A 57,625-nucleotide genomic window follows, 5' to 3' on the forward strand; every position below is an offset into this window, starting at 1 on the left:
TCTACAGACTCTGGTGTGACAGCTGGAGGTACTCATTTCTAATAACTTATTTCCTGAGATATATATTTTTAATAGCCAATAATTTCTAGTATAACCAGAACTTTTCTCTTACAGTCCTGTCTCAAACACAGTTTGAAGCCCATAAGAGGAATCTGTGATTCTTGTCCAGCTCTTCACTGAGAAGGCAAGAATTTGTCCGTGAAACATCTCCAGAGCTGGAGTGACTGATATCACTGAGCATAGCCATTGTATAAATATAGCAGAATTACTCCCTTCACAAATGATTTGGAAATATGATAATGAGCCCTACTGAGATAGAAGGGAAGCTGTAGTATTTCTGAAAAGAATAGCCTGTTCTGATAAAACAAGAAGAAAAGTTTCCAGGTTGGGAAAGCTGATTTCCTGAATAAAGAGCATTGCACTGATCCTTACCTAGTTCTTAATGTGACACTAGGCTGGACAGCAGTGCAGTCCCCAAGTTCCCTGGGAGGTTACAGCAGGGGCCTAACCCAAAGTACCCTTCTGGACAACACCAGTGAGTTTCTTTTCCCTGGAAATCAGGGGAGTTAAGTAGAACAGGCTGCTCTGGGCCCAGATTTCACCAAGACAAAAGGCTGATGTCTGGCTGGAGCACTCAAGTTCAGCAGTTTGGAAAAGCTCCAATTTCTCTAAAGTATTCAAGGGAGCACAGTCTTCCCGACAACTAGAATGCAGGCGCGGACAGAATGAAATACAAATTTGTGTTTTGCTTATCAAGTTGAGCAGCTTTAAACCTTGTTTGTAAAAATTACAAATGCTGGTTGCTCACTCTTGGTCTTCTGCCTCTGGGCAGCTGTAACTAGCAGGTGAGTCACATACAGACCTCTCCCAAATGGCTGATGAACTTGAAATAGAGAACCACATTTAGCATACAGGGCTGCATTCTGACCATGAATCCTATTCATTCCCTAAGGAAAGACAGAAAGATGAAGAACCACTCTTTAGGGTTGGTCAAAGACTGATGGAGGAGGCAGAAGTGCAGATGATATATAAATGCTCCACAGTGGTGGCTGTTGAACATTACTGAACTTAAGAGCTGTCTGAATCCTTTCCCAGGCTGGGACTTCAAGATGTTGTAAGGCCTTTCCTCTCGTCTTAAGATGAGACTGACAGTGCCAGTCTCTCTCCTGGGAAACAGCAGCCTGAACTGTTCTCTTGAAAAATTATGGAGGCTCTGCAGTCTCCCCAGGCAATCTGTCCCCCACATTTCACTGTTACATAACTTAATTCTCCTTTCTTGCAATTTCCTGCAATTAGTTCTTGAAGCTGGAGAACAGCTTGTCCCTTTCATTTTGCAGCTATTTCTATGTGTTTGAAAAAGGTTATTGTGTCTCCCCTCAGCCTCCTCTATTCCAAACTATGCAGTCACAGCCTCCCAGCTCATCACACAGAAGCCAAGCTGCTGCTGGCTGGTGATAGCTTTCAGTAACTGCTGACTGGACTGGATTTGTACCAGCAGCCTGTAGGTGAAAGCCTTCAGCATCTTTAGCTCTCTGAGTCAGGCTATCCTTTCAAAGATGTGAAACTTTTTTCCGTAATCCATTACAGCACATCAGTAAATATATATTACAGTACAGCATATTTCTGTAATTTTGTCCATCACATTAGGATATCTTAACAAGAGAAAAGGAAAAGACACCTTGTTTTACAAAAGTGCATTTTAGGGCCAAACTTAAAACAGGATTCCCAACAGGTCTTAAAGAGTGGAGAGGGAAAACGCAATATATTATGTTAACACCTTCCTCATTTCACCTCCTCTACTGAGCAAATTAAATGAAATGCATGAACCATGTCTTGGTCTGCAAATGAAACTTGGTATTTGTATTTGCTGCCATGTCTCAGAGTGTTGTTTTTCATTTTAGGCTTTGCATGGTAGTAAACACTGCAATGCTTTACATTCATTAAGCTGGGGCCCATTTACTCTGTGCAGGCAAAGCAAGTGCATATATCTCAGACCCATAAAGCATCAGTTCAGAATTACACAGGAAATAAATGAGACTAAGCCAGAAGCCCAATTTCCAGAGTCCAGCTCACTAAAGCTAAACAAGTACCATATATAAATATGGCCTATTCCAAATAAAACGTTAGTGTAATTTGATAACTGTCAATAATTCCCTCATTATGCCTAAATGAGCTTGTCATCCAAGGAGATTGCTGCATGGCTGATCTTAATTTGCTAATAAAAACCACAGAGAAGAATTTCAGCTAAGCTGAAACTATGTGATTCATAAAAGTGCAACAGTGCACTTTTAAAAGCATTCCTTCCCAGTTCTGGCTCCTGACTGGCTGAAGCCCAAAGCCAGTTTGCTCTGCAGCCTGTAAGACGGCAGCTTTGCTATGTAAGAACAGTGAGTGATTGTCTCCCTAAATCACTATTATTCCTTAGCCCATTATAGTTAATTTATTTTTAATCATGTTGTATAATAGAAATAAAATCATTGGATTAAGCATATATCTAGCAGCAGGAGCCCATTATCCTTTGACAATGTTCTGTGTCATTGACATTATATCTTCACTGTAGACAGTTTCCTTGCCATCATTAGTCCTAGAATGACTATTGGATTTCAAGGGTTTCTCCCTAATCCATAATGAGATTTACTTGCTAACAGCACAAAACAAAACAAAGATATGCTTCTATTGTTTTACTGACATGGGATTCTTGTTTTAAGCTATTCAGAAAAGTCAAGTATAAATCCAGATATTATAAGTATTTAAAGTTTTCCTGTATAATTCTGATTCAAGGGAAAGCCTTGATAACTTTGTAAGCTTTGAATATTTGTTGCTTATTGTGGCTTTATTTTACTTAAGCAAGCAACAATACCTTGCCAGTTCTTGAACCAAGTAAGAGCTACTATTTCTCACACGATTTTTTCAGACTGGTTAAAGCAAATGTCGGTAAAGTCCATTTTCTCCAGAAAGGGCTACAAGGGGTTCATCAGATTCCATGGAAAGAAAGAGAAACTTTCCTGCTAAGGTTGCCAGCAATTCCTCTGTGGTAAGTGCTAGCTAACAGTCAGCACTAATGTTGGGAGGTTCAAAACTCCTCCAGCATGCTGATGCCGATCCCCCTGGGATAACTCAACAGCTCTTCATTTGTACCAATGGCAGTCACAGTTGAATCTAAAGCTAGATTTTTCCACATCCTATTAACAGCAGCATTAGAATGCAGCAGGGACTATCCACAGAAAAAAAAAGCCTTTTCTGTTATCTCACAGTTATCTTTGAGGAGGTGGCAGATATCCCTGTGAAAATTATCTTTATAAATTGCCTCATATTTAAGGATATGCTGGTACTATCAAGTGGTGCCTTTTTTATGCTGAAATTGCTAGCAATACTTAAGAGTCTCTGCACGACTCTTTCAGCTGGGAGAGCAGCTTCAATAGATACCTGTTTTCCATATATGTAGACAAGCTGTGACACTTTCACCCTTATTGACATGATCTGCATAAGCCATGTGGTTTCCATTAAGAAGGGTCCACACAATATAGTCAACTCTCCATTATCTTGGCTAATAGGAGACTAGAAAAACCCAGATAAAGGAAAGACATGCATAATTATTACTTCCAGATAAGAGCCGGCTCAAATATTTCTGCACTGTGCTCCCCAGACAGAGCTTGTACTTCTGTCAGAGCTTGCCAGCTTAGAGTTTATTAAGTCAGGCATTACCTGCATCCATCTGATACAAGCAAGGCAGCTTGGGTGTCTCTATGATTTAATCACACCACAAATATTCTAGTAACTGAAAATCATCTCAACTATAATTAAATAACAACTTCCATATTCACCCTTTTATATGTTCTGATACTGGTACGGTGTAGACCCAGTCAAGCATGGCCAAGCCAAGGCTGAACGTGGAATAATAAGGAAAGGCAAATTATGCCTGAAATACAAGAGGAGTAAGTTCAAGACACAAGGGAATGTAGAATACATACAAGGATGTAGAAGGACTCCGGATTCACATGTAACAATGAAATTAAAACAAGTGCTTCCTATTATTTCCAGATTGCATTCTCAGAGGAAGCACTCTCAGGACTGCCACAGGTAACATGTGTGAACTACAACTACCTTTCTACATGAACTGTCAGAGGTTTCCTTTTATTACTGTGGTGCAATTGTTCAGCCATACTGGACATTTGTCAGCTGTGGGTTCCTGTAATGTATAATCTTCACAGACCTTTTAGTACCAATACATATCCTTCCTGATCTCTGATACCTACTGGTATATAAATTGTATTGTTCAGTCACAAGAGACACTAAGTTCCATAACATATATGGCAAAGCAATATCTTTACCACTAGAGAAAGAAATGTTTTCTTACAAAGAAAATTAAAATGTTGCAAACCATTTTTTTTCTGGATTCTTATGGAAGGGAAGAGATAATGAAGAAATAAACTCAGACGTAATGAAATCAGCAGCACCATTTCTTATACATTGAAGTGAATCATTTTATGGAAACCAAACTGTTGCCAGGAAAGTTTTTAATGGTATACTTGTACATGACATTGTGCTGAAGAATTGATGACTATATTCTGCCACATTCCATGTTTCATTTACAAATTAGCATTGCCTTGGTTTTTGTGCATATTACAGTTAGACAGAGCTACACAATGATGCAAGCCGCAGGCCAAGCTGTAAAGGGAAAACTGATGGTTCTGATAAATTCGCCATCTCATGTGATGTAAGTGGCTACATACAGAGCAACTGACAGCAAATCACAGTGCCAAACATATCAAATCCCTAAATATCTGTTCATTTTACTTAGAGCATCACATACAGTGTTTAGATCACTGCGGAGGTCCTGGACAACATTTTCTATACTCCTGGTATCCTTCAGAATCTCAATGCTTTGCGTATATGGATTGAAATACACAGAGAAGGGACGATTGATTGATTTGGCGAAGTCTCTGGAAGGAAAAAAAGAAAATTAACTTACTTTTTTTTTTCCTCAATCACTAAAGAAGAGAAAATTAGATTTTTGAGTCAGGGAAAATAATTTACCTCATCTTTTCTTTGGCCTCTTCAAAACTCTCTGAAACAAAGTAAACTTCCTGGAAAGTAGTGATAAGGCATTCTTGCAAACAGGTTGTCTTTGGATCGAATGTTTTCACATTTGCCTTGTCAGAGAGAGCATGCTGCAAAATACAGCACAGGATCTGTTAAACTGGATTTTGATATTGCATTGCATCTACATTGGCTGTTCATATATACAGCTTTTATATCACTGTCCTGTATGTTTCTCACTAATTGGTAGCCCGTCTTGTTTTACATACAGTGTTTTTTCTGTTTTAACAGCAAACAGAATTTGCTGTTTAAAAAGCTCTTACTGTGGGAGATGGTTTTCCCCATAATAATTAAATAATAAAGAGGATATTAGAAATGCACTTGCCATGAACACATACAGATGTATATGTTCAGATGGAAAAAGGAAAATCATCAAATAACCATTCTTGAAAAGCTATACAATTACAAATATGTATGTCCCCAAAATCTCATTTAACTAACAGAATTCATCTCCGTCTTGTTGGGTAAATTGGGTCTGAGTAAACCATTCACGTAATCTGTACTTTACATTTTCAGGTCAAAATCATATGCTATTTTGCTGACAGTGAAAGTGAAACTACATGTCTGAAAACACATTAAATAATAGCAATGTACTGCAAGACAATGAACTGCATTACTCTTCTGCCGCACAATCTGAGCAACAATGCTTCACATAGTACTGCAAAGAGAAAATAACTAAACAGATATAGATAAGTACAGAAGAGACATTGGGCAGATACAGCAAATGCTGCTACGCAGAGCAGAGATTTCTGATTAGCCTTTCTCTTTATATGACTTGCACAAGTCTCTAGCAGAACTGAAAATCAGGTACTTAAACATTTTCCAGGACAACATTTTCTAGCTCCCCTTTCAACCTGAATACTTGTGTTGGCTTTTGGATCTACCTTATCTTCTAGAGCACACATATTTTCATTGTCAATGCTCTGTTACAGAAGTATAAGGTGAGGAAGCAGAGCATATTTAGGTCACCTTTCAACCTTCTTTAGTCCCCTGATATCTGTATAGATGAAGCTATGAATGAAAAGCATAAAGAAATGACAGGGAGGAAGCAGATCCCTGAGGTCTGAAGGTGCCTCTGATTTCTTTACTTTCTATGTGCATGGACATTCTTTATAGTGGAGTAAAGTATTAACCTTAAGGTATTCACCACAACTTTTATCCTTGGTCTTGCTTATGCTCATTCCTAAATCCCTGTGAAAGGCTCTGAAAATATCATACTAGATCTCAACCTGAAGTCTCCAAATAACAGGACAGAAAACTGGAACAAGAGCCTCTTCCTCCCACCTCCTCTCTCTCCAAAAATAAATACATGAAAAATTAATGCATGGAATCTTAAAATGTCAGGGAATTAACTTTCTTTAGTACATGTATCTTTTCCTTCTCACAAGGTTTGCTGTTTCTAGCCAGCCATCAGCTTAACAGGTTTGAAAACAAATATTAAAAATGGTCTCTCAACCATCATCCTCTTCTAAACAGACTGCAGGAACAGGCTCACCTTATTAGGCCCCTGCCTATATCCCCGTTGTCACTTTCTCTTTGTAGAACCATGTTGTGGTTAAATGCTTATAAATTAAGGCATTTACCTCCTTCTATCAAAATGAATTTAGCTTTTTTCACTTGGAATTATAATATATTCCCTGGGAGGATAAAAATCTGCTCTTAAGATGCCTTTGTACTTCAAAACTTGGAGTGGGCTGAGTGAGGTTGATTCCATGCAGGGAATCGAGATTATGATACAGGCCATGATTTCATAGGAACTGACTAGTTCTGGCTGATGGATTCTTTCCAGTACTGTGAAAGGTTCAATGGAAATGGGGATGCTGTCAACTTTTCTACTTAGTAATGGCCTCTGTTGGGCCAGGCCTAGTCCTTGGGACTGAAGTTATCAGTGGTGAGAAGGGATCCAGCCTGTGGCTCCTGCATTGTGAACAACTGCTCTGCTCACTGAGCCCTAATTTCATAAAAGGAGAGAGTTTAAATCCCTCTATCACAGGGGATGTCCTCTGAGAAAGCCTTTCTAGTTATTCCTCTCAGGTTATCCATATGAAATGAGTCATTCTTTCTGAAATGATCCCAGTTTAGTTATACATGAACAGAGCTGCTGCTTCACAAAGGAACTCTGCAGAGAGTGGAACATGAAGACAGCAGCACACGTGCACCCTGGAAACCAAGGGTAAAGTATTCAGACATGCCTTCAAAATTAGGCAACAACAGATCTGTTATTCTTAGGATTTCAGTTTGGAAACAAAAAGTGTAAATTCTTGTGAATTCCCACCCAAGATATCTCTGTCTCCCCTCCAGGAGAAGTTCTTCTGGCTCTTAGATGTAGTAATTGTCATGGCTACCAAAGCAATGTTTCCATCTTTTCAAATCTGGATGATGTTTTCAAGTTCCACAGCCTGGCATCTGTAACGTGCTACTGAGTTGACATGCTGACACCAGCAATGCCAGAGTTCAGCACCTGAGCCTGCAGACAAAACCTTCAGAAAGACCATAAACTATCTAGTGTGAACTAGAATGGTCAAGACACTGACTCAAAGCTGACCAGAGCATTTATCAGAAACTTTACAGTGCTGTAAAATGCAAGTCCTTGGCACTGTCAACATTATGAAGTACATAATCTCAACAACAACAAAAAAAGAAATATCTGGTGAGTCCAAAAGCTTTCAGATTCTGGCCTTAACATTTAATACATGTTATTCACTTATGGTTTGGTTGGACATTCAGTTCTTTAGTGAAGTCAAATGAGTAAGTACCTAATACATATTTCTCCATGAGGAAACTCAATGTTATCCACCTCCAATGAGATGTTAGAACTAGCACTCACATGGAAAATAGCTTTTGGTAAAACAGGGCATCTCACTGTGTTGTGGATCTGTGATAACTGTCTCTAATGGCCCATTCATACAGACTGTACTGGTAATGCTAATAAAACTATTGGTGAATCCTCAGTTCAAGAAATAAGAATTTGGAGTGAAACTTCAAAATCGATCATCACTGATTCTCAGGAAAAGCAGCAGTATCAGACAGCTTAAGGATTAGACAATCATTTGTACTGAAAATAAGCACAACAATAAAGAAATGCCTCCACTCCCTGCCAGATGAAAGGTTAAAAGAGTGATTGAGGCACCTAACCACAGGTCTCTAAGGTCTAGGCTGTCTGATGCATTGTACAGAGAATGGAAGATACAGCACAGGATTTAAAGAAGACTTTTACACGTTTCTGAAGAGGCAGCTGGTCAGAAATACTAGGGCATGTCAGATGGCACCAGGCATTTACAACTGTGAATCATTTCCTAAGTGACCACTATCACTGACAGATGAAAAAAGAGTTTGGTCTTGTAATTCCTCCTATGAGTATAAAAATGGATTGCAATAATACAACTCAGAGCTTTTCAATTTTGAGAAAGAAAATAAATGAAACAAAACCCAAAAAGTAAAATCTGCAGCTAGCAAGGGGAAAACTTGAGAAGAGTTAAAAATACTGCACTGTCTGAGAAGTACAGGAGGTCAGAATAGGAACACAGGTGAGAAGTTGTGTGTGTGCCAGTACTGATTTTATCACCTTGTTTTCCCAGGGGAAGTACACAGTCTTGAAAAACATGCTCTTAAATGTTTTCCTTCTTGTCTACAAAATAAGTTGCGAATCTGAAAATGTTCTGATATTACCAGAAAATTTTGTTCAACAGTGTAATTTTATATATTGTCTAGAAAATACAGAAAATCTCTCTATTCAAAGATTCTTAAAATGAGCATCTGGGATCCAGGAGTTGTTTTCTTCATCCTCTTCAGGAAACAGAGCCAAAATTTGCATTTGAATCTTCTTGGTTATAAAGTCTAATGCTGGCACTTCTTGAATGATTATTAAAACAAAATAATACAATTGGATACTGTATTTTACTTTAAAAATTTACAGAGAGAGATTTTAAGTCTACCTCTCTGTTCAATATAGAAGCATACAACAGGGATGTATGACTTGATCTACAGCCAGCTGAAGTTATAGGAGACTCCTTTAATGAAAGAGTTCAAGAGAGCATCACACAAATTAAATGGATAAAAGGTTCCAAAGACATTTGAACTGCTTTTTAGAAACACTTTTAATAATTGAAATGTACATTACTTCCGCCTTATCTCTAAGCCCCAAATATATACTGTGTAATAGTGTTAGCTAGAGTTAACCTGACTATATTAGGCAGAACATTTTATAACTACTTGCTGTATTATTCGATTCCTCCCAGGCTTCATTTTTAATCTTCTCTTTCTCCTTATTTTGTTGTGCTTTTAATTTTTTTTTTTACTTTATGCTTTCAGAGCATGCACATAAGGAGATGCATTTTTCATTGTCTGAAATTTTAGATCTAAATACTGAGTGGGGAAAAAGATTTCAAGGGAATCCTATATTGATAGGCTGATGCACACATTTCTCTAGCTTTTACAGTTATTTGTTACTAGAGCTGTTGACTAGATTTGTGAAGTGTAGCAGTGTAATACAGAAACAGGGATGACTGAACAAGCCATTCATTCCTCCAAACAGCCCAAATACTGCTCACCATTTCTACCCTGCAAATAGACTCATGAATTTCTAGAAATTTATACAAATTATACATAAAGTTTGCCACAATTTTATTTCCTGTGCATACTGCTGCATTGAAAAGAGAGCTGATAGGGACAGAAGTTGGAAAAAGGCTTTTCTTCTTGCTCACAAAAGCATATTAATAAAAAATGCCTGTGCAGTCTCAAGGGCACCCTCAGTAAATTTGAATAGAACACCTATTTGGGCAGGAGCATTGTTCTGATGGAGAACAGGAAGGCTCTGCAGAGGGATCTGGACAGGATGGATCGATGGACTGGGGCCAGTTGTTGAGGTTTAACAAGGCCAAGTGCCAGATTCTGCTCTTGGGTGCCATCAACCCCAAGCAGTGCTACAGGCTGGGGGAAGAGTGGCTGGAAAGTGGCACATCAGAAAAGGACCTGAGGATGCTGGTCAACAGCAGCTGACCAGGAGCCAGCAGTGTGCCCTGGTGGCAAAGCAGGCCAATGGCATCCTGGTCTGTATCAGCAATAGTGTGGCCAGCAGCAACAGAGCAGGGATTGTGTCTCAGCACTGGTGAAGAAATACCTCAAGTTCTTGTCCAGTTTTGGGCCTCTCACTAACAGAAAGACATTGAGGTTCTGGAGGGTGTCCAGAGAAGGGCAGTGGAGCTAGGGAAGGGTCTAGAGCACAATTATGAGGAGCAGCTGATGAAACTGAGTTTGTTTAGCCTGGAGAAAAGGGAACTCAGGGAAGACCTTTTAGTTACCTACAAGATTATAGACAGGTGGGGGTTGGTTTCTTCCTCCAAGTGACAAGTGACAGGAGAAGTTGAAATGGCTTCAAGTTGTGTCAGAGGAGGTTTAGATTGGATATTAGGAAAACTTTGTTCACTCAAATGGTTGCCAAACATTGGAGTAACCTGCCCAGGAAAGTAGTTGAGTTACCATCCCTGGAGGTATTTAACTGATGTGTGGTTATGGAACTTGAGGACATGACCTAGTGGCATATCTGGCAGGGCCGAGTTAACAATTGAACTTTATCATCTTAGAGAACTTTTCCAACCTAAACTATTCTATGACTCTAAAGTCAAAGTAGCAAAACTCAGCATTTCAAGATCTGCCTTCCTAGCGGCAGGGATACGTAAGAATTTGAAATTCTGTGGGCCACAGCATCCCCATCTAAAGTATGGCAGAAGTTATTTCTGAAAGGACATCTTCACTCTGACACCAATGAGAAGTACGAGTGTTGCACACATGAGGGGGACGTGTCACGGCCATGCAATCTGAGTCTCCTATTTATTCATCCCCACTCACCACTGAAATAGGCAGCATTGTTCTCATCATTTGCAGAGCAATTGCTGCTATCAATAAGGATTTCAGTTACAATCAGGATCTCAACAACAGTCTATTAGCATGACCTTCCTCAGGTCAAGGAAGAAATTTGCCCTCCCAGTAGGTACTAGGAGGAAGACTGCTTTCCCAAGAAACAGTAGAGTGGCAATGGCTTCATGCAAGGCTGTGCACCAAAGTCATGAGTGCCCACATATTCTCCTTCCTAAGCACCTCGCTGATAATATCCTGCTGACAAGAAGAACATTCATTCCAGGATTGTGGTCTAGAAACAGCTTCTTCTATGGTCATTTTATCGGAAAACTTAGTAGTTTTTTTGCATTTTTTTTCCTTAACTTTTACCTTCTTTTCTACCCTGGAGCACACTTCCACAGACTTGAATATTTTTCACCTTATCAGTCCCTTCATGGAGACTATGTCTGCTTGTGGTATGGTGCTGTTCTGTTCCCACAGCACACAAGTGCTTAGTTTCTCAGTAACTGAAATTTCTAACTTAAGTTCAGTATATACAAGATCTGGTGAAATTTAGTATCTTATGATATGACAAGAGGTCAAATCAGATGATCTAGTAGTCCCTTCTGGCATCATATCTACAAAATATATATGTAGTATAAAAGAAAAGTATATAATATTATTGACTTATGGAAAAATTATTATGATATATATCTGGCCATAACACTGTAGCAGATCAATATAGTCCATTAATGTGCAGATTATTTAGCTTTTAGTGTTGCTTTGCAAAAGAATTATTCTTTGCATTTATACTTTGAGTTTACTGCTGAGCAAAGAACACAGATCTAGGGTCACAAATGTGTGGTACCAAATATGCAGACTTGACAAGAATAATGTATTTGTTTACAATACTGATGGTAGAAGATTTATTATGTTCTTGACTATTCATTTCCTCTTTTTTATGCCCTTAGATTTTGTAAATGATATGGTAGGTATTTTCAGGGTCATCACCTAGAGACCTTAACTGTTAGTTTGAATAAAAGGCCTGATTCTTTACAGAATCCTTCAGAGTTTGGGGCTTAGCACTGAATGTTGCTGAGCCAAAGGAAAACAAGTGGGACATCTTCATCTCTTTTCATTCAACCATCTTTGCACTGTGAATATAAAATATTGCCAGACAGATACAGAATTCTTCTGTGGCTGAAGTATGCACAGAACTGAGAGCAATTCTAATGCAATCAAAGAAAAAACACTGGAGAAGGTGATTTTCTTCAACATTTTTTTTGTTGAAAGTATAGCAGTTCTACTAATGAGCTTCACCACAAATATTCACAGTTACAGGTAAAACAAACAGCAAAAAGGGACTGAAATACTCCTATTAAAATGCCAGGTAGCTCACTGAAAGCCAGCCCAGGAGGGTGGGAAGGTGTTCAAACACAAATAAACAACAGATATATTCCAAAATAGTTTTCAATACTCTTCCGTATCTTACTAAATCCAAGTGTTTACCTGCAAAGCCACCAAGAGCTCATCTGGGTCTCTAAAGATAGTACTCATCCTTCTCTTTACCCTTCCCTCCCATCTTGCTAACAGACAGATGTATTATGTCCCAAAATACTACAGCTGTGACAAAATATCTTCTGCCTTTCCCCACGTTTCCTAGGCATTAAAAGAGGCAATAAATTATCCACTTCAACTACTCACACCATGCAAGGTTAGACACTTTCACCCTTAAAAGAATAGGGCTCTATGTATTATCACACAGGCAAGTTCCATGTGAGTTTATATGCCTTCCTAAATTTTAAATGTGATTAATCTACTAAAACAAGACCTTAATGAATGTTGTTCTTTTCATATCAATTATGAATCCACTCAAGTACACTGGATTACTTAGAACAGAATCATGTCTGATTTCTAACATTTTTTGTGGGTCTTAGAAATATGTGCTCCTCATCCAAACAAAGCTTTTAAAGCCCAAGGCACTCTTACCTGTTAGAACCCTTGAGCCTCCTTTGACAAGAAATGAAAATTCAAACAGAAATCAGTTTTTTAGTTTATAGTTGCTTTGGTACTTTGGGCCTTACAAGTCCATTTCATGCTTCAAGTGCCAGCTGATATTTCAAACAAAGCTTTTAGGTCAATACTATATATTAAATACAAGCTTTTTATCTTGAGAATTTTAACTTTTATTTTAAAGTCAATATATTTATATTCAACTATTATTTCATTAAGATTAAAAATTTACTATGCTTTAAGGGTACATACCTTTAACTCTCCAATAGAAGACAGAAGTCCTGCCCCATAAGCACGCAGTTGTCCTTCTTGCTTGCACAGGCCAAATTCAATTGTAAAGAAATAGCACTGCAAAATACACAGATATTCAGATACAAATAGTATAGTTGCAAACAGGAACTGCAGCAATAACAATCAGTACCATATTCACTCACCTGTCCCACTTCTTTAGAATTACCTACACTGAATATAATCTCATATAAAGTATATTATTGCTGTTAAGTAATTTAAATGTCATGTTCAGCAGAAAGGAAGCTTTGCACAAAAATTTGGGATTTTGTTCTTTGTCTGGGTACCCAAGCAGTTCGCAGGAATAGCCAGTTAGGAACAGAAAAGCAAGATCATTTTTCGGTATCAAAGGTGCTGATAGTAACCTACCAAGATTTTTGAAACCTTCAGAAATAAATTAGATGCCTTAAAATAAAGTCCTGCAATGTAGTTAGTCTGTCTAGGAAAATCTGAAGATCTCTAAGATGTATTTCAGAGTACTCAGTTTTAAACTCAAGATGATATCACTTGAAACTCTGCAACACTCTTAAGAGCTGTCTTGAGTTAGAATGAATTTACTTATATGTATGTGCTTAAGAACCTTCTTGAATCGAGGGCTTAATCTTCACTAGATTTTACTCTGTCAAAAATAAAGAACAAATATGGCATTTGCTTCTTAAATTACAGAAAGAAAATTAAATTCAGTCAAATGTATTCACTTGACCAATTAATTCACTTGAACAGTAACAATGGTTTTTTAGGTCTACATTCAATCAGGTAGCATATCTGACCTGTAAAACTGGTGACAAGCTGTGAAAAGAGATGTGTTAAATCAACATAACAGTATTGTATCTAACTTTGTTGTGCCCACCTAATGAAGTTAAATCGTAGGAAGATCATATGAAGCACTGACAGCCCACTGTCCACTAAATGCAAAAGATCACAGTCACTTCTCTTCTTGTGGTACTGAGCTTTACTTTGGTTTTGTGACAACACATCACATGCTTTTACATATTAGATCAAACAGCTGAGATTAAATAGTAACTATTTCTATATGTGAAGATTTTAGGAAGTTGAGTTCTAAATTATACCAAATTATTGCACATATATATACACATATCCCTATATGTTTGTGTTTATTACATTATCTGATCATTTCAGTTTTTGTGCAAAGGGGCATAACTCCACTGAACCTAGAAGAATTACATGTCTTTGCAGGAGATACGAATTTAGGATAAGAAATTACCTAACATTTTGTACTAAATTTTAATTTTTCTAAGTAACTTCAGAATAAATTCTAGTACAATGTTGTTGTTTTTTCCATTCACTTCCTCCTTAACTCCCAACTCTTCTAGACTGGGTAGCATATTAAATGTAGAAGACCAGACATTAACAGCTCTTTTAAGTTCAACAAATCTTCAGAAATTCAGAAATTATTAATTTCTTAGCCTCATAAAAGTTTCTGTAGAGCTAGTGATTCATAAAGCATAACACTATTCAGAAGGGTATAATAAAAAATAAATAAAAACATGAACCCCATGTCTGATCCAAACCTGCTCAGTCAGCTGAGAAGAAGGAACAGTGGCAGAGACTTCAAGTGTCTCAAGTCTGATTCCATCACAGTAGTCAAATGCACAGATAGCCATAAAGGGAGGTGGAAGCACAACATCATCAAACAAAACAAAACAAAGAAACAAACCCAAAAAAATCTTATTTCCATCTCTGGCTTTGCTATTGACTCAGGTAAATGAAGCTGGCATAAAATTTATCAATACATCTGCAGCTAATATCAACACTTAGGAGGCAGGCAAGACAACTGGTTTCCAAAAATACCCCTGGGACAAACAGCCAGGTACACAAAATGACAAAGGCATCTATCACAAAGAGTACAAACTTCGTTTTCCCTGTCTAAATATTTTGCAAGAAGAACTATCAGTAGGCCACAGTTCTAGTTGTGTACATGCTGACACTGTCAGAAATTACTCATCTTTGCACTTACATCCTAATATCTTTGAATTTGTCCTCCTCCTCCTCAAAGCTCCTTAAAGGAATCTATCAGGAACCTATTGTAGTTCTTATGATGTGAACATTAACATTTTGACAGACATATGGCAGGATTTGTCTCCTGATAAAACACAGTGATCATGGTCATTCTCATTCTTAAAACCAACAGCAGCTAAAAAGGAGTCTGGTGTTTGTATGTTTCAGACCTATAGGAGCAGCACTTTGTCCCCATATGTGAGGCACCTTTACTGTTGACCTCTCTGAGGCTGAAGAAGACCAAACCAATGTAATGCTGCTCCCAGGAGAAAGTCAAATGCCCACTTAGCAATCTATAGGGCCTGAAGAGAAAAGGAGGAGAAGCGTTCTCCACTCTGAGGATGTGCACTCCGGGGGCTGGAAGGCGCAGAAGGCAGAGAGCTAACACAGGCACCGGAGAGAGCAATCCCTGCTGTCCTGGGTGAACAGTATCCTGCCCACCAGACAGGTAGGGCTTGATCCCACTTCCTCCTTGATGGATACACAGTACATAAAGAGGGAGCTTCTTTTACATTAGCTCCAAAATTATTATAATTGTTACTGTTATGAAAGGAAGTCATATTTATGAGCTCACGCTTGCTGGTGAGAGCCAATCTTTAGGATTTATAAGACTTGTACTCTCACAATAACTAGCTAAAAGAAAACATAAATGGCAACATGTCTGCCTACTACTAACTTGTGGTATCAGACTATGGCATGAAGAAAAGCCTTTCAAATTAAAAGCTGATTTATGAATTTGCCACATGCAACAATTACAATTTTGTATTTATAAGAGCCCTGCTCAGTCAAGAAAGTGCAAAGCTCACCCAATGCTGCCATCTTCAGATCGTTAGTCAGCAATGCACGATCCCCCCACCCCACTCACACACGCAAAGGGGGCTCAGTGCTCTAGAGTTTGCAGGCTTCAGTAAGTTGTGTTCTCAAGCCTAAAAACATCGAGGCATACTGATGAGGAGTTTAAATATTAACTATATAGCGACACTTTTTATAGACCAGAAACATAGATACCCCAGTAAATGCATCCCTTTTTATGGTAAACTACAGTTCTGATACTCTATATTACACAGAGGATAAGTGCACTGGAGTGGGAGTGACTGAACAAAGCAGTGGCTCTTGAGATGAAACATCTTTTGAAGCCTCACCTGATGACAAAGTTGATTATTATACTGCTGTTACATGTAAGCTGGTGAATGCAGGCCCAAACAGGGGCATCCACGCTCTCCTGCTCTGATTTGAAACCTTGGACATGTGTCTGGCATGTTCCCTATGGCCCCAGATATTTGGTTCCTCTACAAACTACAGCAATATCTGGTTATCTGCCTTTACTTTCATTTCCACCTTATCTTTGGGGTGAAGTGTGTCTTTCCTATACACAACCTGTAGATAGGCTCTTGAAGTAGGAAAGGTGGCTTTCCATGTTGTATAAATCTCAAAGAGCCTTGCAGTAAAATGCTGCTCTGTTAGTCAAATCAGCAAAACAAGATGAAGAATCAAAATGCCAAATGAGGGATTAGAAATAATTTTTATACCAAGTGACATCAATCAAGACTGTGGCAGGAGCACAAGACTGTCTTCAGTATCACTTTATTCTATTTCTCTTATTTATTCAAAAATATATGAAAGATACTTTACAGTCATGCTCATGAAACATTATCTAATGGGTTCAAAAATTATTCGACAGATGCATGGAAGAAAATCCAATTAAGGGCTATAAAATACTAATATAGCAGATTTCTTCCTTCAGAGCCCTTGGATCAAAAGTAATTGGCAAGTAAAGCAGTACATCAGGAAAATACCACCGCATGGCTTTTGACATACACTGTCCTGCAGATGTCTGCAATTGCCTGTGTCAGAGACCAGATACTGGGGTAGCTTGTCTGGCCAAGTGTATGTGTGATCTCAGGAGTCAGATCAGTTATCCTGCTATTGATAGGAAAGATATAGAGAACATCAAGCCCTGGCAAACCCAAACCTGGTCTCTAGAGTAAATTCAGTGTCTCTTCTTTACATTCAGATACTGTCCTGCAATATAAACTGGACTACCATAAGAAAAAGAAAAAAATCAGTGACAGCTATGACAGCTAACAGAAAAAATCGTTATTTGAGGGTGCTTAGATATTTTCAAAGGCAGGAAAAAAGGTCTGATAGACTCAATTCTCCTCACCTGTCTGGTTTCTAAGCCTTTGAAAATCTCTTCTCACACCACATCATTTTGCATTTGAGAATCTCCCTCCTGGGACCTCCACAAAGAGCTTGTGCATGGTGTTGAGCCCTAGTGTCACAGAGTCAGTGGTAGAAAATCTGACTTGTTCATAAAAAGGCCTTTCAAGCCATTTCACTTTGCTTAATTTTCTTATGGTATAGCTGGAGACCGGTACTTGTGTTCAGTTGGCAATTTTCAGCACAATGTATAGCATGAGATTTTATCTGTCCTCTGAAAGTACCTTATGAAAATGTTGTCAGGATGAGTCCTGAGAACACCAAGCATGTCAAGAGCTGATTCTCGTGTGCTCTCTGCCACAAGATGGGAAGAATGACAGCTTGTGTAATTGCATGACTGCAATCCTGGTACGTGGCCAGAAGACTCACCACTACATGAACTGCCAATGCCATGGGCCTACAGCCCCAAGATGATGTGCAGTAGCACAAACAATCAGTTTATATGTATATAAAATTAGTTGCCATGAAGACGATACAACTATTAATATATGTAAGTACTTGAAAGACCAGTGCCAAATAAATATCCTTAAGAAAATATATTTATCTTGTTTCTACTGGATTTCACATTTCAAAGGATACTTGAATGGACAACTCAATTCAAATGCATGTGATATGTTCACAATATGCAAAGATTAATTCCTCTTTTTTTAGGAGTCCTTTGGTATTTTAGCTCTAAAAATAATCACCTAGAGGTTAAATCTCTCATATAGTTGTAACTATCTCATAAATAAATAATTATGTACCACTGAAAGAATTTTAAAAATCCCATTGTTAGAAATTAATCCTAAGAATTAATGAAATAAAAGTATTTTTATTCCACCTGTAAAAGGTGTTCAAATTGCAAGCAACTCTCAACTCAGAAATGTGTGACTCTAACTTGTGCTTTCTTCATTCAGAGCTGGTGTAAATAAATTTTTGAATAGTTGCTTATTTTTCAATCTCAAAAACATCAATAGTCACAAAAAAACCAAAACCCAGCTGTCATTTCACATTTGACTGAATTATTCAAAATTCACAGTCTGTTGAGTAGTATCAGGAATGCTCTACTACAAGAAACAGATAGATGGAACACAGGTAACCCAGGCAACTAGCCAATACAGCCCAGTGTTGGGATCCAGACCTCCAGCAATACCAGCTATTTGACAGCTATTCATGCGGGAACATTATTGAGTAGAAATGCAGGGAGATTTTTGAACAACAAATAAATCTCATGATGAGCTTGTGAATAGATCAAAAGCAGAGAAGGAGTAAAATTCGATAGCCAAGCCTCATTACAGATGATTCACCTACCTCTAACAAAGACAGGGACCCTATTCACAACCAACAGCATTTCTAAATAAAAAAAAAAAACAACAAAGTTTAATTCTTCAGATTTATCTTCTTGAATAATATTGTTTAGTCTGCCACTTTGAAAAGCATTTAGGCTCAGTGAAATGAGGTTTCCTTCCGGGATTTCAAAGTGAATATATATAGCAGTAGATTCCTTTTCCCCTCATCTCTCTTCTTCACATTCAGACCTTTCACTAAGGGTGAATGCTTGGAACAATCTCTTTATAAACAATAGTTTGAGTAGATGTGGTGCTGCTCATTAGAGCACTCCGGGATAGGCACACACCAGCCTTCACATTTCTGTTGACAGTTATAGCACACAGTACCACTACATGCAAATTCCTTTAATGCATGGCTTGATAAACTCAGAGAAAGCATAGTGTATAGTGAACTCAGGGGGGACTTAACCCCTCATGAATATTTTGAAATTATGCTTGTTTTTTCAGGAGTTTCTGCAGAAAAACGCATAATGGTAACCAAAATAAAATTATCATCATGCATTTGTTAGGGAGCAGAAAATATCCCTCAAGCAGCTCAAGTAAGGAGGTAACACTATCTCCAACACTGGGGAGCCCAGCCAAGACCAGATAAATCTGCATGGCAGCTGCCAGCCTTGCAGGTGCAATATGACTTCAAGAATAAGACCTGGAGAACACTCCAACTAACTTTGTTAGTAGGATATATTCTCTTAGTTTAGTTATTAGGATAATGGGATAATATTCTCTTGAGAGAATATTTCTGTTGTTCATTCTCACATGAAGGAGGCCCTCTTGCTACTCCAAAGAGCAAGCAGAGAGAAGCACTTCTGGGATTTTTTCTGCTGCTGCAAAAGAAGTTGATTCCCACATAACTAAAGTCACATAATATCCCACTCCATGTTTGAATTACTTCAAAGTAATGTGAACTCAGGTTTTCTCTGTGCAAAGATGATTTCTGTCCAGCCCACTCGTTTTATCTTGGTCAAAAACCCTGGACCACTTCGGAGGTGAAGAATCAGGAACCTCAACACTTACCCAGAAAGTCTGGTGTTTCCTGGCAAGGCAGGAGCTCCCTTCCACCCAAGCTAGTGGTCATAGAGATGGTGCAAAAAATCAATGCCCCAAAAAAGCACACTCGCTCAACACTGCCAGAAAAAGAACTCCTAGCTTTTTCAACATAATTAACTAACAGTGCTGAAGCTTAACATGCAGCTAAGAGGATGAGACCACTGAAACTAGAAACTGCTGCTTAGATTATTGTTAAACATAAGTCATTGAAGCCCTAATGCTTTGTCCTTCCTATTTCCCCTTCCCTGTCATTTGACTCTTATCTAGAACAACTTCTAAAACCTGGGGGTTTAAGGTTTATTAATTTCATGTGGAGTTATTAAGAAAAAATGATGTGCAATAATGAACCATTTCCTTTCCACTTTATTTTACAACATATAACACAAATTCATGTTCAGTGCTCCCTATTTCAGCTGATGTGAGTATTCCCTCAATTCCTTTTCAAGCTGTTGATTCAAATTTCAGTCATCCAGAGATTTCACATAGGTAACATAACAGGGACAGTGAGGTTTTTTGACATGTTAGCTGGGACTACAAGAGACGGGATCCTCTGAAAGTCAAATTAAAAAAAAAAAAAAAGCTGAGTGAACATATCACTGCTGTCCAACCACTCTTCAGTCTATGCTGCCTCATATGCCATACTTGGTTCGTTAAGATCCTTCAAAAATTTACAGGCTGCAAGCAGGGAGTGTCTTTATGGCTTTTCCATTCCTATTTTACACCTCTTTTTCCTGCTACTCTTATAGATGAGGACTTAGTGTTAATATAACCTATGTTGTATTAACATAGGCAAGAACGGCCCCTATTTGCTAGACTACAGGGGCAGGGGCTAGCACCCCACAGTGTTGTCCTCAGCCTTGCAGTTTATGCTACAGCTTGGAGAGTATGACTCCTCCAGCAAAGAGCCAGGGACTTGAACAGGAGGGATCACAGAAGCAAGAGAAAATTTGAAACAAATACACATACAGAGATCATTTGTCTGTCCTTTGCCTGACAGCATACTCATTTTATGGGTCATTGACCCTAGGACTGTTACCCCAAATTGTGAACTGCCTTGCTTAGAAGAATATGCAGAGAAGAGACAAGACCCACCTCAGACACTTTTCTTCCCCCAGCATCCAGAGCCAGAATCTCTACAGAAGCCTAGCTCAGTCCTAAGGACACATTTACCAGTTACCTGTAGACCTCAGCACCAGTCCAACATTTTTCATCCTTCTCTAAAAAGGCCATCTTCCACTCCACAGCAAGCTTGCTAAGCAGGCAACTCAGAAGAGAAAGCATAAACTTGTAGCACCCCATGAAATACTCCTCAGGCTGGGGACACAGAGTTCATCCTTTTGAAATTGCTGCAGTGCTCCAAGGAAACCACAAAAGGGAAAACTGGCACAGGATTCTCTTCCACTTATCCTGGAAGAAGCTTTTGACAGAGCAGCTAAGTAAATCCACAGATTATCAAGTCACAAAGGTGAAACAACTAATCACAGTACAGGCAACCCTCGCTTTTACAAGCAGGGAGTTTACTGAACCACTGCCCTGTGCCAGTCCTCTGTCAGAATTAATTACTGTGAGCTGTGAGGCCTCTTTAGAAAGTACCCTTGGCCAGCCCAGAGACAGACCCCTGGTGTCCTCCCTAACAGGCGTGGGGAAGGCATCAGGCTCCTCTGGTGCTTCTAGTGATGCCAGTCCCTGAAGCAGGCTGTGTCCCCAGTAATTGCCAGGTCAATTACTGCCTACGACAGTTGTACTGCAGGGAGCGATGCAGGAGAGCCACTGAGCCTCCCGTGTCATCTTAGCCAAGGAGGGGTATGAACTTCTTGTGTACATGCTCAGCTGCAGAACTCCTAATGTGTCTACTAATGAGGGGAGGCTATATCATCAGAAAGGGGTGCAGCCTCCTGGGGCTGAAAGGATATCAGAACTTTTTCAAGTTCTGTAACTCTGGGGGCAAAAACACATTGAGAAAAGAGATAGAGACAACTGGCCAGTGATGTTTTTAAATTCTAATTTCAAGGAAAAAATGCAGTCATTTCTTCACAGTCATATTAATTTCAAATTTATTTTTGAGGAGCAAAAAAGAGTCAGGATTTCATTCCAAAATAATCAACATCCACACTAATTTTCTAAACATTTTTAAAAGAAAATTAAGTTCTTGTATCTATTTATTGAAAACTGATTTAATAGCTAAGCCTTGTTTTCAAACATCACAGTCTCTAACAGCAACACTGCATTTAAACTCAATGTTATTTTAATCACATAAATGCCAAGGGACTCCCAAAAGCTTTTGTGACTCTTAATGCATTAACTCAACCTGATTTGCAAGAAAAGAAGCAAAAAAGATAGTAGGCATAAGCACAAAAGTGTAAGTTCTATTCATGTCAAGCTGACAGACAGATCAAAGAAGTAGCTCAGGGAATTTTAAATATCTATTAATTTTGCTACTAAAAATATATCCAAATTGAAGACGTTTTTCACAGCCCCAAACAAAATCTTTTTCAAGTATAGTTGAGCACCTTCTTGCAGCACCCTGATATTCAGCAGTGAGGGCATATAAATTGAATCTATCATAACTACAGAGTAGTCAACTGAGTCACCACTAACTTACTTGCCAGCAGTCTGTAAACACAAAGCAAATCACATGAACATGTATTCAGCAAGGTGCAAAAAACATCCTGAGCAAATACCTGTGAGCAGAGAAGTTGTGGCTATTCACTTTACCAAAGTCAAAGGAATTTAGAGTGCCTGTGGTCTGGAAGTGACTTACCAAATGTGAAGATCACTCCAAAATTGTCACTAGTGATCAGATTCCCATGGATATGCAAGAATTCTGTGCTTGTATAGGCCCTAAATTCATTGCAGATATATAGTATAAATCTGCATATAAGCTAATATGCTTATTCAAAGATTAAAAATTAGTCCTATAAAGGTGTTTACATTTGAGAGATGAAAAATGTCTTGTTAAACTATAATTTTAGCTACTTTTATGTAGTCAAACTATATAATTATTACAATTACAGCCTACTGATTCAAGGTAGGGAACAAAAAATCTCTAGGGAACAAAAAGAGTAATATGCTTTACAGGGAAAAAAAAAATCATAATCTATGAGTACCCACTCTTTCCAGCATGTCTTGCAAAAGCTCTGAGCTCAAACTGCTTTATCTAGCACTATTAGTAGATGCCATATTTGTGAATGTCTGTAGAAAGTTCCCTATAAAGTGCAGAATATATAAAACCTACAGCTGACAACTGAAACAAGGTTCTTCAGTCTAAACTAATGCTATGTCTGATGAAAAGGCAAACTAAGAGAATAAGAGAGCGGAAGGGTTGTTCAAAGTGTGCCTGAAAGAGCAACACCATGTTGAAGTTCTGTTTCATCCACAGCTGGAATCAAACCAAAACAACCAAAATTAACAGTCCTTCCCTGTAGCCTTGTCTTTGGCTTCAACAGTTCTTTCAGGTTTAGAGTACTTACTTTAACTTTCCAAAATCATCAACAAATAAAACAAAAACCTTTATGCAATAACTTCAGAAGGCCTGCTAGCTCTAAGAAGTAGCTAACAGAATTTGTTGCATGCTGTACCACATGAGTTTGGACAAAGGAAGAGACACAACTGCAAAATCATGTGTCCTCCAGAATCAATTCAATCCCCACAGAAACCCTTATTCCTAAATAAAATGTTTCAGAAAGGAAATGATAAAAATTAATTTCACAGCAACAAATTCTACTTTAATTTTCATGTGTACAACCCTATGTCTTTTAGGAGATGGTACACATGGAAATGAGGTTAGTATTTAGCCCACAGACCTAGCTTACTGAAAGCAATAGCAAACTGCCCCCTGGCCCTCTGTAGCATCAGCACTGGACTAATAAATATATAATTAAGCTATACTTGCGAAATTATTATGTTAGATCACCAAAAAATATCTCAATTAAAATTTTATGGGACTATATTCTATCCAGCACTTTGATGCCATTTGATAGAAAGGTGATGACAGACATAAGAACCACTTCCAAAGCTGCAGCATTAAGGAATCAAGCCCTCGGCATAGTTATGGGTGCCAGAAATATTTTGTCTTACTTCCATACTTTAATCTGTGCATACAAAGAAACATGCTGGGTAAGATAATTAGACTGAATGCATCAGGTATGTCCAGCCCTGTGGCTGTGAACATTAAGTTGGCATCTGTTCAGCCCTGTACAGGTATGTATTTTAAGACTTTTTCCATATGATACTATTTGGGTTATGCATAATAGCTACATGTATGAATGTCCTTTTGGAAGCAAAATTATTTACTGAACTATCCCAGACACTAAAAAGAATAGTGAACGGTTTGAAGAGATCAGTGAGGCCACATCAGGACCTGTGTCCAGTTTTGAGAGAGATGTATGAGATGAGAGAGTACGAGTATGAGAGAGAGCTGGAGTTCCTGGAGCAAGTTTGGCAAAAGGCTATGAAGCTGACTCAGGAACTTAGGAGCACATCTCTTTTTGAGGAGATACTGAGCAAGCTGGGCCTGTTCAGCCTTGAAAGAAGATGACTGAGCATGTACTTCATCAGTGTGTGTCAGTATCTGAAGGCAGGGTGTCAAGAGGAGGGAGCTGAGCTCTTCTCAGTGGTGCCCAATAATAGGACAAGAGAAAACGGGCAGAAACTGATGCACAGGAAGTTCCACCTGAACTTGAGGAAGAACTTCACTGTGGGAGTAACTGTGCACTTGAACATATTGCCCAGAGAGGTCATGGAGTCTCCCTCACTGGAGGCATTCAGAAACCATCTGGAACACAGTTCTGTGCAATGTGGCCCTTCTTGAGCAGCGAGGTTGGACCTGATGATCCACTGTGGTCCCTCCCAATCTTAACCCATTCTGTGATACTTCGACTCTGTGATTACGCATAACTGTTTTGGTTTCTGCCTGAGTGCAGAATCTCCTGGCTTCCTTCTCCTGCTGGGGTCACTGACCCCTGAAATGAGGGCTGGGCGTGCAGCATAGCAGCCATGGTTGCACAGCACAGTGCAGCAGGATGCACAGATCCCTGAGCAAAGGGAACCTGGAGCTGGCCCATCCCAGCACCACTGTGGCTTCCTGCCAGGTAACCAGACAACTGCATTCAGGGAGCTGCTCCAAAGAGAACCCTCCCTGCAGTCACCAAAGCTACTTCATGCACAGCACTCCTCAGCTGCTCTGGCTCCACGGGAAGCATGAGTAAAGCCAACTCCTCCGCCTGTGTACCCACAGCACAGACCTCTGGCCTAAGCAAGACCTAGACACGGCTGAAATGAGCTGCCACATGCTAAACTACTTTGCTTCCCCATATACCTGTGTGCTGCTGCCAGAGGATGTCCATGTCTTGTGCAAATGACTTAAATAATGTGTTAAAGTGTGAGCAATACCTACACAGAGCCCAGGATTCTCACTTTCCTTCTATGTACTGTGAAAGCACAGGGGCAGTCAGGAACAGCAGCAGCAATATATTCCAAACCTTTCCTTTATTGTTCTTTTTCCTCCTGATATTTAAACCTTTATTCCTGTAAATTATGAGTGATTTGTTAGTAGATGTTACCCAAAATGTTTGTCTTATTGTTGCTCACTGGAAGCTTATACTGAATACTTTATTTTTTCCTGGTAATATATGTTCTATAAAAGACACTTAATGTCTTTTTGCTAATACATTATCATCTCTAGGTCAAAAGAGAAAACAAATATGCAAAAACTCCTATCAAAATTCATAGACTCCTTTCACCCATTCCTCAACCTTTCTCAACTGGATCCAACACAGAATTGGAAGATGCTTGCCACTTGCATGCACAAAATTCCACCATTTTTTTCTAAGCTATTTTTCAGGCTCACTTTCATTACTACTGTAGCAGAGCAAATGTTCAGAGTGTGAGCTATTGAACTACTGGCAAAGATTACTATTGCAGAATCTGCAATTTCTTAATGAAAATGAAGTTGCTTCTGAAAATAAACAAACGTAATTAGCAAGCCAGTGCTGTGTGAAATTTGCACCATTCTCTTGTTAACCTCTATGTCAAAATGTATTACTTGTGTGCGTGGAAATTTGCATTTGCAGTTCAGTAACCTCACAGATTATGATCTAACCACTTTTGGAAACAAAATGCTACAAGAAATAAAGGCCAGTCTCTGGCTGCAATTTGTTATTTTAATAGAGACTTCTTCTTTAGCGTTTCTAAGTGCTTAGGGCTTGATCTTCATAAATCACATCCTGTCTAAAATGAACTATATTATTTCTACAGTAAAGTTTCTAATTTCTTCCCTGCTCCCAATTAAGTCAAATTAGCTCTCTTTTGCATCTAGCTTGCTCATTACAGGGCTGGGCCCAAGGATACACATTTATAAGTATGTTATATAACAATACTGTTTCTAGTTACTTGTGAGCACAAAATTTTGTCTGTTAGGGCAATATGAGATCCTTTCAAGAAGCAGGTTACTGACTTGACCAACTGGGCACCCTCACAGCAACAGGTGAGCCCTCTTGCACCCTCTCTAGCTTTGAGGCACCCAGTATAAAGCACAAGATGTTTCTTTTCCAGATTAACACATCCAGTGTTGACCTACCCCTTTCTGATCACAAACTGGAGACTCACATCCTTGTATGGCATTGCAAGATGGATCCACTGGATCTACTGGAACTACTTTCCTTCTGCATCCAGCCTATTTCTTTAATCCCTAAGTAACAACGTGTTGTCTGCTCTACTACACCAGGTCCAGTCTTCCTATCATACAAGAGGTCCCCACTTCTATAGCAAGCACATCCAAAGCTGACTTGACTCCACAGTGCTACTCTTAATCAAAACTCAGGTTAGCACTCAAGCTGCTCATTTGCTGTGTTCCACAACCTGGTGACTGATATATCCTCTCTCTTTTCCAGTTCTACCTGGGAAGGTGGAAAGGATTCAGGGGAGGAATAACATCCTCAATAGCATGAGGAGTGACTAAACAAATGATTGGTTTCCTACCCAGAAAAGAGAGAACTAAGCAAGAAAATGTGATCTCTAGTCACAATGGCATATAGAAAGCCTCCAGGGACAATTTGATCTTTCTCTCTTCATAAACAAAAAACCAAGCAGGAATCAGGTTAAAAGCAACAAAATGAGACAGCTCACCAGACAGTAAATAGTTGAGCCATAGAGGTCATTAACAAAGTTACTGAAGGTACTAAAAATTTAGGTGTTTTTGAACATAAACAGCTATCTCTGGACAAAAATCTTTTCAGGATAATTAGATACATAGAAGCTACATTTGTGGGAACAGAGAGTTCCCCAAGTTCCTGATTGGTGAGAAGTTTGGAAAACATTTGAAAATAATCAGATATGCTCATCCTGTTCTTCCATCTCCCCTAAGCAGCTATTTATGATGGACACAAGCCACCAGCCACAGCCCTCACCAGCACTGCAATTCATACAGATCCAAACCTGGAAACAGACTCTCCATACCCAGAAAAAAAGGCCTCAGCAGACTGCCACAATTCTTGCAGAAAATATCAAGCATTAGCTCCCAATTCCAGTAATGGAATCCTTCAGTCTGAAGGGCTAGTTTAAAGCTGGTTAAGTATCTCTGCTGGTACTTTTCTCCTTGTGCCACAAATATCTGACAGAATGACCATAACAATGCACTCCAGGAGACCACTGCAATATTCTAGAATACTAAATATTGATTCCTTGAATCTACAGTTGTTTTTTTTCCACCTTATGTCACTGTTTTGTGACATAAGTACTATCTTTTCTGCCCCCCTTTTTGATTATGCATAAGGTATAAAGGATGTCACATCAGTGCTTCAGCTACTTTATCAAAAAGTACTCCTGAAATCAACCCTTAAAAATGGAGACCATTACTGTTTATTAATTCCTTTAGAACATTTTTCAGAGCAAGCCCACAAATTACAGAATGGTTTTAGAGCAGTAGTCAGTAAGCCCAACACTTCACCAAACAAAGTAATCCATTAATAAGTTATCCTTTTCTCCTGATTCAAACACACCTCTGTAATGGTCAAGAAAGCCACCAAATTTCATCTGCTTCCACTTCTGCTCCTTGTTAAAGTTTCAGTTTTCACACTTGGCCGATTTCCAAATACATCTTCATATGGGTGGTTTTGCCTGGCCAAAGTCAGGACCAGAAACATTGCCCAGGCCATCTATTGATAAACAATACAGATCATGGTATACCAGGACAGTGTCTGTCTATAGTGATCCATCATACCTGATTTCAGCTTTATCTTCCTAGCTTTTATCCTGGGAATTGATTCATCTCCCTTAAATGACATACAGCCCAAATCAGAATAATTTCATATGTCTCCTGTAAGCCCAGCAAAATTTACTCAAGCAATTTTAATTAGCATATTCACTCCCAGCTTTTCTTGCTGCTGCTCCTTTATACACTAACTACAGCTGTACCTGGAAGTAACACTTATGCAAGAAATTCCATTATGTCACCGCTGGATTTAAGGTGCTCACTGTGCTCACCCTTGACATCCGTCACACATACATAGCATGCAACTGGGACACAGAAAAAAGACTAAGCAGAGATTTGAATGTCAAATTTCAATATGCTCTGTGACTGCCATAGCTCTTGGGCTGTAATAGGAGGTTTCAGTTGGCCAATACATAATTATTTTTATATGTCAGAATAGCTTCAGCAGGGGAACTGGTCACGGACTTACAATGATGGTTAGTTCCCTATCAGTCATTTCACAACTATAAATGAGAAACACACAGGTGGTCTTGATTTTAGATGTAGCAAGAATGTTCAAAATCTCAAATTTTCTTCTCAGCTCATCCATGCTGTCATGGAAGCAGACAGTAAGCCAGTTCACAAACTGTACTTACAGCCTGGCAGTACTAAATAGTCCCTATGGGAAATCTAATCTGTTGTTTGTGAAGATGAGAGGCTATTCTATCTAGTGAGACCACAAACGCTGAGTCTTCCCTAAGTTACCAAATGCTACTCAGTCTTTATCCAAAATGCTTCTGTCTCTTCCATTCTGGTTATGTCCTCAGCAAACATAATGGAGAACTGTCCTGAATTATGTGCCAGATCTCCAGTGTGGGAAAAGGACTAGAATGATGTCAACAAGACAGGAAAATAGAGATTCTGAGGTAAGGCAGGCAAGTAAAGTCACAAGAATTATTATTAAAGTCACAAGCCAGAGAGAGGCAGTTTTTTTAACTCAGTATATAATTCTAAAATACTTTGTTCGTGATACATACAAAGATAAATTGAAGTTAGCTTTAGAAATGAGCTATTGTCCTCAGTCATCCAGGCAAGGTAAAACTTTTAGATTCATAACAAGTTTTTTACAAGATCTCATCACACACAATTCCTTCAGATTTAGAAGCAATTGTTGTGGTTTTCCACTTAAAGGACAGCCAGAACTAAAGAAATTTCTTGATTTTTACTGTCCCATGCTGTTAAAATTCAAGAACAAATATTATCAAGATGAAAAGGTGAAAGTTTTACAGCTCTAAAGAACTGAATGTTTAAATATAACTTACTGTGAGTAATGACTGGGAAAAAACTTAGTGAAACTAATTAGGCCCTAATGACCAAATTCTTGGGCAGAAAGACTTGGCGATGAACTGCATGAAAAAGACACTCTGCTATCGCCTTTTCTGAACTGCCACCCACTGAATTTCACCTACACAAACACATCCTATACATACTGCATCTTGAAGGGACAACCTGAGCTGTGCTGAAACAACTTAGCAGAAGTCAGGAGTCATTTCTGCCATTAGCAAGACAAGCAGGTTCCTGCTTAGAAACTTGCAGCTTTACAAAGACAGCTCCCAAGTCCACAAATTACAAGTTAGCACTGAAATGTAAATCGAGATGTATTTTTTGGTACAATTTTTCTGACAAAACCTTACGTTACATGCTGTTAAATGTTGTAAATGATATACTACATAAATTAGTTGAAACACCTCATGTCAAGTCCTCTCCATAGCTTATGGTTTGATAGGTAAGCAGAAAAGACAGCCTTTTTTATTTCTGTGCTATGTGAAAATAGGAAGATCAGACATGCTGAAAAATTAGCTCAAAAGCAGTTTTAGAAAATCAATCAGAACAGGACAAGACATGAGTAAAGATGATGATAATAATAAGAAACCAGATATGCATGGTTGATATTGTATTGCCTAAACCAGTAACTGCATTATACCACATTCCACAAAAAGAAGTGGATGGTGCAAATACCTCACTCCGTTTCAGTAACATTACCTCTGCCAACTTTTTTGTGTCTTTCCTCTTTCTTACTCTCCTAAAAGATTGTAAATGAAAATGAAATCTCTCAACAAACCACTAAAAGACAGTCTTTTGGCTCTTTCAGTATTCCACTCTCATGACAAAGCAGAAGCAGTTCCTTTCTTCTTTCCCCTATCTGCGTACAAGACCCCATGAGGATGAAGGGAACTTGCATACTGTCTTTTCAACTCTCTTCCCCTGCAGCCATTCTTCTCCCTCCAGCTGGCCAGCACCAGAGCCCCTGCAATGCTCTCCCATTTAATTCCTGCCCTCAATGGGGCTGCACAGACATGACTAATAGCAATTTACAAAACGCTTCTAGTCTGCCCAGGCACCAGGCTCCAGTTTGCTCTACACCCAGTGTGTCAGCCCTGCAGGGACAAAAGCATCAGACCCTTCCTTTGCAGCTCAGGGCAGGGCACAAAAAGCAGATCTATCAAAGCTGATACACAGTGTCTTTTTGAGAGCAGAATGGAGCAAAAGATTATGAAATCACCTGCAATAATTCCTCTTTCTGGTCTGAATTCCTAAGAGGTGTTTTCCTCTCTTCCTAATGTCATTGTCATCCCTGTAATGGCTCAGCACTTAATGTCACTATCTTTTGAAGAAGGTCAGGCTAATGGCAAGCTTGCTTTGGGCATATTGTTTCAAGCTCATTAATATGCATACTCTCTCTCCATTAGTTTCTCTATTTACTTTGAAGTCACCTCACTGGAACCTGCAATGCTTTTCTGTGTTAAGGCTCTTGGCTGGCATTTCTCAGCTTGCTGCGTCTGTTTTTTATCTGGGATGGAAATGGGACTGAACGCAGCAAATGTTAGTCAATGGCACCTCAGGTGACATTTGGTGCCTAGCTGAATGAATTTCTTGGCCTCCTCACCCTCACCACTGAGAGGTGTTCTTTCTACTTGCTCTCAAGTTGGCTGTTTACATTGCACATTTTAGGGCAAGTAACATCTCTGTATTTGTCAAGCATCTACCCCAGGGGAGTGCAGCCCCTCATTGTGCTCCTGTAGAAAAATAACTTCGCCAGACTCTTCCTGAATGTCTCTTCCACCTGAAAGAGCTATTTCCAGCATGGGAGGAGAAATCAACTTTGACTCAGATATCAGATTCTCAGTGTGATAAGGGAAAGTGATTCAGCTGCCTTCTTTTATTTTTTGCTTTATGATTCAGGAGCAGCTCATTGTTCAGATGACACATTCAGTCATAACTTGGAACTTTTGTGAGGGGGAGGAGTACAACCATTTATATAATATTCAGAGGTCACTTTATATTAAGATCTCTACCCAAACAGCCCAGTACCAACTTCATCCTCTGCAACAGGCCCCTGTCATCCAAGGTTATTTTGGGGTGACATATTTGGGCATGCCATTTTCCTCACAGTACTTACAGAGACAGCCAGTTAGGTAGCTTCTCCTGAGACTGCAAGGTAGGTCTGTTTCCTACTAAGTCCCTTTGAAGCAAATGGTGGAAATACCCACTCAACATTAATGATTCCTCCAAACAAGCAGTTTCTTCTCCCCAGACATCCATTGGAAAAACAAGGAACACACCCATAATCATGAGAGAGGAGCTGGCCATGAGCAAGGTGTCAAGCCTGTCTAACTAGGAGTGAAGAGAGTTTGATTTAGTTTAGTGACTTCTTCTGGGAGAAGCCAGGAGATTCGAATCAAACAAGATTCAAGTCAAAGGGGTACAAACACCTTTTTTGGCAAATAGGACTCTAAGCCTCTGCTAAGCCAGTGCATCAAAACTTCTGCGTTTTAATTGAACCTAATTTGACTCCACATCCAACACTTATTTCCAAGCCTTTAAATCCCCACTGCACTTCTTGTGTAGAAGAGCAGCAGTATGCTGCAAAAGTTTTAAAGTAACCAATTCCCCTGCCAGATCTCAGAATTTTTCAGAAGATAGAATGTTTAAATATGGAGCTTTATAAATACGGAGTTTTTTAATCCAATACAGCTCCTTAAATTATTTGCCGCATTAGTTTTAACAGGATCCACCAAAGGAAATATACAGTAAGTAAAACAAATGAACAAAGCAAGAGGTAAAGACCACTAATTTATGTCATGATGCAAAGGATTGCATCCCAGTTATTGGAATGTGGCAATAGAACAGGGCTGTCAGGAGCTCAGGAGTGGAGACTCATGACAGCTTAACAGGGTCCCTCACACAAAGGCCATGAAAGCTCAGTCTCAGCAGCATCTAACAGCTTTAACACACAGACAGCTCACACTGTCTGCTGACTCGTGCCTCACTTGATTCAACATAGAATCCATCTCCCAGCTGCTGGCCAAGGCACTTGATCTTGATCTACTGCTACACAGCCTTGGCTTAATATTCTCCAAGGGGAGCACCAGGTAAGGATGCAATGTCATCTTAAAATCCATCACACACTGGAATAAAATTAAGAGATGCAAACCTGAACAGTGAGTACAGAAATATCAGTGCTAGGAGCTAAAGTGACCACCTGTGGAGGAGCTAAGAGTCTAAAGATCAGAGCACACATCAAAATGTATTTTTTTTCCCAAGTTTACCTTTCTTATTCATTTCCAGCACCTTAAAGCAAACAAAAGCAAAAAAATTCATTGCAGCTAGCCCTGAAAATTGGTGATTATTAAAAATAAAAATTGAAACTGATTACTCAGTGTGATCAGCTTTGGTCTTCTCAAAAAACAATGGGGAAAAAACCAAAAGCTCTGTGATTATCACATCATAGTCACCTGGAACCTGAAAATGTAGTCACCTCTAATAAGACAATGCACATCAGTTCATCAGCTAAAAAGGAGGAGAGATGAGAGAGCATGTCACAAAAAGATTTTGACTCACAGTGGCTAATTTCTGAACATCTTCATCAGATGCTCCCAGTGAAGCAAGTCCTATTTCTTGTGAAAACTGTGCAAATTTGGGATCAGCAAGTAGAGGCACATGTCCCAGGAGTTCATGGCATGTATCCCTAAGGGAATGAAAATTAAAAGAGAGTCATTACAGAAATTAATACCATAATAATTCTGTAATTAATTTAACATAAGCCATTTTACATGGGTCTGACACCTATCTTAGAAGTCTTTCAATGAAGCATGGTTTTTACAGTGTAGTTCTTCCCTGTATATATGGTTTCTACGTGTAGGTAGAAATACATTTGTTTCTGTTAAATAGGTTATATATCATTTAACCCCAGCTGTTCTGTGATTTGCTCATCATTTCCAGACTGAGTGGAAGAGCCTGATCACTACAATCTTTCCAGCTTGGTGACATGAAGGCTGAACTGCCCAGAGGAAAGCCAGATGTCCCATAAGAACAGTTTTCAGCTTTTCTCTCCACATAAATGAAAATCCAACACATTTCCTCTTCCTCCTGTCCATTCCTCTTTCTGTACCTGGGTAGCACCCCACAGCAAACATTTTTCCACTTGCCCCCAGAAATATGGGGCAATACTTACTGAGGTTCCTGTGCACCTGATTTCTCATTTAGTCAGAAGATTCTACTGCAATTACTGGGTACTTTTGTTATGCAGTCTACTTTTCAGCAAGCCAATTTCAGAAAAAGCAGAGAATCCAAATCATTTCAAAAAGAACAGCTGTTCACATCTGTAAGTGCATTGTTAGTCATGACAAAGTGCAGACATAAGTGTACAAAAAACTGCTAACGGAAGTGCACATGCATCATCTACAAAAGCTTTCAAACAATTCTGAAAGTTTTGCTGCACTTGTTCACAGGAAATAATGGACTTGGTAGTAAAGTTCACTTTAAAAATCCAATCTGACATTTCCTTTGCTTTTGTCTCTTCAAAGACATTTCTCTCTCTCTCTCTCTCTCTCTCTCTCTTTTTTTTTTTTTTTCCTTATCCTAAGCTGTAAACAAATGTTTTAAAGGCAGGAAGAAAACATCAAGTTTTCTGCCTTCTACCGAAAATCATCCAATTTGTCTTTTACAAACTATTTTTGTTTGAAAAGTCACAGAACATGACACTTCAGATAAATCATGAACAGAAAAACAACCCCCTATATAATTTAAAGTCTTCTTACTCGTTATCCTCACCAAAAAGTCTGAACCAATAATGTGTAGGTAGATAGTAGTAAATAGAAGTTTCTGAATATACAAGTGAAAATTAAAGTTTTTGGTATTCCTAGTTTGCCTCACCAGAAATGTATCAAATACAGTTCCAAAACTGGAGGGACACATAGAAGTCTTCCCTCTCAGTCCAAATGGTCTCACTGACAGATGCAGAGCAACTTCTGCTCATGTTGCAGTCACACTTCTTGGTGAGACAAGCACCACAAGAAGTGGTGTGTGACAGGTTTGACCCAACTTCACATGTGAGCAATTCATTCAACAAGACCCATAGTCTAGATGGTAGTCCCTTTCTCATTGGAACTGAGACTGGAAAAATTGGTTAGCTCTGCATGCCTCCATTTCTTTGTTCAGGAGGCAGTTTGCATCGCTTAACTGGATTATCACCAAAGCTAAAGGCCCTGCTTAAATTAATTCTGTTCCAATCACAATTTCTTCTATCATCTCTTGCAAGATTTAGTTCACTAACATTGCAAAGGACAGCTGAGAAATTTGGTTTGCAGTCAGACAGACACACCACTTCCCAGTACCAAGCAATTCACTGGCAGAGCCTGATTTCTCCAACCATCAACTTCCAACATAAAAATGGGCCACAATGCCATTCTCTGGAAGCCCAGCACAACAATTCTTACCTCCACTGGGCAAACCAACACTAATTGCTGAGCATCTGTGCTACACTCCATCAGTCCAGATATATTTAGCTTTGTATCAGCAGTTCAAGCAGAAGCAAACAATGAAACTGGCTCCAAGTTCCTGGCTCCAGGTAAGCACACTCACCTGCAGGCAGGCTTTTACAGCAGCATCACTACTACTGACACCTGAGCCTACATCTCTGTTTTCCTGTGCTGAAGCCACAACCCCCAGAAACAAATAAGCAAAGCTGATTTATTCCCAGTTCTGCACTGGGACACATGGTCTTTCTTCTGTCCACTCTTGCAGACAAAATGAGAACAGACAAAGCCTAATCCCATTAACTTGTCTCTCTTGGCAAGGGGAAAAGAATGAGGAGGCAGAAGATATTTCTCTCATGCCTTTAGCTTGTAGATTCTTCCATTAAAGCTATGCAAAGTAGTATTTTGAATGTGCAGTTACAAAGAGGGGAGCTTAAAGCAAAAAGCATAAGAACAATAAAAAAAAACCAAACCCATAAAATCTTTCAGGCAGAAACATGAACCAGCATTTGGGATTGTCATTGAAGTCTTTTAGACTTCCCTGCTAGTCTGGCCCTTTATAGATAGTCTAAATAATATAATTCTTTGCTTAACTACCAAGGCTTGATTCTTTTGTTTTGTCTTATTCTGAAAATAATTAAGTTCCTTTAATTTATTCACACACATTGCTCAGAGAAAATAAGATTTTTTAATGCACTTTTCACAGCAAAAGATTTTTCTTGGAGTAAATTAGTTAGTAGAGCAGAAGAAATCTACATAGCTCTGTGAATGTAGTAGAAACATAATTAAAATCAGGAAGAAATATGTTTTAAAATGCATATGGTTGTGATACAGATCAAACCAAATGAACTCTCTAATTTGTATCTAGCTCTGTAGCCTGGGTGTTAAATCTGATGGAAAGCCCACTGAAGTCAAAGGGAGCCTTTTAACCAGGTTTATATCATTGAAATGCAACATTCACCAGCCAGGGACCTGCAGCAAACCTCATTATGGCCCCATATATCAACCAGGAGATCTCAGGGCATTGCAGCTACTGCAGAAGATTAAGAGCTGTCCCCACTCAAGTCAATTTAGTTTTTCCACTGATTTAGAAAAGCACCAGGCTTTCACCCTACACTTCTGGTAACACTTATGTGTTCTATGTTATGGAAAAAATCATAAATACATTTTTAAAGGGATTTTCAAAATTTTCCTATGGAGTTCCTGAAAGTCAGTACACATTACTTAACTAAGGTGAACCAGTAGGTCTGCAAGAAGAGGGTATAACATCATTAGAAAATGACAACTTCAATCCTCTGTTAGTCATATTTAGAGGTGTTAAGACCATAACCTGTATTTTTAAGTTCAGCTCAAATAAGGAATAAAAACCTTCATCCTAACTCAACTGTTATTATTACTCAGCAACTTTCCAGACAGCAAGTAACCAGAAAGGTTACCAAACAAGCAGCTGCCATTACTACTAAGGATCAGCTAAGATCCACTGCATAATTTTGAATGTAAAAGCAGCATCCTGAGAACTGCAGGGCTCTCAAATACACAAATCAATGAACCAGAGAACATCAGGAAAAGCACAGACACATTTAATTGCTTCCTGGAAGATGTTATTGCCTTTATCCTGTTGGAGTTATGTACCTAAATATCTTATCAGTAGATGAAAATGTTCTTCTAGTTTGTACTAAGTTAATAAACATCATCATTCTTTTGCTGAACACTGGTACCTGCTGCAGCCTGAAACACTGGCTTCCCACAGGAGAGGAAATCATTGATGCAAAGTCTGGTACGTCCCCTGTATCATTTATTTATATGAAATATCAACAGATATTTTTAAATAGACCAGAAGAGGTTCAGCCCTTCTTTCCACCCAAGCCTTTCTTTCAAGATTTTCCATTCTATCAATTTGCCTACAAATCTAAGAGATTTAAGTTCTAATTACAGAGGTTATAGAAGCGACTGAATTCCTTCAGGGATCACCACCTCCTTTCCAAAAGAAACAAGCACACAAAGCTAGCCTCAGAGCATTTCAGCAAGTACTTCACCCAGCTCAGGGGCTGAGGAAAAAGGCAGCTGAGTGTCTAACAGCACCACCTGGTGACTCTGCCTGAATAAAGCTTCCACATTTTTACATACAGCTTAGTATGCAGTGCCATTAAACCTTCTATATTCAAAAACATTACTCCATGGTTTTGGCAGTCAGTTCATGGAATCAAACTGAGGCATGAATCCAAATGTTTGCAGAACTGGAGCTGAATATAGGTGTATGAATCCTCTGTGTAAATTTGGGAAAAAATCAAACACACTCAAGTAGTCCAAGCTGATTAAACCACAGCTACAATTTCATGCTAACTGCCTGATGACTGATTCACTGCAAAAATGTCATTCCTGTGGTTACAAGATCAGCAGATACCTTTGGTAAAACTACCTCCATATTATCTAAATGACATGTACTGTTCTGCTATTACTGCACAGAATACAGCATATATAACACAAGACAAGAACTACAATCTCTTTGATCTTCTTTTTCCTCACTTTTCATCAAAAGACCATATGCCAAAATATTTCACATTAACTTGCAATATTCTGTTTTGGAAAAGCTGCAATGCTGTCCTATAAAAGTTGTAATTAAAGTGTCTCTTATTTCTGTCATAATTTCCCTGTAACAAGGCTTCATATCTAATATTCACTCTTGGTAAGAGAATAGTGCCCCATGTCTTGCTTGTGCTGTGTTATAGGAGAGAAATGAAGTTCAGCTGTGGAACCTGGTCCAAAAAAAAAATAAAAATAAAAATGGGGACACAGGAGACCAAATTAGAATTCTGAAAGCAGGGTTTTTTCAGGATATTTGGGGGGACTTTTTCCACAACTTCTTTCTAGTTGTCCAGCAGAAACTAAAATTATAGACACTTTTTTAAAATTTTTAGGTGAAAACTCCATTTTCCACTGAAATATAATCTAATAGTATTTCAGGCTCACTATATAAATTACCCAGTTATTTAAGACCCTTGTAAAAGTCAACAAAAAAGTCTTTGAATTAAATTCTGGCTCATGATTGTGAAGGATTTTGTACTCAACAGTGTAAGAAGAATTTCACATTTTGTAGAAAGGTTCCTCTTTTCAATCTTGGCAAATTAACTTGTTTCACTCAAGAAACTGGTGGGCATATTTTTTCAGTACTGAGGAGAAGGCAGCAACTTACGGTTCTGGTGTGTAGAGGGGATCTGAGCCGTGCCGTATGTACTGAGTGCAGTGAAAGACTCTGTATGCTAGGCCAGCTAAAAAGTCACGGGGAGACAGGTATCCAGCAACTGGTCTCACTGTGAAGCCAGACCTCTCTGAAGTGAAGGAGATAATGAAAGACCACATTACACAGATCACTGTATCACTTTCTGGTGGCAGATCTGTTGTGAATTGTTCTACCAGAAGCATGACACAAAGAATCTTGACCATCACCACACATCATTTTCAATTATTACATACAAGAAGTACTTTGCATTGCTAGTGTACGTATAATGAAAACAGCCTGAGCTATTTCAAAGTTGGCCTGGATATCTTTGTCTAGAAAAAAGTGCTAAGGTACTGTAAGTGATGTTCTTAAAATTTTTATGTCTGGTACCAAATGGGAGAGAAGATCCATATTGGAAAATATGCAAAATACGTTAAAAAAACTAACAGAACAGAATAGGATTAAAACAAAACTGTCCTTATTTTTACAGATAAAATATTGTTCGTGTCAATAAAATAATTATTTTTATAGTTGAGGTCCTCACTGAAATATTTTACAGTGTTCCTTTTTCAGATTAATCCCAGAGTGAAACAATTTCAGACTCAGTGACTTCAGAAAGCATGTTTCTCTCAAAAATTAGCTCCTTATTTCTTTCAAAATTTGTACATGACAATGTTTCAAGTTTTTCTGCAACAGGTATCACTGCCTGCTTTGCGTAGTCTGAAAACGTACTAATGAAAGAAGTGTGAGATTTTGAATGGCAATGAGAGAGCAGCCCTAACTCAGCTTTTCCTTCTCACCATATGGAGGGATTTTCTCCCTGTACAAGATAACATCCTGCTCTACATGTTCAGCTGATTCATTTCTCTCCATTTCATACTTGCAAATACTACATAATACTGTCTTGACTCAAAAAACTCTCTGCCACAGAGAACACCAAAACCAGAAGGATACTTCAGGTAAAACCAAAGGCCACTGACAATGCTGTGAGTGTTTTCTTTCAATGTGCTTTGTACTCCATACTAACAAAAAAAAGAGTGTTTTATGAAACAATATCCATTGATAAACCAAATATGAATCTTACCTTTAAGAAAAATAGAAACATCTTCCAACTGAGGCACATTATCTTCTCTGTATCCGCAGTACTTGCTCAGCAGAGGAAAGTTTTTTAAATATTCACGACAAGCATGAGTGGGATAGAGTTTACTGAGTTCCCTAAATACCACCCCCCAAGTTTTAACTTCTTCAGCTGTGTACTCCACTCTGGGAATGGGTTGACCACTATTGGAAAAAAAAAAAAAAACACAAATACAAATACAAAATACATCTAAATACAACCAGACTGCAGACAGATTGTAGATAGCAATATTTTCACAAAAAGTATTATTGAAATAAAGGCAAATGAGACTATTAAAACTATTTGAACTATTTTTAATTGACAGCTTGATGCTTCTTCTTTAGAATTATTTCTTGATGCTATGATGTACATATTCTATAATTTCCTTAAGAATTGTGTTTCTTACTAAGCAATCTCATTACTTTAATTAATCTTTGTACTTATCATAGTAGAAAGATGGATTTCTTATATATCATGTTCCTATACCAGATTAATATTTCTCTGTTTACTGCCACTGGTAACTTTGCAAGTGGATGGCTGAAGATCCTGATTCAGTCTAACAAGTAGATTGATTAAGACCTCCAGCAGACTGCATTCTCTATCCATTCTTTAAAATACATAATATTCATACAGCATCAAATGCTGGGTGAAGATTAGGCAATTACATAAATGCTTAGAAATGTATGGATCCAATTTTAAAAAAGTGTCTTGATTGCTTAGACAGTTGCTTACACATGCAGATATGTTTGGAACTCCGAGTTCATGCAGGACTACATTATGAGGAAGCTCATCTCAGAGCCAGGAGCCCAGCCTAGAGGAAACTAAGCCTTTAAACACATCACTCCTTTTGTTTAAATTCTGCCCTGTTCCTGTGCCCCCTCCTGCTTGCACAGATGTACAGATATTGGAAAGCAGGAGCCTTCCCAGATACCTGTAAATCTGTTTCTGACATCCAAGATTTACCTTGAGTAGTTTCAGTTAATTCAAAATTGACTGATAGTGTGAACATTGTGAAGAGCTCCTTCCAACTTGCACTGCCTTGTATTTAGCTGTAAGGAATTTCCCATGACATGGTCATGGGCCATCATCTCATGTCATTAATTCCCCCTAGAAATACTGTGATGTTCCTCTGGATTTAATATTCACAATCTAGAATATGTAATCTCTGCAATCTGCCTTCTCCTCAGGCATCTTCTGCCACACTGTAACGATGTACAGATCGGGATTCACAGCATCCTCCTCCGCTCCATCAGTCCTTATCTCTCACTCCCCTGCCACAGGGCTGGCAACGTGGGCACTCCCAGCCCAGTGCTGCAGCTTCCCCAGCAGCACAGGCAGCAGCTGAACAGGCATATCAGGCACGGGCAGCTCCACTGCAGCACGAGAACCGCAGTGATGGGCTTTGCTGGCGGCTGCTGCTCAATTCATAATCCTGTCTCCACTGTACGAGGTAACAAGGAATAAGCCCTCATGTCACATTTGATTGCTGCTATGCAGTCCCTACATGCACAAGAGAGGATCATCTGCCCTACATTCATTGTGGTTGTCCCCTCATCTTTATTGAAAACTTACCATTTAATCCCCTTGCCTTTCATGATATCAAAGGATTTTGATCCATGGCAGTTATCTGTCAGTCAAAGGCAACTTTGTATGAGGTGCTCGTACTTGGTAGGGACTGCAGAATATCCAATACATGCACTAGCTCCCTGTCAGCTACTTTTGCAGACATGACAAGAATTGCAACACACTTAGTGAAGTATTTCTCATCTGCAGAAGCTGCACTTTCCCATCCTGCAGTGGCAGACAGTCCTTCAGGCCTAGTATCCATCTTCCCCCTTAACACTACACCAGCCTTAAGCTGCCTGCCAGCTCATGGAAAGCACGGCACAGCTATTCTGAATTGTGCTGTGCACAACAAACAGGTTGCTACTCCATGCACTTGTGCTTGCCAGAATACCCAGCCTCATCCCCCCTCCTTAGGCCTGACCTCTACTGTGGATACAACCAGTATGGATCAGCACTGGCACACCAAGGAGGAAAATGTGTTTTACCAGTGGAAAAGCTCACATTTCTATTTAGCCTGTCCCTAGAAAGGCATAAACACAATCAAGGATCTGAAGCTTGTTCACCACTTACTAAAAGGTTTATAACTTAGTTATTGTTTCAATTAATTCATTAGTACTGAAGTAAGGTTCACTGAACATTAATTCCTTAATAGGTTTTATGCCTAGGAGAGCTGATCTTATTTCCAGCTGATCATGATACTGATTTCTTTATAGAGAGAATCAAGGCAGCCAGAATTGTGGGAGGATCTATGCCTTTTTCCCTCAGCTCTGCAACCCTCTTATTTCTTACCTTCTTATTTCAACAGGCAAGACCCACATTGCACTCAAACATTTCAATAAATCATGGAAATGGCCAATCTGCATAGCCAGTTTCCTTGTGTTTAAGATGAGTCTACAAGCTAAACAAATCTGAATTTTTATTTCTCCTTATTAAAAAAGGGTCTTTCCATTTTGCTAAGGTCATGAGCTATCAACTCAGATTATTAATTCCCTCTTAAACATTGTATGTTTCCTACAGATTTAATTTTCTCAACACTTTTCCAAACCCTAATCAGTCTCAAAGGACCAATTAGCAAGATTAACATATTTTCACTATCTTTAGGATAGAAGCTGAGTGAAGGAGGGAGGAATATGGGTTTTTTTATGGCTTTTTTGGTCCATTTATTTCATACAGCTGATCTTCGCTGCTGTGCTCTATTAACGTGTCTTTTCCTTTAACAGCCAGCTCCACCAAATACCTGCTCCTCCAAGTTCACTTTGTAATGTTTTTCTCTCTCTCTTCATTAAAAACATCACTTTATGTTCAAGCAAAACAAAGCATCTACCACTATAGCAATTCATGAAGGAAATGCTGATCTGGGATCTTCAAATCAACTTTTTATGAAGTCAATTCCTTGCAGCCAAATCTCTGGGTTTTTTTAAGGAAACTAATGTGGGTTGTTGTTTTTTTACAAACTAAAATGGAAAGTAGAAACACATCAAGCCTCAGTAAGTGATTAGGAGGGTTACTTGACTGGAAGACACTGAGAGATGTTTACCCCAAGGAGTGCAGCTCTTGTAAACGAGCTGATCTTTTTGTAGGAATAAGTAAACAGTCATTAAACAACAGAAGGGAGTGTGGTGAGACTGTGCTGTAGTGTCAAGACACCTGTAGTAACTCAGCTCCACAGCTTGGGCAGCAGAAACAGCCCAGCTGTAGCAGCACAGTCTTCCCTGTGGGTTTGATTTGCCTTTCCTCAGCATGGTTTGGGCTGTGCTGCAGCAGGATACTGAGGCTGTCTCCCAGAGCTGTCTCTGCCCAGATACCCAGAGACACTGACTGTCCAGACAAGTAGATAGAGCATGTCCCTGGGGGAAGGATAACCAGTGCAGGAGACCTGAAGTATGAATGAGATTTCTGACACATTAGGTAACTGCCCAAAGCACTGATCTCCCACTTTTCCTGGTCCCTGGCTAAGACAGTTTGGAGCCACTTCTTTTCTTTCTTCTTGTAATAGTAGGACAAGTTTGAAATCTTTTGAAGGTTTGAAAAGATGAGTGGAATGAAGGAGTACATCTGAGCAGTTTTGCTGAAGTTTAAGATCTGGTCCTCAAACAAGCTCTGGTTTGGATTTTTAGTTTTCGAAATGTGACTGCAAAAATGTTCCTAAGCCTTCAAAATCTAAAGAAGGAAAAGGTTTCTGTATCCTTTATTTGTTTTATTTTCTGGAAATATGCAGTATTACTTTATGTTATTTTGCAAAAAAGCTGTTTCTCTTCTGTTTTCAGGGTGGAAAAAAATACCACACTTAGAAGCAAAAGACTGACTACTGCTTAGTAAGCCAGCTGTGTCGCCTTTCCAGCACTTAGGCAGCTGAGAGGGAGAAGGAAAGAAGATCTTATCAGCAAGTTAGCAGCTGTGAAATGCAGGGCACTACTGCTACCATCATGGATAAATGGAGAACTATCCCACTTACTGAAGGAGCTGAAAGCACACACAGCCTGCCCTCATCCACAGGTATCCACTTGACATTTCACACTGCAGTAAATGCTAGGCAAGAAGCACTAACTTCACTTCAAGCATTAGACTAAAAGGAAGATAATAAATCAATCAGCTTTAAACAAACATTCTAACAAAAAAAAAAGTATCTCAATCTACATTTGAAAGCTGGCTAAACTCAGAGATTACCTGGGCAGCCTAGAGAGCTTCTCTACTAATAAACACCTGCCTCAGCAGGCAGCAGCCCAGTGTGCTGGATGGATGTCATCAGCATCCAGCTAAACAAACACCACTGTGGGCAGAAAGGGGAGAGAACACTAGCACCTACATGAGTAGGACTAGTAATAGCTTAATGACTGGCATGGGACATAAGTAAAGGAAAAACAGAATCAAAATTATGTGGTCAAAAAGCAGAGTTAATTCTCCTGTCCCCCCAGCCTTCTGCAGGCTGTATAATAGCCTTATACTGAAAAACCTTCAAAAATTCAGTTTTGACTTGATTCCTGACAGGAATCCTATAAGTGGAAGGAAATTTTGCACATTTCATATTCTTAAACCACGTAGGTAGAAATCTCAAAGGAGAAAAAATGAAAAACCTGAAGAAGTGTAGAGAAGAAAATGGAAAAGAACATGAAATTAATATGTTCTTTCCCTTGAGAAAGAGGGCTTAAACCTGTTGCAAATAAAACCTAGAGTAGGATTAGAACTAGTTGAGTGCTTCTGTGACAAGAAAATTGCAACACAGTAGGTGTTTGTAGGTAGAACAGCAAGTTTCCTAACTTCCAGGCACTGTAGCAAATTGAAAATACTGACTTGAAAGAGGGAAAAAAATCAGCGTGAGAAAACACTTGCAGTGTACTTGTGCTCAGCCACCATATTCTCTAACTACATAGAAATGCACTGACTAAATTCTAAGAATTTTGGAACTGTATTGGCAAAACCAATAAATGGCATTTTGCAGTACCCAGTACAATCATAGAATCATACAATTGTTAAGGCTGGAAAAAACCTCTAAGATTACCAAGTCCAACTGTTAACCCAGCACTGCTATGTTCACCACTGAACCTTGTCCCAAAGTGCCACATCCAAACACCTTTTGAACACTTGCAGGGGTGGTGATGCCACCATTTTCCTGAGCAGCCTACTCCAACACCCAACCATCCTTTCAATAGAAAAGTTTCCTAGTATCCAATCTAAACCCTTATGCAGCTTGATGCCATTTCCTCTCATCCTGTCACTTGTTATCTGGGAGAAGAGGCCAACCCCCACCTCACACAATCTCCTTGTAGGCAGTTGTAGAGAGTGATAAGGTCTTCCCTGAGCCTCCTTTTCTCCAGGCTAAACAACCCCAGCTCCCTCAGCCCCTCCCCATCAGGCTTGAGTTCCAGCCCCTTCACCATCTCCATTGCCATTCTCTGGACACGCTCCAGCACCTCACTGTCCTTTTTACAGTGAGGGGCCCAAAACTGAACACAGGACTTGAGATGTGGCCTCACCAGTGCTGAGTACAAGGGGAGAATCACTGCTCTGATCCTGCTGGCCACACCATTTCTGGTACAGGCCAGGATGCCACTGGCCTTCTTGGCCACCTGGGCACACGCTGACTCAGGTCAGATGCTGCTGACGAACACCTCAAGATCATTTTCCACTGAGCAGCTTTCCAGCCAATTTTCTCCCGGCCTGCAGCACTGCAGGTTGTTGAGACCCAAATGCAGGACCTGGCACCTGGTTTGTTGAACCTCATGGTATTGGCCTCAGCCAAGTATAGTATGTGCATCAAAAGAAAAAAGTAATTTTGAGGTTTAGTGAGCTCTTCCAACTATGTAGGGATGCTAGATACGTGTGATTCAGCAGTGCATCAGTTTGTCAGTAAGACATGTAAATACCCATAAAATATTTTCCAAGGTTTAAGCAGCTGTGAATAAAACACAAAAAGAGAGACTGCTTGCCTTTCGAATGCTTTACTTTCCTGTAGCTATATCAAAAACGTAACAGGATTCTAAGCATCAGGTTCGCAATTTATAGCCTACACTAAACTAGTCAAAGTTTAAAGGATGACTTTGTCTACTGTTAAACTTCATCCTACAGAATTAAGTAGAGCATGAATTCTAACTAGTCAGCAGCACAAGGAAGAGTTATGCCAGTACTTACTATTTATAGCTCATGGCAACATCCACAAAGTACTTTCTTCTCTGTCGATAGACATTGTCTTTAAATCCCTTAAGCAAGGAAGAAGAAAGTAATTTACAATAAGGACATAAAATTAGCTGTAAGAATTATAAAATAAATCATTAAAGTGTTTATTTAGTACTTAGTTGCTTTGTATTTTGATTAACAGTCTCTACTGGACTGCAAGAGAAAATAAGGATGTTTTTTTCTTCACTGGAGTTCCACAGGAGGTCTTTCAGGACAAAGGTACAATCATTCATCCAAGATGTTGAAAAGGGAAACTTTTTTCCCTGTCATTTTATCTCACTCATGTTTTCCTTGATCTGAACTGAGATCTACACACAGGTACATGGCACAATAATCTACCTGTTCTTAATACTTCTTTCTTCTCTAGAAAAAAGCATCTAAAGATCATCTATGCAACTCATGTTGAAGATTCTTATTTAAGCAGTTGCCATCTTAACAAACACATTAGGAACTGAACCATCAGCCTCCAGCACCAGTCTGAGTTACAAAGGAAGGGCTCTACCTTATGGGCTACAGTAGACTCACACCTTTTCCATATTAAGAGCAAAAGAGTTGTATAACATATCCATGCTGGTCAGTTACAGCTCTTTGAGCTATTCAAAATTAGAACAAGATCTTTTCTATATCTTGAAAATATAAAGGCACTTCAGGTTTGGACTACAAGAAGAGTAAATTATTTTCAAAGTAGAACTGCCAAAGTCCTGAATATACAAAAGGGTAAAGTGTTGTCTAAGTTGCCCAGAAAGTGCATTTAAGTTTTCCCCAGCCAAAGCTGAAAATAAAAATGTCTTTTTTTCCTTACTGCTTACATAGACAAATGCAAAATACTGAAACAAATGAAAAGATAACATTGCTTGATTTGAAATACTTGTATGAGCTTCCATAAAACTCAGAAGACATTTTACTGCCCCATAACAAAAGCTGTGCTGCTGGGGCAGAGCATGGGAGGATTTCACAGGACTACAGAAAGCCTTCAAACCTCCACTCCTGCACAGAAAAACTTCTTTGACTGGTAAAAAGTTACTGTGATCTGGGGGAGCCTCCTTATCTCCTTATTAAGGAGACCTTTTGAGATAAATTTTGAGTTACTCAGCTGAAGACCATTTAAGAGACCTGGAAAATGATGGAAGACAACAAGGGACTTAAATGCCCGTCAAGTATAATGAAACTGAGACTGAAATCATTAGCCATTGTGGAGTGGGTTAAGGCTAAGCTGCTGAAGTGGTGCTATCCATACAGGCTCTGTAATAGGGTAATTCTCTTTGGTCCTCTGGCACATACACAGCACTGCTAAGGAACAGGGCAGGCACCTGGAGTGGCCTTTCAAAGGTCAGTCACAGACTGAAGGGTTCTTACCCCATTTCCAACATCTAGCATGCTGCATAGGCTACCAAATGGTGTGTAAATTGTGTTTGTAAGAGTCCTCCCAAGTGTAAAATATATGTTCATATCATGCAAATGTCTTTTTTTGTTTTCTGTAAAACTGAAGGCAAATTTTCAGCAGAGTGCTCAAGTATTTAATGAAGGTACCAGCTCAGAACATAAAGCAGCATGTAATGGCCTGTCACAGCCATAAACTCAATATGGAATGAGCTGTCTCTACAACCTCTGTTTGAAGCAAATTTTGGTAAATGGTTGAAGATAATCAATAGGCTTTTCCTTTCAGAGAAAATGTGAATTAAATCCCAGTTTGTCTTCCAAAAGTACATGGCAGAAACCTGGATTCAGGAACGTGCTCTCTGACTATGGACCCTCAGTATGGGAAGGGTTCCCACATGATACAGGAGGCTGAGAACCAAGCAAGGTGATGATGATGATGATGATGATGATGATGATGATGATGATGATGATGATGATTGTGGCTGGTATGTGGGCAGGTGATACCAGGGACAGTGGGGCTGCCATGGAGCTTTGTGATGGTGCCCATTTGGCTTCTGTGTGCAGAGGTGAGAATCTGTGCCTGAGCACCCACCACTGCACAAAATGTGTGCAACAAAAAACAGAGGAAACCATCAACAGTTAGAGTTTAATCTGATTCTATTACAAGACAGTCTTATGGTCCGGTATCTTAGTTCACTGCCTACTTCCTTTCAGATGGAAATTTCTGACAATAACAGTTTAATCCAGCCTGGTTTAGGAATTAATATAACTACCTACCACAAGTATCTTTCAGTCAAGTCATTTGATTAATAGAAAGAGAAAATACTTTAACACAAATGCTTGCAATCATCTGCCATGTAAAAACTCAGAGATTAAGCATTTATAGCCATTAGCCAAAAGAAATAAAATAACAAACCCCTTTTTTCTGTCTTTTGCACTGAGCATTTGACACTACTACAGATACAACTTGTGCATGAAGGCTTGTCTCCTGCCACCAAAGTCAGGAAACAATGAGAGACATCTTCCCATCTGCTGCATTCATCAAAAACAGGAACATGTTTCTCTGTTTTATCTTGTAATTATCTCCTGAGTGCCAAATACTTCCTTCATAATTCTTTCTTCTCTGTCACCTACTAACAATAGTAACTCTTACCCAAGATCTACTTCTGGCAGAACTGAAGGTCACATTGATCTAAATTCTAAAGTTTGAAACCTTTCTATCAACCAATTTATTTTTTTTTAAATGCAAGCAGTACAAAAGGGGATATACTCACTAAACAGTGAATAAGTTTTGTGGAGGACCTGTATCTTGTGTATCTCTCTACAGAAAAGGAAAAATAATTCACTGAAACTACCAAAGAGAAACCAGTCCTCATCTTCTGAAAACAATCAGCAGCCAACAGGCTTTTTACTTGACTGGTAAATAACCCAACAAATCATCTACTGGAGAATTTTGTGTTACACTTACGGGGTGATCAGCATCCAGCTCAGATCCATACATCAAAACTCTCTGAGAACATTTGTCCAACTCAGAGATCTTCCTGGGGAACCAAGGGACACAGTCGAGATCTGTAGGAGACAGAATGCAGATTGAATGTACTGGAGTGTAAGATCATGGAGATACCTGTGCAAAACATCTGTCAGTGTCTAAACTGAGTGATAAAAACAGCCTTGCCTTCTTCATCAGTCCAGATGTTTTCTGGTGGATTGAGAGATACTATATTAGTTTGAAACTTGAGCAACTGGATTAGTTCATTAAATTCTTTCTTACTGCAGTCACAGTCCACAAAAATTTCCACCTCTGAATTCCTTCTCTTTGATTTTCGTGATTCAATATGAACCATACTCACGTGTTTTTCCTGTGGAAAGATGAAATAACAGATGAAATACAGACATACCTAGAAGAGCAATGTCAGAAGAGAAATATTGGTGGCACATTCCTCAGGAAAGTTTTCCAGATATTAAAAGGTCTTTTTATTGAAAGTACTCCCTTTTTCTATTTACAGGATTAGTTAGTGGCACATGCTAAATATCAATGACAAAAAATAACTTTACATGGAAAGTAAAAAAAAAAATTTTTTTAATTAAGAAAGCCAAGTAATTATTTCATTTTATCTACCAAAACAATCTCTTACAGAGAACAGTATAACACAATTTTTTCATTTAATGCAATTTTATACTTATCGTTGCTATAAATATTAAATTCCAATGCAATTTTAGTCAGTAATTTGCATAATAATAATGCTAATTTAAATATAATTCAGTATGCTTCTTTAAACAGATGTTATTAAAAATATTACTAGACATACCTTACTACCTGAGGAAGAAAATATTTTTATGAGAATTAATTTGCATCAGTCCTCACCTATGTACTGTGCAGTTATCAATATCATAAGCATTAACAGCAGTATAAATAAAATCTACCTCAATTTATTCTGTACTGCAATGTCCCCATCAAACACAAATCATGCAACAAACATCACAGTGTAAATACTTTTACCATGAAAACTTTCCTGAGGGGTCTCTCTCCTACCACAACTACTGGTCTGCCAAGGGTATCATAAAAAGACAGATAACCATAATGTGCTATGGCTGTCCTGATCTAGCGTGACAGCCCTGCTTCAAAACAGGAGTTTGGATTAGATGGTTGTTCTCAACATGACTGACCTCCTATGGACTCCGATTTTTCCTTTCTCTTGCTAGACAGAAACAATCTGTTACTTTTCACAACTATTCTTGCACTTACTCAGTGAAGCCAATAAAATACTCGTTGACTCCCAAAAGGGAAGAAATTTGTGTCTGTATTTCCACTTGCCCGCTGTATTTTACAAAAACATCCATTTCAGGTGGCCGTCTCCTCTGGTAGAGCCAACCAGCAATGTCTGTTTTTGCACCTCTGGATACACAGACGGAGTTCTTTCACTGGCATGCACCATAGCTGTGTATACAGTGTAGCAAACCAATCACAGAAATTCAATTTTGTCTTCTCTAGGTTGAGAACAAAACCCTGCACTCCCCCTGCAGTACTCAAATTGTAATGTGACTGCGTGGATGGGGGTGGATATTCCTACCACATCTTCCAGACACAATTTAAGAGACCAGAGTTCTATGCCTATTCACAAGAAGGGGCAGCAGATGTTTAAATCCAGAACTTCAGGTGTGAACCCATACCAGCATTTCAGCCAGAGCTGCAGTTAGACACTTAACCCTTGGAGAACAGCTGCTTTGAGAACACAGCTCCTACTGCAACTTCTGTTCACTCACTCCGGCTTCCCCTCTTTGCCAAACACCCTGCTTCTTGGCAAACTCTCTCCTGTGGGTCTAACTCACATCTTTTTCTTGGCTGGAGAATTTACATGTCTAACCCACATCAGCCCTGGGAATCTGTTCCCAGAGCCAGCTACTATGAGTGAGGACTGGTAACACCCAGTGATCCCACACTTACATCCCTCTGATGGTTTGGCCTGAGAGGCATGGTCCAAGCCACCTCCTAACATTCTCTTCACTGCACAGACTGAACAACCTAAGACTTTTATTGTGCTGCTTTAATTATCCTCAGACACGCCTCCAAGCATTCTGACCAGAATTCTGACTGAAAAGCACTGATTGCATGGGGATCTGCCTGGGAACCAATATCTAACAATTTACATTCCAGTTAGACACATAAAACCCTGACCCTGCAAACACTTAAAGGTGTCTCTAATTTCAAGACCAAGCAAGGCTGCCACCAGCATCACCTGTCTGTATTTAACTTAGATCCCAAACTGCTCTCTTAAAGTTCCTCCTTTCATTGTGACCTGCACAGACAACTTCAAACCTAGCTTACAGTGTTGAGAATCATGTCAGAAACCTAAAGTGAATCATGTGAACATCAGTATCGCTGTCAAACTTTATTCCAGAAAACCCTTCACAAGCACAAAATGCTTTGTTCAATGGTCCATAAAATTTAAAGTTACTTTTATTCAATTCTGCTGGGTGAATGTAGCTGCACTCTGTTCCTCCTGCCACGGTCCATTAGATTGATATCAACAGAGCCTAGCCTCAGTAGCCATCCTCTGTCCAGCCAGCATAAATTATTTGTAAGTGTTACCTGGAAGAGTCTGAGAGCTTTCACCAATCCACCCACTTCATTCTTCAAAGAAAACACCACAGCTGTCTTTCCACCTTCAGAAGCAGATTCACTTTTCCCATTTCCCTTATTCCCTTTCTTCTCTTCATTTTTCCCAGAACTTGATCTGTTTAGCTACAAACAGATAAAAAACATGATCATCTCAGATGAAAATGGGAATTTCCTGCAAGAGAAATTTTTGTTTGAAAATAGCTGAAGAGAACTCATGCTGGCTTAATTTGAAGGAAAAGGTCTTGTATTTACTTGAAGTCAGGATCACAGGTTAAAGGCAGCTGCTAGAGATGATTGTGTAAGAGGACAGTCCATACAGAAATTTAAATAAATAAATGAATAAATAAATAAATAAATAATCCTAAGGAAAAGCATAAATGGGATACAAATATGATGGCATTATTTGGGCAACGCTATCATTAGAAGTAAATGTGAAGCAAATGGAGACAGTCTAAATTACTGGTAAAGCCTGCAGATCAGTTATTGTAAACTGAATATTGCTGAAAAATCCCAGGGATGCTATTCTAACTTTCACCAGTCAATTTATGAAGATGTGCACTGGTCTGTATTTTTGTATTAAGCATTATTACCTTTCAAGCCAAAACTTTTTGTTCTCTGTTGTAGCACAAATAATGTTATCAGGTAATGGAATTCCTCCTGAGAAAACAAAACCTCTGTTGATTATAGAAACAAGAACAGAAATACTTAGACTGCAACACAGAATATCAAGTTGGAAGGAACCTCAAGGACCATCTGGTCCAATTTTTCTTGGCAAAAGTATGGTCTAGACAAGATAATCCATAAGCCAAATGTTTAAATTGCTCATTGCTGGGGAATCCACTGCTTCTCTCAGGAGATTTTTCCACTGGCTGATTGTTCTCATTGTAAAAAACTTTATATCCCACAGAAGATGAGGAACTCAAAAAATACAGAAAATTACACCATCCTTACACCTACACTCTTACATTCTTCTCACAATTTGTGAGTCCAAGACTGCTTTAAATGAAATTTCAGTCAGCATTTTCCAAAAAAGGTCATTTTATCAGCTTAAATCTTGTTGAGATGCCAACAGTACACCCTTTATTGACAATTTTTATAACATCAAACATGATTTTCAAAAAGCAGCCTGCATTTTCCTATACCTAGGCTGTTGCTCCTGGAGAAATTAAATCTCCAGTGAAATGCTAACCGCTTTGTTATAATCCATAAAAAAATATGAAAATAAACATCAAAAAATATAGACTATTTCAATGTTTTAAATGTATTAAATAGTCCTTCAGTAATTTCTAAAGCAGCTTACAGGAAATAACCTGAAAAATCAGCTTTTTACACAGATCTTTTAACATTCTTTAAATGGCACAGGTGAAACCAGCCAGGTTTAAACTAGGTACAGGACATGCTAAGAAGTCTTTGTGGTCTTTTCTTATCATTTATTAGACTACAACGAAACAACCTGGAAAACGTATTTGTTTGCAGAATGATATATGAATGGTTTCACACGTGTTTATTTTTTAGCAATTGAGCTTGTATGGTTCTGCTCCTACCTGATATGGTAGGAGGTTTGCCCAGGGATAGTTATGGGGAAGCTCACTTTTGTTTTAACTTCAGTAATATCTGGGATTTGGCTAAGTCTTTTTCACGTACATCAAGCACACAACCTCCCCCTCAAGTGACAAAGGTGCTGCTTTTACAGCATCTGTGTTTTTTTCCATGTATGCTGCCTTCTAGAAGCTTTGTACACATGATCAACCAAGTCAACCAAGCGTCGGAGAACCTCAATACTGCCAGTTCCTCTGGAAAACAAGGGCACTCGGCACTTTCCAAGCCTGTCACATTAACTTCCCCAATACTCTCAAGAGAGCGTTACCCAAAGTGATGTCTGAAAGGCCCTCTCAAGCATTTGAACACTAGAATGAATACCTATTTGTTATGAGCACAGTAGAGAAGGATGAACTTGAATTTTGTTAGCCACGTTCATTAGTACACCTCATAATTAAACGACTGACAGACCAACTTTCCTAATGGAAATTAATTATCTGGAGCAAGTGCAAATACCCGGGAAAATAAGTCATTTACAGCAGATCTCAGTGAAGAAAGTAACTCAACTATAAAGACAGTAAAACAAAGTTATTCCATATAATTCAATGCTTTCAATAGAAGAATTAGATAGTAGAAACAGGGATATTCCACATTTTACTATAAGGATATTAGGCCAATTCAAAACTGGTACAAGTTCATATATTCTGCTGGCTTTACCCAAGTGATAAAAACCTTCATCTGTTAAAAAACTTTATAGGAGTCACAGTCTTCATTATCCTAAGTATTTCATGTATTCAGAGCAGGTTGCCTTATTTTATCACACATACATTTACCCGTTAGAAGTTTATCCCACGCTTGAAACCACCCAAGCACCTGTTGCACCCATCTCATCACTTCCAGAGAACCATTTCTGTCTCCTGGCAGTGTTTTCCAGCAGCCCCCCGGCACGGTGTTCCCACACGTGTCCTTGCAGCCCTGCCCGTCGGCAGAAGCCGGGAGCACAGCAGCAAATCCACCGGCACCACCAGAGCGGGTGCACGGCACTTGTGTCTTGCCAAAAATGCTTTGTAGATGGTGCTGCGAGGCTTACGAGCGCACTGAAAAGACAATCTCTGCTGGTGTATAAAGCCCGCTGGACTAACCAGGGACTTCCAAAATCCGAGCATTTAAAACCATCTGAGCTGGATGCTTCTCTATTGCTCCGGTAGCAATACGGCTCATTTCTGCAGTAAGGCTTGTATCGCTAATGAAACTTTTTTCTGTTATTTATGACACTTTTAAGGCAGCGTTTTGAGCGGGGACCGACTCGACAGCAAAGTTAGTTTCACCGGCCCCCGCAGCTGCTGAGAAACTGCTGATTTGACCACGGGGCGAGGAGCGAGGGGCTCGCACGGCCTCTGGCACCGGGCCCCGGCGGAACCCGCCCCCCCGGCGGCTCGCCCCGGCCCCGGCACTTACGGTGAGGCTGCCGGCGGCGGGGCGCTCCTCCGGCAGGGCCGAGTCCAGCGAGAAGCCCCGGCGCGCCCAGTACTTGCTGGAGAACATCATCATGGCGGGCTGCATGGGGCCGGCGGCGGCGGCGGCGGGGGCAGCGCCGCGCTCTGCCCGCCTCGCCCGCGCCGCTGCCTTTATACGCCCCCGCCGCGGCTGATGGAGGCACGATTAGGGGACACCGTGTGCGGGTGACGAGAGCCGCCGGCAGGCGGGCGCTCACGGTCCCCGCTCACCTCAGCAGCCGGGGCTGGACGGGACAGCGCAGCTCGGGGAGCGATCCGGCCGCCTGACGCCGGCAGTGGCCCCGGGCAGCGGTGGTGGCAGTGATCCCGGGCAGAGGTGGTGACAGTGACCCCGGGCAGAGGTGGTGACAGTGGCCCCGGACAGAGGTGGTGGCCGTGATCCCGGGCAGCGGTGGTGGCAGTGATCCCGGGCAGCGGTGGTGGCAGTGATCCCGGGCAGAGGTGGTGACAGTGGCCCCGGGCAGAGGTGGTGGCCGTGATCCCGGGCAGCGGTGGTGGCAGTGGCCCCGGACAGCGATGGTGGCAGTGGCCCCGGACAGAGGTGGTGGCCGTGATCCCGGGCAGCGGTGGTGGCAGTGACCCCGGACAGCGATGGTGGCAGTGGCCCCGGACAGAGCTGGCAGCAGCGCACAGGTCCCGCTGAGGAGCGGCTGCCCCCGCCCGGGCCGGGGCTGCTCCGGGCGGCTCCTCCGCGCTCCCCTGGCAGCCGCTCCGCTCCGCAGCCGCCCCAGCACGGCCTCTGGCTCCACCGCCGCACCACGGCACGGCAGGGCTCAGAGCCCGGCAGCAACAGGCTCGAGAGAGTGGGGACAGCACGGCAGAGACCTGCAGGAGCTGAGCTTCAGGACACGGCAGTTGTGCAGAGATAACGAGAAATGCTCTGGTGTAGAAATTCATCTCTCTCCGCTTAAGTGAGCAGGAGGCAACTGCTGAAACAGTAACTTGATTGCAGGGTTAAAGGAACTCTGTCTCCCAAATTTACTTGAGAAATTTAGGATTTCTAACTTCTCTTTCGTTGGAACATTTTGTGAAGTGCCACCACCACTTGCCATCTCACCTTCTCCTCACTTCTTTTCACTTCCAAATCTTCCCCACGACATCCTTTGAATAGGTTACCTTACAGCATGTAGCACTGAACAACACATCTGAATTGGGAGCACTGGGTCAGTTTCCTTCAAATACAGACTCAGTTTTCTCTGTTCCAACACACCAGCAAGGGGAAACTTACTACTTCCCCTTGAAAAGCACCTAGCTGAATGCAACAGCTGGCTGCACGTGGCCTTAGCTTGGTATACACACAGATCATACAGACTGAGAAAGAAGTTGAAATCAGATCGACTGAAGGTGGGACACTGAGCAAGGAGCTGCACAAGGAAAGTAGCAGAAAGTATCCCTGAAAATACTAAGTTCATGTCACATCTAACTCAGTTGCAGACTGGCCCCCTTCACAGCCTCAAGGCCTTCACCCCTGAAAGACTCCTCACCTTGTAACTATCATTTACATATCAGCATCACTAGGGAAATCATCTTGCTCTTCTACAAGAACAACACAGAAGCACAACAGAAGATCTGAGGCTTTTTCTCACACAGAATATCACGGAATTGTATTTTATCACATTGAAGGAAAAATAGCAAAAGCTTCCAGTCTAAACTGGCTGCTGTCAGTCAGATGCTTCCCTTCTTAAAATGAATGCCATGCTTGATATTCAGAATTAGGAGAGGTTCACAGCTGCCTCAGAACTCATAAGAGGCCAGAAGTAAACTCTCTTAGATTCATTTGTCCAGAGGAGTAACATGTAATAAATCCTTTGTTTTTGTTGGCAGTACATTCGTAATATTTGGTTCCTCTACCTGCTCCTTTAATGTAAATCAGTCATTTTTGTTCTGCTAGCCCAAAAAGTTTTACTTCATTTTCCCAGTCAGAGAAAAGCATGTCCACACATATTATTAGCTCAGTCTCATATCCTAAGTTATCAAGAGATGTTCCCTGTCCTGTTTTCTCATTACTTTTGAAGATAGGAAAGCAAGCTGGCATCTTTGGACCTGGATATTCCTATCTGCTGTGTACGAGATACATAGACACGGTTCCTGCAGTTGAACAATTTATGAGGTTGATTAGCACTTTCTGAATGTTCCAGTGACAAAACCGAGCACAACTGAGCTGCCTTTCCACCTACAGGTGGGACTGAGCATGATTTTATTTACTGTTAGATCCTGGCTCTGCAGGCGGGACATCACACAAATCAATGACCCTACTGCTCCACAGCCTTGTTGTTGCACCTCTGTGCAGCAACCAGAGCACAGCAAAGGTTTTGTCTCTGACTCCTGAATGCAAAACAAACGAAGGTGCATTGTGTCAGCAGGTGTTAATAACAGGTAGGAGGACTCAAGTTCTTCAGCTGTTTTGACCACACTGTTGTCTGCCCATGTGTCTCACAGAGAGATTGCTTCTCTCTAGAAAGGAAGTTCCTGTTTTGCAACTTGTATTTTGTAGGTGGACTTTGCCATATCAGCACCAGACCAAAAGACATTTATGGACTGAAAATGTTTATTTCTTCTTTGTTCTAGCTGCTGTACAACAGAGCTGGTATATGGCTCAGGGAATATCATTAGCTACAAATTTTGTTGAGAGCTCAACTTATTTTTCTACAGTTCACAGTGCTGTATACTTAGGCCAAGTAACTTCTTAAAATCACTGACCAAAAAAATTACATGTTCATCAAAGCAACTGTTCAGAAGTACGTGATCTAGAGCATGTCAGAGTGTCAGCAATGATATTTCATCTTGGGAAACAGAGTTAACACTGACAGTAAGAAATGGATAAGCTTACTCTTTTTAGTAAAAGGTCCTCATTGCCTATAATCAGAATACAGAAATTGCAAGGTCCTCTTTACCTTCCACGCTTTTTTTCTCTCATGGGACAGCAGAGTCACTGTTGCTTGAAATCCTCATCTATACACTTTTTAAGCTTAAAAATTTGCAGAATTCTCAAGTGAAAATTGAAATCTAAAGCAAATCTGCAAGATGTTTTCAATGTTTGAGTCATTTTACCCCCACTAGAGACAGAAGCATATTTTTCTTAAAAATATTTGTAACCTTTATCATAGCTTGATTTAACTGGAGGATGAAATTCACAGGGCAGAGCAGCTAGTATTGACCAAGAAACTATCTGAATTTAACCCTGGCTCTCCCAGATCACCAAGTCTTGAGGCACACTACGGCAGGAAGAAGAATCCTCAAGTCGTCATGTGGCAGAAAGAGAAAGAAATGAAGCTATGAGAAGGTATCAAAAAAGCATGGGGGAAGATGACCTTCGCAAGGATCTAAAATGTAAACAGCACCATTATTCAATGTCAGGTAAAAAAGGCAGGGCAGAGAACAGATGTGCTAATTATTCATGTAAGAGATGTTGACACAAGCAGAAAACAAACTTCCCAATACCTTTTCAAATCACAGTTTTGTTGGTAAAACAATGATGTTGTGAAACAATTGATAAGTGGACTAACCAAGGAAGCTTTTTCATCAAAGAAAGAAAGATGCAAAATCCATTTCTGTTTATCAGAGATACACACACAAACTCCTAAGTCCAATTCTCTGAGCAATGTAGGTCTGCTGAAAAATCTCTGATGACAACGT

General features: G+C 39.8%; 1 protein-coding gene across 1 annotated transcript; it reads right to left on the reverse strand.

Moving 5' to 3' along the window:
• Nucleotides 1–4,512: 4,512 nt before the first annotated feature.
• On the reverse strand, nt 4,513–54,043 carry LOC131591864 (tryptophan 5-hydroxylase 2). The gene is made up of 11 exons (XM_058862965.1): nt 53,931–54,043; nt 50,904–51,056; nt 48,489–48,672; nt 48,282–48,382; nt 45,389–45,456; nt 39,161–39,357; nt 38,050–38,185; nt 32,941–33,067; nt 13,201–13,296; nt 5,038–5,171; nt 4,513–4,943 (listed from the first exon to the last, which is right to left on the reverse strand). The coding sequence occupies exons 1-11, from the start codon at nt 54,033–54,035 to the stop codon at nt 4,769–4,771; spliced, it is 1,476 nt and encodes a 491-aa protein (XP_058718948.1). The 5' UTR covers nt 54,036–54,043; the 3' UTR covers nt 4,513–4,768.
• Nucleotides 54,044–57,625: the final 3,582 nt, after the last annotated feature.

The sequence above is a fragment of the Poecile atricapillus genome, chromosome W (assembly GCF_030490865.1).
Source record: "Poecile atricapillus isolate bPoeAtr1 chromosome W, bPoeAtr1.hap1, whole genome shotgun sequence".
Classification (NCBI taxonomy): domain Eukaryota; kingdom Metazoa; phylum Chordata; class Aves; order Passeriformes; family Paridae; genus Poecile; species Poecile atricapillus.

What these genes read in the sequence shown, in the direction of transcription:
- LOC131591864 (XM_058862965.1), bottom strand. Translation starts at nt 54,035, where the DNA reads ATGCAGCCCGCCATGATGATGTTCTCCAGCAAGTACTGGGCGCGCCGG. An exon ending in GTTGCCATGAGCTATAAATA is followed by an intron (nt 39,358 to 45,388) that starts GTAAGTACTGGC and finishes TTTTTCCAATAG; the next exon opens with TGGTCAACCCATTCCCAGAG. An exon ending in GAGGCCAAAGAAAAGATGAG is followed by an intron (nt 4,944 to 5,037) that starts GTAAATTATTTT and finishes TTTTCCTTCCAG; the next exon opens with AGACTTCGCCAAATCAATCA.